Genomic DNA, 72,089 nt, shown 5'->3' with positions numbered 1-72,089 from the left:
TTCAGTTTACAGGTCCTCAGTAGCTCAATTGGTAGAGAAATGGTGCTTGCAATGCCAGTATAGTGGGTTTGGTTCCTGGGACCACCTGTATGGGAAATGTATGCACACATGACTGTTAGTTGCTTTGGATACAAGCATCTTCTAAGTGGCATATTTATTAAACCTAAACTCAAACTAAATGATTTGAAATCCCTGGTGATCCAGTCCTTGCTTGGTGTTTTTGATCTGCTCATTCATAGATAGACCTGCTGAAAATGTCAATGTTCAATCAGAATCAGAATGATCAATTTGTTTCACTGAGAAGCCACAAGGAATTTTGTGGAATTTATGAGTGATAATATTGCTGGGAGGTGATTATAAATTGTGCCAATGAGTAGTAAAAGTTGCATTTGTATTTGTATTTATTATTTATTCAGTGAGATGCTGCTGTTGTTCCTAGTCAAGAATCATGGTTGTTTTCTTCTCTCCTCTGTTTTGTGTTGTCTGGCCCTGTGGCCAGTGTGGCTTCTGGTCAATGCTAAAGGATCCTCTGAATATGAGGCCTTTTCTGAGGGCCCTTTGTGACCTATGGAGTTCACAGGACACAGGACCTTGATCCCAGGCACCGTAATTGACACAGTGCAAAAAAGAGCCACAACACCCCAATAAATAGCATGCACCCATCACGAGAGCAAATATAATGTGTATATAAATGCACAGCACCTTTACTCTCGTGCTCGGAAAGCGCCGGGTTGCCAGGTCTTCTCCATTGAAGCGAGAGCGGGGCGTGTCCCTTGGAGACAGCGTTCAGTGTGGGGTGTGTGGGAATGGATCGGTGAACTGACGCCTGATTAATGACCACTAACACTGAATGCTCTGCTCTCTTGAGATGATAATCATTTCAAATGGCAGATGGGTAGGAGAGTTGAGGTTTGGCCACAATCAACTGAATGAAAATCCCTTCGGTTGAGAACAAAGGAAAAAGTATTCCATGTCCTCCGTTGGCCTTTAGCTTAAGGCCAATTACAGGGAAACAAGATAGGGGACGGATGTGTGCTGTTCGCTAGATTAACCATGAGGAGGCATCTCACCGGGATTATTGTGACTAGACGTGAGATGTGACTCATCGTTTCTCTTATTTATTTGGACAGTTATAACCCTGAGAAGAAAACATGAGAGGAAGAGGAGGACATGATGTCATCCCTGACAACACTGCATATGGGATCTTCCACTGCTGACACACAAGGACAGAAAGTCAGTCTCACATTCAGATGAATGACAATGACACAAGACAGTGTGAGTATGCCCAGTCATGGCGGGGATGGATGTATCCATAAACAGCAGTGCTGAACAGCCCCTCTCTCTCACCCACCCATCCCCCCAGTACATTGTCCTCCCCTGTCGTGTCTGCGTGGGACTGCTCTAGCCAGCGGAGCTCTGGGGACCTCACTCTGGCTCCAGTCTGCCTGTGATGCCATGCAGCTGGGAGTCGACACGGACGCCTCGCCACTCCAACGGACAGATGGTGAGTAAGGCCCATCAATGGGCTGAGCGGTATTGCTCCGTCCCTTCTGGTATCTACCGGCCTGTGCTGGCATTTTCTCATCCCTCTCCTCCGGCAAACATGCCAGGGCCTGGCTGGCTTGCCCCATACTTCCCTTCACAGTATGTAAATGACTAGACAGAGAAGGCTTTCATCTGAATATGAATGGAGGAAGAAGAGACTGAGGGAGAGAGATCAAGAGAGAGAGAGAAAAGCCCGCCCCCCTCCCTTATAGACTTCATTCTAAAAACAAAACTCAGACAGGACACAATCAAACTGATTAAAACAATGCGATATGTCCCATCGTCTCCCATCATTTTTCTCTTCTTCATTGTGTTTAGCATAACCATAACAATAATAAATGCTATTTTGGTCATATTGTCACGTCCTGGCCAGTATAAGGGTTAATTGTTATTGTAGTTAGGTCAGGACGTGGCAGAGGGTATTTGTTTTATGTGGTTCAGGGTGGTGTGTTAGTTAGGAGGGCGTTTGATTTATTATTTCAGGGTTTTGAGTTGTGGTCTATGTTTATGTATTTCTATGTGTAGTCTAGTGAGTGTGTTTCTATGTTGGGTTAATTGGGGTGGACTTCCAATTGAAGGCAGCTGTTTGGTGTTGCCTTTGATTGGAAGTCCTATATTAGTTGGGTGTGTTTGTCTGTGCATTTGTGGGAGATTGTTTCTTGTTTTGCTGAGTGAGCCGTTCAAGACTGTTTCGTCGGTCGTTTATTTATTTTTTTGTATGTTCATTTTGAGTAAATAAATGTCAAGATGAGCGTACACATACCTGCTGCGTTTTGGTCCTCCATTTCCAACGACAAGCGTGACAGAATCTCCCACCAACTAAGGACCAAGCAGCAGAGGAAAGGGGATTTTGAGTTGGACTGGCGGGAGAGATGGACCTGGGAGGAAGTTCTGGACGGGGCTGGACCTTGGCACCAGGCTGGGGAGTACCGTCGCCCACAGGAGGAAATTGAGGCAGCCAAGGCAGAGAGGCGGAGGTACGAGGCCTTGGACGCGCTGAGGGAGAAGCACGAGAGGCACCCCCAAGAAAAAAAATTTGGGGGGCACACGGGTAGTTTGGCTAGGCCTAGGAAGAGCCGGAAGCCAGCTACCCGTGGTTATATGGAGGAGCGTATGAGGTGGAGAGCGCCATGTTTCGCTGAGGAGCGCACTATCTCACCCATACGCACGCACAGTCCGGTGCGCGTTATTCCAGCCCCTCGCAGGTGCCGTGCTAGAGCGGGCATCCAGCCTGGTAGGAGGATGCCTGCGCAGCGCATCTGGTCGCCGGTACGCCTCCGAGGACCAGGCTACCCAACTCCCGCTCTACGCACGGCTACCATCAGGCCCCTGCACAGCCCAGTCTGCCCTGTACAAGCACCCCGCTCGTACAGGGCTACTAGTTCCATCCAGCCAAGACGGGTTGTGCAGGAGGTAAGATAAAGACCGACTGTGCGCCTCCATAGCCCTGGGTTTCCAGCTCTCTCGTGCGGACCCGGAAGTGCGTCAACCCAGTCCGACTCGTCCTGTTCCCGCTCCCCGCACTAGCCTGGAGGTGCGTGTTCACAATCTGGTACGCCCAGTACCAGCACCACGCACCAGGCTTCAAGTGCGTGAACCCAGCCTCGCCAGTCAACAGTCACCAGAGCTGCCCGCCAGTCAACAGTCACCAGAGCTGCCCGCCAGTCAACAGTCACCAGAGCTGCCCGCCAGTCAACAGTCACTAGAGCTGCCCGCCAGTCAACAGTCACCAGAGCTGCCCGCCAGTCAACAGTCACCAGAGCTGCCCGCCAGTCAACAGTCACCAGAGATGCCCGCCAGTCAACAGTCGGCAGAGCTGCCCGCCAGTCAACAGTCGCCAGAGTGGCCAGACTGCCCCGAACTGCCGGAGTGGCCAGACTGCCCCGAACTGCCGGAGTGGCCAGACTGCCCCGAACTGCCGGAGTGGCCAGACTGCCCCGAACTGCCGGAGTGGCCAGACTGCCCCGAACTGCGAGTGAGCCTTTCAAGACTGTTTCGTCGGTCGTTTCGTTTTTTTTGTATGTTCATTTTGAGTAAATAAATGTCAAGATGAGCGTACACATACCTGCTGCGTTTTGGTCCTCCATTTCCAACCACAAGCGTGACACATATACAGCAAACAGTTTACATGAACACAGAATTGAATTTGGTTTGTGTTTAGTCTCGTTCTTGGAAAGGAGTAACTTCTGAAGGGATCTAATGAGTGAGTTGAATTGACCCCCATCTCTATGAATGAACATCAGGAAGTCTAATCAGAGAGCAACGCAAGTCCTAAAGACCACATCAAAATGAGACAGCCCACAGGGTGTGAATTAACCACGCTAAACACTAAAATGTTTGTTGTATTCTACTGAGTCATTTACTTTATGTTCATATTCTTATCTTTAATTATTTCTTATTTTTGTTCCATTGTCCAGAAGGAACCTGCAAGTAAGCATTTGGTTGGACAGTGTATACCATGTGTATCCTGCACATACGACCAATAAAACTTACAACTTTAAGTAGTAGTCACACGGTCACAATGACCTAGGTTTCATCCCTGCTTTTCTCATTTGACACAGGGTTTCATCCCTGCTTTTCTCATTTGACACAGGGTTTCATCCCTGCCTTCTCCTTTGACACAGGGTTTCATCCCTGCTTTTCTGCTTTGATACAGGGTTTCATCCCTGCTTTTGTCATTTGACACAGGGTTTCATCCCTGCTTTTCTCCTTTGACACAGGGTTACATCCCTGCTTTTCTCCTTTGACACAGGGTTACATCCCTGCTTTTCTCCTTTGACACAGGGTTTCATCCCTGCTTTTCTCCTTTGACACAGGGTTACATCCCTGCTTTTCTCCTTTGACACAGGGTTACAACCCTGCTTTTCTCATTTGACACAGGGTTTCATCCCTGCTTTTCTCCTTTGACACAGGGTTTCATCCCTGCCTTCTCCTTTGACACAGGGTTTCATCCCTGCCTTCTCCTTTGACACAGGGTTTAATCCCTACCTTCTCCTTTGACACAGGGTTACATCCCTGCTTTTCTCATTTGACACAGGGTTACATCCCTGCTTTTCTCCTTTGACACAGGGTTACATCCCTGCTTTTCTCCTTTGACACAGGGTTACATCCCTGCTTTTCTCATTTGACACAGGGTTACATCCCTGCTTTTCTCCTTTGACACAGGGTTTCATCCCTGCTTTTCTCCTTTGACACAGGGTTACATCCCTGCTTTTCTCCTTTGACACAGGGTTACAACCCTGCTTTTCTCCTTTGACACAGGGTTTCAACCCTGCTTTTCTCATTTGACACAGGGTTTCATCCCTGCTTTTCTCCTTTGACACAGGGTTTCATCCCTGCCTTCTCCTTTGACACAGGGTTTCATCCCTACCTTCTCCTTTGACACAGGGTTTCATCCCTACCTTCTCCTTTGACACAGGGTTTAATCCCTACCTTCTCATTTGACACAGGGTTTCATCCCTACCTTCTCCTTTGACACAGGGTTTCATCCCTACCTTCTCCTTTGACACAGGGTTACATCCCTGCTTTCTCATTTGACACAGGGTTTCATCCCTACCTTCTCCTTTGACACAGGGTTGCATCCCTGCCTTCTCCTTTGACACAGGGTTTCATCCCTGCCTTCTCCTTTGACACAGGGTTGCATCCCTGCCTTCTCCTTTGACACAGGGTTGCATCCCTGCCTTCTCCTTTGACACAGGGTTGCATCCCTGCTTTTCTCCTTTGACACAGGGTTTCATCCCTGCTTTTCTCCTTTGACACAGGGTTGCATCCCTGCCTTTCTCCTTTGACACAGGGTTACATCCCTGCTTTTCTCCTTTGACACAGGGTTACATCCCTGCTTTTCTCCTTTGACACAGGGTTTCATCCCTGCCTTTCTCCTTTGACACAGGGTTTCATCCCTGCCTTCTCCTTTGACACAGGGTTTCATCCCTACCTTCTCCTTTGACACAGGGTTTCATCCCTACCTTCTCCTTTGACATGGTACCGTACAATGTGGTTGAGCATGATGATCAGCTTTAGTAAAATTTGATTTAATGATATATGTGTGTACTGAATAAGCCTAAATACACCTTTGCCAAAGGATAATTACACTTTTTGAAATAACATTTACGTACATACATGAGATATTTTCCTGTAAAGTTTAAAAGTTCCTTCATCTTTTGAATTTAAACACACTATTTGTGCTCCTTTCTGACCTTGAAGTACCAAAGAGACTGGGGTATCAGTTTTGGAAGATCCATTTGTATCTGCAAGCCCTATTGGAAACTAAATGATGGTCCAAACTGGAGTGTTCCTCCTAGACCAGGCTGGGAGAGCAAGGTAAACATACTTCATCTGCTGGTAGGATAACGGAGAGTTGCTGATTAAGAATGCGTTGGTCGACGGGGGATCGCAGGCTACTAGAGTTATTGCAGCAGGAAACTTTGCCTGCTTCTTCCCAGGAGTCCCCTGAACCGAATAAAAACAAGTGATAGATTCAGACTTGGATTGGTAGATTAACACGTTGTACATGTTAATTGGTCTAATTACTGTAAAAAAAATATTTTGAAAAAACAACCAATGTTATTACATTTTTTCTTTGATTGTCCTTCAATTGAGAGCAAAAGTTATGCAGACAGTTATGAAAATGTTATAGACATGAGTAATGAGGAATTCAGCTGTAGGTATTTAGTTGTAATATCTGATCTGCTAACAATTTGACTGGAAAAGCAGCACAATGACAGCCTTGCCATAGAGTTTATTTCCCATGTCCTTTCCATATTCTGTGTTTGACATTACCCACAAAGAAACTCATTGCCCATCAGTATGAGCGAACTTTGGGAGATAACTGTGCATTTTGACTGGACAGAGAGGTACAAATCAGTTCCATAGCTTCTCCCTGGTCCACAAGGAGGGGAACAACCTCTCTGCCTGTCATCTAATCCAGTATAAATTTAACTAAATCAAACTCTCTGACAGTCAACACAAGGCCCTAAAACACCACAGAACACACTTTCCCTCCCCCTCACCAAAGTTATCTGTCAGAGCAAATAAAACAGCCACGTTCCCCAAACGTTGGCATTTGTTCCAGAGAAGCCCACTGCTAGCTGTCAAGTGGGACGAACGTTAAAACCGTTTCGGGCCGGCCCAGATAGCCACTAAAAGAGCCTTTCTGCCTGGTCTGCCTAATGGGGTTCCCGTGTTAAAAGCAAATGTGCTGCTGCAAAGGGTTCACTGCAAGATTTGTCATTTGTCAGATTTAATTTGTCCAAGAATGAGCACCGAATCAGAGGTCAATGGGCAGGAGAACAGGCCTGTTGACAGGTTGAGCCCTGAATCTGAGATCAGTGGGCAGGAGAGCAGACCTGCTGACAGGTTGAGTCCTGAATCAGAGGCCAGTGGGCAGGAGAGCAGACCTGCTGACAGGTTGAGTCCTGAATCAGAGGCCAGTGTGCAGGAGGACAGGTTGATCCCTAAATCAGAGGTCAGTGTGCAGGAGAGCAGACATGCTGACAGGTTGAGCCCTGAATCAGAGGTCAGTGGGCAGGAGAGCAGACCTGCTGACAGGTTGATCCCTAAATCAGAGGTCAGTGGGAGGAGAGCAGACCTGCTGACAGGTTGATCCCTAAATCAGAGGTCAGTGGGAGGAGAGCAGACCTGCTGACAGGTTGATCCCTGAATCAGAGGTCAGTGGGCAGGAGAACAGACCTCCAGACTGGTTGATCCCTGAATCAGAGGTCAGTGGGCAGGAGAGCAGACCTCCAGACTGGTTGATCCCTGAATCAGAGATCAGTGGGCAGGAGAGTAGACTTCCTGACTGGTTGAGCCTTGAATCAGAGGTCAGTGGGCAGGAGAGCAGACCTGCTGACAGGTTGAGCGTTCACAGGGGACTAAATGAGAGCGCTCCACCAAGTGAACAGAACAAAGTCAGACGGATTACATGGACTCATTTGTTGACTGGAGTCAATAACACCAGTCACTTAGACTCACATTTCCACCCTACGGTCGCCACTGGCCTGGCAAAGGCGGCCATTCAGAAAGCGCCATGTCGTCCTCTCGCCCCACTCGCCCCGCTGGCTCACATAAAACGGGCAACATTGATTTAGTGTCTCTTTCCACTTGGCTTGCAGCATTGTCACCATCCCTTTGGTGGGGAGCAGAGGAGGGGTTTCACTTTTTACTGAAGGCTTTTATCTGCCTTTTGTCCAATCACTGTTTGGATGTAGGGAACATGGGTTTTTAAAGCAAATTGCATCATGTGGATGAATTATAACAATTAAAAAACAGAGCTAAATAAATTGTCACTTTGTCGACCTTAAAAACATTATTTCAAATCAAATCAAATTGTATTTGTCACATGCGCCAAAAACAACAGGTGTAGACCTTACCGTGAAATGCTTGCTTACAAGCGCTTAACCAACAATGCAGTGTAAAGAAAATAGAGTTAAGAAAAGATTTACTAAATAAACTAAAGTAAAAAAAGTAACACAATAAAATATCAATAACGAGGCTATATACAGGGGATACCGGTCCCGAGTCAATGTACGGGGGTACAGGTTAGTCGAGGTCATTTATACATGTAGGTAGGGGTAAAGTGACTTTGCTTTCTGGTAAAAGCTAATTGGACAAGAACAGTGTGTGTGTGTGGGTGTTCGTTCCAGAGGAATGCTTGAGATATAGACGGGTTAGCTGACAACGTCACGAAAACGATGTGCGCACTTCAAAGGGGTGGAAGTCTGTGTATTGTTATCAGTGGCGGTCGGTGCCATTTAAGATGAGGGAGGATGATTCTTTTTTATGAGCATGGCCTTATTTCTATTACAGCATGTTGGATGACTGTCCTTCATATTACATTAACCCAGCTCAATGAAACATCGATATGTTTAGGCTACTACATGATACTCGAATTTGACCTATACCCATCATGAGGTTGCTACAACCTAGCGTATTAATTAAAGTTTACAATGAAGGTGCACAGGTCGAGAGAACTTTGAGTAATCAAGGTGACAGACATTGACACATTCGATACAGCCTTGCACACTCTTGCCTGCATCTAGCTGATCTAGGGTGTAATCATTAGTCCAACAATTGCAAATGAGAATTTCTATTGAACAAATTCAGGTATATTTATCCCTGTTTCATTTTGTTTGCTTCTGTTCCACAGAATCAGTGGAATGAACACACCCCTGATCACACACACAGTTCACTTTCATAGCAGCAACATAAAAACAGCATGATCACTTTGCTCGTTGTCACGTCCTGACCATAGTAAGTTGTTATTTTCTATGGTAGAGTAGGTCAGGGCGTGACAGGGGGTGTTTGTCCGTTTTTGTATTTCTATGTTTAGTTTCTAGTTTTGTATTTCTAGGTTAGTTTTGTTTGGCATGACCTCCAATTAGAGGCAGCCGGTTGTCGTTGTCTCTAATTGGAGGCCATATTTAAGTTGATGTTTGTCCCACTGGTGTTTTGTGGGTGATTATTTTGTGAGTAGTGTATGCCTGCTCTGCGACACGGCTTTCTTGTTTTCGTATTTCAAGTTAATGGTTTATTGCATTAGTTTCACGACTGAATAAAAGATGTGGAACTACGATCACGCTGCGTATTGGTCCGATCCTTCCGAAAGCCTTGACACTCGTTGTATAATTCCTTCTCGCAACCATCTACACGCTCTCCTCCTCTCAACTGTTCCCTTTGCATGTGGACTTCAGTAAACAACACATCAGCTGTCTATGACCAGGCGAAAACAACTTTCCTAGCCAAACCTTCATATCGTGACCACTAACTTCTACACACAGCCTACATCGTTGTCACGTCATAGTCAACTAGAACTACTAGCACGAACGCGTTAGTAAACCCGTTACAATCATGCAGTACAGTGTACAGTCAGCAAGCAGTTACACCAGCAGGCCCCGGTGGCAATAAATTAATAAATCCAAAAGCTTGCCTTGACTTGGAAGAGTTCCAGTGTTGAATAGCCATAGCCAGCTAGCTACATAGCATCCCTCTCTGTTTGAGCCAGGTGCTTGAGTAGGCTAAACTAGCTAGCTGCATTTTCTAGCAAACTGAAAGTTAAAAAAAGACAACCAAATATAGCTAGCTCTCATTCTCTCTCTCTCTCTTTCTCTCTCTCGCTATTCTCCTTAATTTTTTAATGTATTTATTCCAAACATTTCAACTATTGTCTTTCTCTAGCTTTGAGTTAACTATTCACCACATTGTATGCACTGCAGTGCTAGCTAGCTGTAGCTTATGCTTTCAGTACTAGATTCATTCTCTGATCCTTTGAGTGGGTGGACAACATGTCAGTTTATGCTGCAGGAGCTCTGATAGGTTGGAGGACGTCCTCCGGAAGTTGTCATAATTACTGTGTAAGCCTATGGAAGGGGGTGAGAACCATGAGCTACCTAGATTTTTTTATTGAAGTCAATGTACCCAGAGGAGAACAGGAGCTAGCTGTCCTCCAGCTATACCATGGTGTAGGCAACTGTAGGCCTTCATTGCAAAACAGTGTGTTTTAATCAATTATTTGGTGACGTGGACATATTTAGTATAGTTTTATCTAAAAGGGATAACTTTAAAGTTTCACTATTTTTATTTTTATGAAATTCACTGAGGAGGATGGTCCTCCCCTTCCTCCTCTGAGGAGCCTCCACTGGTTGTTGTGATTCTGGATGGCCAGATAGCTAGCAACAATGACAAGAAACTGCCATGTGGGAAATCGGCAGTGGCTCGTTTCAGCTAGTTTCATCTTGTTCTTGATACCATATCTTGTTTTGTGGTGTTTTGACAGATATCACGTCGATGTTAAAATGGCAAACATTTGTTAGCTTGCTAACTAAAAATAAAAATATCTATGTATTTGAGAGACATGTGCTCATTATGCAACTTTATTTTTGTTTTCAATAAGCATTGGAGACTAAATATAGTTTACATGTTGTCAACAATCTAAGCCAACCCTGTCTGTTTTGCCCCATAGTTGCGCATGCGTTGCTTTTGTTGCTAAACAATCATCCCGTCTATTGTTCACACTGACTGATGATGTCTGGGCAAAAGTTTTACTGAGGAAATGAATAGGGACCTAGAGGAAGCCCTTGCCAGTATCCACCCTCTATCTGCTGAATAGGGGAAGGGAAAGATAGATGCTAGTGTAAACAGTGGTACAGCAGTAAACCATCTGATTATACATGAAGCAAAGTAGAAAGTATATACTTTACACCCACATGCTGATTGATTACTGTTGGATGAAATTATATCATTGTTTTTGCCCATTGGTTTCATTTGCTGTTTACAAAAACAGATGAGAAAAGCAGAGAACTTCGTCGCCCAAATATGGAGCAGCATAGTTATTAGTTGGGTGGGTAGATGTCTCCAAAATCACACTAGGGACTGGACTGTTTCCAAAACAGTCAGTGAATTATGTTAGAAGTATTCTGTCCTTACGATACGTAAGTATTACAGACAAGTGCAAGATTTTATTTTCTTTAAAGACATCAAATGATTACCATGCACCTGCAATAAGCCTACTCAGATGTGCAAGTGTTTTTCCTCACACCATGACTTGACCTGCCACGTTGGGTGCGCGAGCATTGAAAAATAAATGTCCACATACATGTTATTCAATCATTTCATGCTCACTGCTTGCGCGCATCAACAAGCGTCTGCATTGCTAAACACTAACATGCTGACCACACCGCTCGTGTCGCGTGAGCGAGTGTTGCAAAAATAAATGTACACATACATGTTATTCAATCATTGCACCCACACTGCTCGCAGGCGTCTGCGTGGCCAGGCGCTAAAATAGAAATTGGTTATATTTGTGACTGTGTGCTGTAAGTCCCGCCTCTCCCATCTCCTCATTGTTTTTTAGGAGCATGTACCCACGTGGGTGATTGAAAGATGAACTGAGGTTCACACTCCAGTCCAGTTGGTGATGGTAATGCACTTTAAAGTTGGTTGCCAACCACAATACAAAGTCCAAAGAAGAAGAAGAAGCATGAAGGAGGAGAGATTACCAGAAACAAACTCCGCTTACCCTTTTATCTGTGGATTAATTGTCGGAGTAGAGGAGCTTGTGCATTTCAGGTAAAATAACAACCCAATGTTTATGTCCCAGGACAAATGAGATAGCAACAGCAAGATATGGGGCCTAGTGGTTAGTGTTGGGCCAGTAACCGAATCCCCAAACTGACAAGGTAAAAATCAGTCATTCTGCCCCTGAACAAGGTGGTTAACCCACTGTTCCTAGGCCGTCATTGTAAATAAGAATTTGTTCTTAACTGACTTTCCTAGTTAAATAAAATTTAAAATTAAAAAGCTAGCTAAATTGCCATAAATGTTTAATGCTTTTCGACCTGTCCCCAAATTAATATAGTTGGTTCAGAGTTCGTTTTGATGTTTCAACCTGCATGTCCTGATTGCGTCTGGTGTGGGTGAACAAAATCAACATGCGCGCAATGGCGTGCGCGGACACACTCACACGAGCGGTCTAGTAAGCATGTGAAGGTGCTGATTAGCTGAAAATGATGTGGGGAGATGAAACAACAGAAGCCATTCATTTTTAATGGAAGAGAAGAGAAGTGGGCAGGGACCATTGGGTGATACAAGCATGGGCGAGGGATCGTGAACAGGGCGGGACCTACATTTGGGAAAGGTGAACTGACCAATCGAAGCTCACTATAGCTTCCAGCTCCTACTAGATTGCACGGTTGGGGTAAATTCTGAATTGAGTAATGAACTACTCTTCAATTCCAATTATATTTGTAACGGCGTTCATCGGAAGAAGGGGACCAAAGCACAGCGTGGTACGTGTTCATGATTTTATTTATCAAAAAACACTCAAACAAAAATTAACAAAACGAAAAGCCAAACAGTTCCGTGAGGTACACTATGCAAAACAAAAGACAACTACCCACAAACACAGGTGGGAAAAAGGCTGCCTAAGTATGATTCCCAATCAGAGACAACGATAGACAGCTGCCTCTGATTGTAAACCATACTCGGCCAAAACAAAGAAAAAGATAGCATAGAATGCCCACCCCACATCACACCCTGACCTAACTAAACAGAGAAAAACGGATCTCTCAGGTCAGGGCGTGACAATATTATTGAATTTGAATTGTCCACACCCCACATGAAGCAGAAGTTGAATTTAATTTGAATTAAAGGAAGTAGAATTTAATTTAATTAAATTACAATTGCTCTATTTATTCTACACATCACCACAGAAATGTTTAATGTTGAAACCTTTCATTTTTAAACTCATTCTCCTATAACAATTTTAAGTAATTACAGTGGTCTGGAAATATTCCAAGATCATACTGTGGATTGTTTATTATAATTCATAATTCCCTTAATGTTTTGAAATATGAGATTTCAGTTCTTTTCCAGAATGCATTACATTAAACACTGCAGTATGGAAGGGAACAATCTAACATCTTATGACAAAGAAAAATAAAATGGTATGTGTATTCTTTGCATTAATAAGTGACATATCCTTTTGACAAAAAAATGTGTCAAATGAATGAGACTTTCATGTTGAATTTGTTGAAATTCCTTTGAGTTAAACTCTACTTCCTATCAAATAAAAAATGTCTTACTGTCCGGTGTGGCCAAATGGGAGGTTGGTTAATCCTTGAGAGAGAGGTAGTGTGGTGGCTAATTTCTGTATCACCAAATGAGGAGAAACAAAATTCACACACCAGTCAGAGTTATACTTAAACTACATTTTTAATAATAAGAGCTTTGCAATAGCAATTGACTTTCAATGATGCGCCATTTCTAATGAACCATTGAAAGTGACAACACAAAAGTACAAAGATCTTTTATAGCCAAGATACATCCCTCTCAACCTACATGACGAACAACAGATACATAGAATGGTCACAAGGTTAAGATTGGTATGAAAGGTATCTACTTCATTGTATAGACCAGTGTCTGGTCCTCCTACTCCAAACTGGAACCGTCTCTCCCTGGTACGGTATAGAACAGAACCATTAACTCATGTTCTCTGGAATGCTCTTTAGGTTTTATCACCCAAAGACATTGTAAATCTCCTCTGTCAGTGTTATCTCATAGAGGCCCATCCTCAGTAGAACACACACACAATAGTTAACAGAATAATCTCTTCTGTCGAATAAAACAACCATTATAATGCTATACAAGCATTATAACATAATCTTGCAATTTCCACGACATCGCCCCCATTTTGAGAATCTTCTCAACTTAAAAGAAAATTACAAGATTTAAGAACATTCATTCACATAGAAAATGCATATATTCTACATAAACCAAAAATCATCAAACAATAACTCATTGCATGGGGTTCCTGCACATGACCACAACACTAACTCAGCCTCATTCAAACCCCCAACACATTTTCTGAACACTCTAGCAATTTGTCTGGGAAGGTTGTGACAAACAGACACCTGCACAAACCCATGAAGAAAAACAAAAAATCCATACAGTTTGAGATTCAAAGCTATAATTTCCATAGACAGTGAAAAGCACATAATTAATGCATAATGCAGTGCAACAATGGAGTTTAATAAAATAATCTTTAGTTATCTATCACACCCCAATGGATCAGCATAGTATGTTGGAAATGACTATTTCCATCCCAGAAACTAAAATTAGCATATCTTGTTGTACAAATCCAGGTAGTGACTCCTAGTTAAAATAAAATGTATTCCCTTGGTGCCTAATGAACATGACCCAAGATAAGCATCATGATTCCACTATTTATAAGGCACTATAAATAGATTAGGATCAATTTCACTCTCCAGATCAGAGTTCACCCTCTCCATTCACCATGACATGCTTATAATAGTTTCAACATCTATAGTTCATTTACAACAATCAAAACAATCAATCCCTAATACATGAATTGCTTCACTCATATAGATATTAACATACTCAACTCAATACTTCAGTTTTAAAAATCATTCCATTTCCAAATAAAATCATAATTAGAACCCAGTTAATTATCCAACCAAAATTTTAAAATGACATTACTCAGTGATTCAAATTGGTCCTATCACTCAAAGTAAAAAAACTCCATTTAACAAACATCAACATTAGCAGAATGTACATTTATATTAACATCCAGTATAATTATCCCATAATTCTACTATTAACTTTTTTATCATGATTATAATACAGATCAGTATCTCAATGCATTCTTAATCTAAATTACTATAATTTTACGTGGTGTAGACCTCTACAATCAACCTGATACCCCAAAAGTCTAAACAGTTTTGGGCACAGTTGACCAAACCCCTCCTCCAGGCACGGATTCTTCTGGCGTCCTTTTCGTTCTTCTTCAGATAGCTTTACAGTTCAAAGTGAATGGCCCATTATAATGTCCCAATTTCAATGTTTCACCTGAGCCGCCATCACCTTTACCGCCCATTATGTGTTGGCCAGTCGTCAACCAGTATTCCAGCAACATAATTGAAGTTTAGAACAGCACCTTTCTCCATGCTCACTCCACATGGACTCCTCTCACACTCCTGAGAGAAACATGAGAGAAAAGCAGTTGATAGCTTAGATCAGATACTGTACACCGGTTGCTGGCTCGGCCATTTCTCTTGGTAGAAGTGGTGAGGACAGGGCCGTATTCAACACCTTTCTCTTCTTCTTCAGCCAGTTAGAGGGGGTTTGAGGTACACACACTGTTTGGTCCAATTATCTCTTCCATGCATTAAGATACCGTCTGATGTCACTTTTCATGATAACCTCGAAAGAACAGATCAGAACAACAGTTTAGTTCAGTTCATTAACTACATGATAAATTATTACTTTTACCAATTATTCTTAATACAAATGTCTAAACATATTTCAAAGAGAATAACAACACATTCTATTGAAACTATTCTTTCAAATTGGCTTATACTTCCCATCACAATTTCAACTTCATCGCAGAGCCACAGGATCAGGAAGTTTGACCTATAACCTATCGGGAATAGAACAGAACAAACAACACAACAATACACTCCTTCACATATCACTCAAGGTGTGTAAACTTCAATCCAAAACCTCAAAGGACTGAATCCAAAACCTCAAAGGACTGTATCCTCCCCCATTTCTAACACATAACTCTCCATGAGAGTAATGTATAAAACAACACTACTACTCGTCAAAAGATAAAACAAAATTTCAAATAACATAATCAAATTAAAATCACTATTCTGAAAAACTCCACAAAGAAAAATTATTGTACCCATATGGTCATAGGAAAATATACTTAAAGCAGCCTACTGTCACGTCCTGACCAGTAAAATGGGTTATTTGTTATTGTAGTTTGGTCAGGGCGTGGCAGGGGGTGTTTTCTGTGTGTTTTGGGGTTTTGGGTATTCTATGTTCTATTTTCTATGTTTTGTATTTCTTTGTTTTGGCCGGGTATGGTTCTCAATCAGGGACAGCTGTCTATTGTTGTCTCTGATTGGGCACCATACTTAGGCAGCCCTTTTTCCCACCTGTCCTTGTGTGTAGTTAACTTTGTTTGTGGCACTTTGCCCTGTAAGCTTCACGGTCGTTTTGTATTGTTTATTGGTTTTGCTGGCGACATTCAATAAAGAGGAAAATGTACGCTCACCATGCTGCACCTTGGTCTACTTCATCTGCCGGATGTGACAGAACTACCCACCACCAAAGGACCAAGCAGCGTGGCCAGGAGAGGCAGCCCCAAGATTTTTTTTGGGGGGGGGCACACGGGACAGTCGGCGGAGCCGAGGATGGAACCAGAGCCAGTCTGGGTGAAATTGGAGGTGAGCGAAGCAGAGAGCTATGAGGAGAGAGCTATGAGAGAGCTGCTGTGTTGGTGTATGAGGTACGACATTCGCCCTACGGAGCGTGTCCTCGAATTGATGTCACCTGAGTCAGCTCTCCATACTCGTCCTGAGGTGCGTGCTAGCCATCTGGTGAAGACTGTGCCAGCCCCATGCACCAGGCCTCCTGTGCGCCTCCCCAGCCCTGCACGTCTTGTGCCGGCTTGGCGCTCCAGACCTCCAGTGCGCCTCCACAGCCCGGTGAGTCCTGCGCCTGCTCCATGCACGGTTTCCCCAGTTCGCCTGGAGAACCCAGTGCGGCCTGAGCCAACTCCCCGTGCTTACCGTGGCGAGCATTTGACTGGTCAGGCCCCGTGCTATGGGGTGATGCGCATGGTGTCGAGGCCGAGCATCCACAGGCCGGTGTGCTCGGTGTCAGCGTCCCGCATTTGCCGGGGGGAAGCGGGCACCCAGCCAGTACGGGTGGTGCCAGTCCTGCGCTCGAGACCGCCAGTGTGCCTCCACGGCCCAGTGTATCCGGTGCCTGCTCCCAGAGCCAGGCCTCCTGCAAGTCTCCCCAGCCTGGTGAGTCCTGTGCCTGCTCCCAGAGCCAGGCCTCCTGCAAGTCTCCCCAGCCTGGTGAGTCCTGTGCCTGCTCCCAGAGCCAGGCCTCCTGCATGTCTCTCCAGCCGGGTGAGTCCTGTGCCTGCTCCCAGAGCCAGACCTCCTGCATGTCTCTCCAGCCGGTGAGTCCTGTGCCTGCTCCCAGAGCCAGGCCTCCTGCATGTCTCTCCAGCCGGGTGAGTCCTGTGCCTGCTCCTAGAGCCAGGTCTCCTACAAGTCTCCCCAGCCTGGTGCGTCCTGCGCTAGAGCCGCCCGCCTGTCCGGAGCTGCCAGAGTTGCCCGCCAGTCCGGCGCAGCCAGAGTCGAATATACCAATATTCCAATAAAATACGAATATAGCAATAACATTTTAGAAGTGCTCCTTGAAATAACCGTCCACCAGATTATTCATACAGCAGCAACAGTCCAGAGAGAGAGAGTTCAGTTGGTTTTCAGGGTCAGAGTAGCTCTGTCTAGACCAGAATGGTAACTGTGGTCTAGTGTTGATGTTATGGTATGTCCTACAGTAGTTGGATTTTGGCACATAGAATAGGAACTTCCCTTTTCTGTGAGGATGTGTGAATTTCTTAGGAGCTCTGACCCAGGCTATCGTTGGAGCCGTCAGAGGACCTGGGATGAATGAGTGACACTGAGAAAAAATGTCCTCTGAGACAGACAAATGGCGCTCACTTTCACCTCTTTGACAGCACAGGATATAGTAAAAGTGCATTTCATGGAAGAAGTCAACCGGAATAAAAAAAAATGTTGTCCAACAAATAGAATACTGTTCTGTTTCAGAGACAAAACATAAATTCCAAAAGTATAACGTTCTTAATTAAAAAGAGACCAGTGAAAGTGTTGTATTGTATTTTTGTATTTTCCTTTCTGCTAGAGCTGAGCTATGAGGATGAGGATAAGGCACTCTTGCCAATATTTACTGACTGAGTCAGGAAGTCCTGTTCAAGGTCATCATCATTCATTTGTTTTATAAGTCGCCTGACAAGAATACAGTGAGACACTAATGCAGAGTAGTGTGAAAATGGACTCTAATCTAAACCCATTTATCATACTCAAGCATGTCATATTGATATACAGCAGGAGTAAATAAACTGGAACATTACATACATTTGTTTCCCTTAATCTCATAAAGCACATATTAAGTATCAAAGTTCAAAGTTCATGTAGTTTATGGACATGATCATTTCCAAAAACCTGCCAGTAAGTTCTGAAAGGATTTGCCTTTGTTTGTCCCCATTATAAACACTAAGTGAATTCATGTAATCACCATTATAAACACTAAATAAATGTATGTAATCACCATTATAAACACTAAATAAATGTATGTAATCACCATTATAAACACTAAGTGAATTCATGCAATCACCATTATAAACACTAAATAAATGTATGTAATCACCATTATAAACACTAAGTGAATTCATGCAATCACCATTATAAACACTAAATAAATGTATGTAATCACCATTATAAACACTAAATAAATGTATGTACTCACCGTTATAAACACTAAGTGAATTCATGCAATCACCATTATAAACCCTAACTGAATTAATGTAATCACCGTTATAAACCCTAACTGAATTAATGTAATCACCGTTATAAACCCTAACTGAATTCATGTAATCACCGTTATAAACCCTAACTGAATTCATGTAATCACCGTTATAAACCCTAACTGAATTCATGTAATCACCTTTATACACCCTAATCAGTAACTGAAAGGTTGCTGGATCGAATCCCCGAGCTGACGAGGTAAAAATCGGTCATTCTGCCCCTGAGCAAGGCAGTTCCCTGGACCGGGTCTACCTGCAGGGCGTTTCTTTCTGTCCCTGAGGAGGGTGACAGAGTGGAAGGGCTCCTACAGCCGACCTCACAGCCAACCCACACATTCCCCAGCCCCCCTGGTCCCCAGTGCTGGTATCTCTGGGAATGACAGGAAGACGTATGACTGTAGTGTGCTTGCACTCATACATTAATTCATTTGTTTATAACGGTGATTACATGGATACACTTAGTGTCTTTAACTGTGATTACATGAATTCAGTTAAGGGAAATGTCAGTTGTACAACTGAATGCATTCAACTGAAATGTGTCTTCTGCATTAAACCCAACCCCTCTGAATCAGAGCGGTGCGGGGGTCTGCCATAATCGACATCCATGTCTTCAACGCCTGGGGAACAGTGGGTTATGTGAAGAAATCGTGAGTTTGTGCCTTACGCTATAGAGCTAAAGATGCACTCCAGTTCTTACTCTATAGGGTTAAAGATGCACTCCAGTTCTTACTCTATAGGGTTTAAAGATTCACTCCAGTTCTTACTCTATAGGGGTTAAAGATGCACTCCAGTTCTTACTCTATAGGGTTAAAGATGCACTCCAGTTCTTACTCTATAGGGTTAAAGATGCACTCCAGTTCTTACTCTATAGGGGTTAAAGATGCACTCCAGTTCTTACTCTATAGGGTTTAAAGATGAACTCCAGTTCTTACTCTATAGGGTTAAAGATGCACTCCAGTTCTTACCCTATAGGGGTTAAAGATGCACTCCAGTTCTTACCCTATAGGGGTTAAAGATGCACTCCAGTTCTTACTCTATAGGGGTTAAAGATGCACTCCAGTTCTTACTCTATAGAGGTTAAAGATGCACTCCAGTTCTTACTCTATAGGGGTTAAAGATGCACTCCAGTTCTTACTCTATAGGGTTTAAAGATGAACTCCAGTTCTTACTCTATAGGGGTTAAAGATGCACTCCAGTTCTTACTCTATAGGGGTTAAAGATGCACTCCAGTTCTTACTCTATAGGGGTTAAAGATGCACTCCAGTTCTTACCCTATAGAGGTTAAAGATGCACTCCAGTTCTTACTCTATAGGGGTTAAAGATGCACTCCAGTTCTTACTCTATAGGGGTTAAAGATGCACTCCAGTTCTTACTCTATAGGGTTTAAAGATTCACTCCAGTTCTTACTCTATAGGGTTTAAAGATGCACTCCAATTCTTACTCTATAGGGTTTAAAGATGCACTCCAGGATATTACCAGGATATTATTAACATGTAGTACAAATTGGATTGGTAGCATATCATACGAGCATATCATGTACAGTGTATGTAGCATATCATACGAGCCTATCATGGATGTAGCATATCATACGAGCCTATCATGTATGTAGCATATCATACGAGCCTTTCATGTATGTAGCATATCATACGAGCCTATCATGTATGTAGCATATCATACGAGCCTATCATGTATGTAGCATATCATACGAGCCTATCATGTATGTAGCATATCATACGAGCCTATCATGGATGTAGCATATTATACGAGCATTTCATGAATGTAGCATATCATACGAGCATATCATGGATGTAGCATATTATACGAGCCTATCATGTATGTAGCATATCATACGAGCATATCATGGATGTAGCATATCATACGAGCCTATCATTGATGTAGGATATCATACGAAAAGGATGACATAGTACACATAAAATGGGGACCACTTTTGGCTCGTGACCACTACTTTCAAAACTACTGGCAGAAATTATACAAAAGTTTGAGAATGCATCTTTAAGTGTGCGCCTCAATCTCTCGTTATTACTCATTTGATGTAGTGACCCTAGATGTCATGGTGACATGGTGATTACATAGACACATCATCAACTAACCATGTTGGGGTTAAAAGATGCACCTACTGCTCAACTCATTCTGCGCTTGTCACATCCAGCAGACAGTTAGTGCAGCAAATGGTGTTCCAGTAGGCTACCTGTATTATTTCAATTGTTGAAAGCTAAGATATGAGGCGGTGATAAACCATAGCCTAATATGGAACTCTGTAAGCAATGGGATCCCTTCTTCCACATGACACATGTCATGTCCTAACAGCCTTGCCAAAGATATTCCTGCACACAATAGTGGACTCCTTTCCTCTCCTTTGTGACCTGTGCTGTTCCTGCCCTCTCCTCTCCTCTGTGACCTGTGCTGTTCCTGCCCTCTCCTCTCTCTTCTACTCTACTCTCCTCTGTGACCTGTGCTGTTCCTGCCCTCTCCTCTCTCTTCTACTCTCCTCTCCTCTGTGACCTGTGCTGTTCCTGCCCTCTCGTCTCTCTTCTACTCTCCTCTGTGACCTGTGCTGTTCCTGCACTCTCCTCTCTCTTCTACTCTCCTCTCCTCTGTGACCTGTGCTGTTCCTGCCCTCTCCTCTCCTCTGTGACCTGTGCTGTTCCTGCCCTCTCCTCTCTCTTCTACTCTACTCTCCTCTGTGACCTGTGCTGTTCCTGCCCTCTCCTCTCTCTTCTACTCTACTCTGTGACCTGTGCTGTTCCTGCACTCTCCTCTCTCTTCTACTCTCCTCTCCTCTGTGACCTGTGCTGTTCCTGCCCTCTCCTCTCTCTTCTACTCTACTCTCCTCTGTGACCTGTGCTGTTCCTGCCCTCTCCTCTCTCTTCTACTCTACTCTCCTCTCCTCTGTGACCTGTGCTGTTCCTGCCCTCCACTCTCCTCTGTGACCTGTGCTGTTCCTGCTCTCTCCTCTCCTCTCCTCTCCTCTGTGACCTGTTCCTGCCCTCTCCTCCCCTCCTCTCTCCTCTCCTCTGTGACCTGTGCTGTTCCTGCCCTCTCCTCTACTCTACTCTCCTCTGTGACCTGTGCTGTTCCTGCCCTCTCCGATCTGACCTGTGCTGTTCCTGCCCCCTCCTCTCCTCTCTCCTCTCCTCCTCTCATCTGTGACCTGTGCTGTTCCTGCCCCCTCCTCTCCTCTCTCATGTCCTCCTCTCGTCTGTGACCTGTGCTGCTCCTGCCCCTCCTCTTCTCTCCCCTGTGACCTGTGCTGTTCCTGCCCCCTCCTCTCCTCTGTGACCTATATTGTTCCTGCCCCCTGCCCCTGCTCCACAGTGCTGTCCAAATAGACAGATAGACACACAGACAGCACTGCTGGAGGAAGAGGCTGGATCACAGTAGAAGGCCTGCCCAAATGATTAGTCAGGAACACAGACCATTTCCTTGGAATCAGTGCCCATTTCCTATTTGAGCGAGTTGAGAACGAGTCTTTCCTTACTCAGGCCATTTCCCTCTCATATCCTGAGCCAATCCTTTCCAACCGCCACGCTTGTTACCAACTTAACTGTTTCAACACCAGGGAACAATGTTGGACTCACTGTCTGGGGGCCCTGTTCCAAATCACTGCCTGCACCCTCTCCTCCATTCTGTCTTGTCATTAGTTTTAAGCCACACTGACCACCACCAGGTGTATAGGTATTTAACTAACCCAAAATGATATCAAAGTCTATACTTGTTCATACACATATCTTCTCCACTTTTTCTAAACAGACATTTTAGGGTTCTAAATACATCTGGTAATTAAGGTGCATAACAGAACATACACTTTAGTTCCACATTTTTAAAACAGAAAGATGACGCCATATAATAGATAGAGCCATAGAATTTCTAAGACAAATTGCATCATGTAGTTTCTTAAATATACTGTATATCCAATGCAACTGAAGTCTTTGATGTAATTAGGGGGTTCAAAGCAAAGCTGTAAAAGCTATTGTTATTCTTGGATTTATTTTCTTGACATGTAACTCCAGAATAGATTGGTAAATAAATATATATAATTTGGCACACAGAAACTAGAGGCCATGGGCTCTATTTTAACAAACCTAACAGCTCAAATAAGCAAAGAGAAACGACAGTCCATCATTACTTTAAGGCAAGGTCAGTCAATACTTTTCAAGTTTCTTCAAGTGCAGTTGCAAAAAACAAAAGTGCTATGATGAAACTGGCTCTCATGAGGACCGCCACAGGAATGGAAGACCCAGAGTTATCTCTGATGCAGAGGATAAGTTCATTAGAGTTACCAGCCTCAGAAATTGCAGCCCAAATAAATGCTTCACAGAGTTCAAGTAACAGACACATCTCAACATCAACTGTACAGAGGAGACGACGTGAATCAGGCCTTTATGGTCCAATTGCTGGAAAGAAACAACTACTAAAGGACACCAATAATAAGAAGAGACTTGCTTGGGCCAAGAAACATGAGCAATGGACATTAGAACGGTGGAAATTTGTCCTTTGGTCTGGAGTCCAAATTGAAGATTTTTGGTTCCAACCGACATGTCTTTGTGAGACGCAGAGTAGGTGAACGGATGATCTCCACATGTGTATTTCCCACCGTAAAGCATGGAGGAGGAGGAATTATGGTTTGGGGGTGCTTTTCTGGTGACACTGTCTGTGATTTAAATTCATTATTGATAAGGCCTAAAAAGAGAGCAAATAATTACAATCAAATTCTAAACAAAACAACAACTTGTTTAAAATATGCTGTGTCTAAATACACTTACAGGCACCATAATTGCTTCCCGTGGGCATATAATATTAAAACAACGCAGACTATGGAGGGGGCGCAGATCAGGGTGCCTTGTGAGAATTTGTCTGCGAGTGGGTAACTCGCCTCTACCATCCGTTCTATTGGTCAACATTCAATCACCATAAAATAAACTGGATGAGCTCCGTTTGAGACTTTTATGCACGCTTCGAGGCAAGCAACATTGAAGCATGCATGAGAGCACCAGCTGTTCCAGAAGACTGTGTGATTATGCTCTCTGTAGCCAAAGTCAGCAAGACCTTTAAACAGGTCAAAATTCACAAGGCCGCGGGGCCAGACGGATTACCAGGAAAGTGTCTTCACTGACATTTTCAGCCTCTCCCTGGCCAAGTCTGTAATATCTACATGTTTCAAGCAGACCACCATAGTCCCTGTGCCCAAGAAAGAGAAGGTAACCTGCCTAAATGACTACTGCCCCATATCACTCACATCGGTAGCCATGAAGTGCTTTGAAAGGCTCACATCAACACCATCATCCCAGAAACCCTAGACCCACTCCAATTCCCCAACAGATCCACAGATGACGCAATCTTAATCGCACTCCATACTGCATTTTCCCAGCTGGACAAAAGGAACACATATGTGAGAATGCTGTTCATTGACTACAGCTCAGCGTTCAACACCATAGTGCCCACAAATCTACTAAACACCTCCCTCTGCAACTGGATTCTGGACTTCCTGATGGGCCACCCCGAGGGGGTAAGGGTAGGCAACAACACTTCTGCCACGCTGATCCTCAACACAGGGCCCCTCAGGGATGAGTGCTTATCCCCTGCTGTACTCCCTGTTCATCCACAACTGCGGGGCCAAGCACAACTTCGACACCATCATTAAGTTTGCTGACAACACAACGGTGCCAGGACAACAACCTCTCCCTCAACGTGAGAAAGACAAAGGAGATGATCGTGGACTACAGGAAAAGGAGGGCCAAACAAGCCCCCATTCACATCGACAGGGCTGTAGTGAAGTGGGTCGATAGTTTCAAGTTCCTTGGTGTCCACATCACCAACAAACTATCATGGTCCAAACACACCAAGAAAGTTGTGAAGAGGGCACGACAATGCCTTTTCCCCCTTAGGAGACTGAAAAGATTTGGCATGGGTCCCCAGATACTCAAAACGTTCTACAGCTGGGCCTCTTGAGTGGTGCAGCGGTCTAAGGCACTGCATCACAGTGCTTGTGGCGTCACTACAAATCTGGGTTTGATTCTGGGCTGTGACGCAGCCGGCCACGACCGGGAGACCAAAGAAGCGACGCAAAATTGTCCCAGCATCGTCCGGGCTAGGGGAGGGTTTGACCAGCCGGGATGTTCTTGTCCCATTACGCTCTAGCAACTGCTGTGGCGGGCTAGGCGCATGCATGGTGACACGGTCTCCAGTTGTATGATGTTTCCTCCAACACATTGGTGCGGCTGGCTTCCGGGTTAAGCGAGCAGTGTGTCAAGAAGAGGTGCAGCTTGGCAGGGTCGTGTTTCGAAGGATGCATGGCTCTCAACCTTCGCCTCTCCCGAGTCCGTAAGGGAGTTGCAGCGATGGGACAAGACTGTAACTACCAATTGGATATCCTGAATTTGGGGAGAAACCGTGAGTAAAAAAAAATTATATATTAAAATAAAAAGCTCTACAGCTGCACCATCGAGAGCATCCTGACCACCTGGTATGGCAACTGCTTGGCATCCGATCGTAATGCACTGCAGAGGGTAGCGCGTACGGCCCAGTACATCACAATACCCCATAATGACAAAGCAAAAACAGGTTTAGACATTTTTAGACATTGACATTTTACAAGTATTCAGACCCTTTACTCAGTACTTTGTTGAAGCACCTTTGGCAGCAATTACAGCATCTAGTCTTCTTGGGTATGACGCTACAAGCTTGACATACCTGTATTTTGGGGAGTTTCTTCCATTCTTCTCCGCAGATCCTCTCAAGCTCTGTTCAGGTCTCTCCAGAGATGTTCAATCGGGTTCAAGTCTGAGCTCTGGCTGTGCCACTCAAGGACATTCAGAGACTTGTCCCGAAGCCACTCCTGCGTTGTCACCATTCTTCAATGTAGGGATGGTGCCAGGTTTCTTCCAGACATGGCGTTTGAAATTCAGGGTAAAGAGTTATTGGTTTCATCAGACCAGAGAATCTTGTTTCTCATGGTCTGAGAGTCTTTAGGTGCCTTTTGGTAAACTCCAAGCGTGCCTTTTACTGAGTGGCTTCCTTCTGGCCACTCTACCATAAATGCATGACTGGTGGAGTGCTGCAGAGATGGTTGTCTTCTGAAAGGTTCTCCCATCTCCACAGAATAACTCTAGAGCTCTGTCAGAGTGACCATTGGGTTCTTGGTCACCTCCCTGACCAAGGCCCTTTTCCACCAATTGCTCAGTTTGGCTGGGCAGCCAGCTCTAGGAAGAGTCTTGGTGGTTCCAAACTTCTTCCATTTAAGAATGATGGAGGCCACAGTGTTCTTGTGGACCTTCAATGCGGCATTACTTTTTTGGTACCCTTGCCCAGATCTGTGCCTCGACACATTCCTGTCTCGGAGCTCTACGGACAATTCGTTCGACCTCATGGCTTGTCTTTTGCTCTGACGTACTTTCAACTGTGGGACCTCATATAGACAAGTGTGTGTTTTTCCAAATCATGTCCATTCAATTGAATTTACCAAAGGTGGACTCCAATCAAGTTGTAGAAACATGATCAATGGAAACAGGATGCACCTGAGCTCAATTTTGAGTGTCATAACAAAGGGTCTGAATACTTAAGTTAATAAGGAATTTATGCTTAAATTTTGTATAAATTTGCCCAAATTTCTTATAACCTGTTTTCGCTTTGTCATTATGGGGTATTGTGTGCTGATTGCTGAGGAAAATGTTTAATTTAATACATTTTAGTATAAGGTTGTAACGTAACAAAATGGGGAAAAAGTCAAGGGGTCTGAATACTTTCAGAAGGCACTGAATATACTAGGCGGTGTCAGAGGAAGGACAAAAAATTGTCAGACTTCAATCAGCCAAGTCATAGACTGTTCTCTCTGCTACTGCACGCCAAGCGGTACTGGAGCGCCAAGTCTAGGTCCAAAAGGCTCCTTAACAGCTTCAATCCGCAAGCCATAAGACTGCTGAACAATTCATTAAATGGCCACCCGTTTGCTTTTACACTGTTGCTCCTCGCTGTTTATTATTTATGGATAGTCACTTTACCCCTACCTACATGTACAAATTACCTCGACTAACCTGTACCTACGCACATTGACTAAATGGCCCTAACCAACAGTGCAGTTTCAAATAAAATACAGATAAGAATAAGAGATAAAAGTAACATGTTACTAAAGAGCAGCAGTAAAAAATGAAACTATATACAGGGGGGTGCCGGTACAGAGTCCGTGTGCGGGGGCACCGGTTAGTTGAGGTAGTATGTACATGTTGGTAGAGTTATTAAAGTGACTATGCATAGATGACAACAGTGGCAGTGGTGTGGGGAGGGGGGAAATGCAAATAGTCTGGGTAGCCATTTGATTAGGTGTTCAGGAGTCTTATGGCTTGGGGGTAGAAGCTGTTTAGAAGCCTCTTGGACCTAGACTTGGTGCTCCGGTACCGCTTGCCGTGCGGTAGCAGAGAGAACAGTCTATGACTAGGGTGGCTGAAGTCTGACAATTTTTAGGGCCTTCCTCTGACACCACCTGGTATAGAGGTCCTGGATGGCAGGAAGCTTGGCCCCAGTAATGTACTGGGCCATTTGTACTACCCTCTGTAGTGCCTTGCGGTCGGAGGCCGAGCAGTTGCCATACCAGGCAGTGATGCAACCAGTCAGGATGCTCTCGATGGTGCAGCTGTAGAACCTTTTGAGGATCTGAGGTCCCATCCGAAGTCTTTTCAGTCTTCTGAGGGGGAATAGGTTTTTTCGTGCCCTCTTCACGACTGTCTTGGTGTGTTTGGACCATGTTAGTTTGTTGGTGATGCGGACACCAAGGAACTTGAAGCTCTCAACCTGCTCCACTGCAGTCCCGTTGATGAGAATGGGGGTGTGCTTGGTCCTCTTTTTCCTGTAGACCACAATCATCTCCTTTGTCTTGATCACATTGAGGGAGAGATTGTTGTCCTGGCACCACACGGCCAGGTCTCGTTGTTGTCGGTGATCAGGCCTACCACTGTTGTGTCATCGGCAGATTTAATGATGGTGCTGGAGTCGTGCCTGGCCATGCAGTCATGAGTGAACAGAGAGTACAGGAGAGGGTTGAGCAAGCACCCCTGAGGGAGTCTGTGTTGAGGATCAGCGTGGCGGATGTGTTGTTACCTACCTTTACCACCTGGGGGCGGCCCTTCAAGAAGTCCAGGATCCAGTTGCAGAGGAAGGTGTTTAGTCCCAGGTCCTTAGCTTATTGATAAGCTTTGAGGGCACAATGGTATTGAACGCTGAGCTGCAGTCAATGAATAGCATTCTCACATAGGTGTTCCTTTCGTCCAGGTGGGAAAGGGCAGTGTGGAGTATTTGGTATTTTATTAGGATCCCCATTAGCTGTTGCAAAAGCAGCAGCTACTCTTCTTGGGGTCCACACAAAACATGAAACATAATACAGAATGACATTTACATCACTAGACAAGAACAGCTCAAGGACAGAACTACATACATTTTTAAAAGGCACATGTAGCCTACATATCAATGCATACACACAAACTATCTAGGTCAAATAGGGGAGAGGCGTTGTGCCGCGAGGTGTTCCTTCATCTGTTTTTTGAAACCAAGTTTGCTGTTAATTTGAGCAATATGAGATGGAAGGAAGTTCCATGCAATAATGGCTATATATAATACTGTATGTTTCCTTGAATTTGTTCTGGATTTAGAGCTGCCCTGAGGTACACCACACTTTACATGTTTGACATTAGAGACGTTAGAAAACCCTCTGAGTTCAATTAGATAGATAGCTCTCAATCCAAGATATGGCAGAGGTTGAAAAGCCATAGCACTTAAGTTTTTTCAACAACAACAGGTTATGGTCAATAATATCAAAGGCTGCAATGAAATCTAACAGTAGAGCGCAATAGAGACTGCATCATCTGTGGATCTGTTGAGGCAGAATGCAAATTTGAGTGGGTCTAGGGTTTCTGGGATGATGGTGTTGATGTGAGCCATGACCAGCCTTTCAAAGCACTTCATGGCTACAGACGTGAGTGCTATGGGTCGGTAGTCATATAGGCAGATTACCTTAATGTTCTTGGGCACAGGCACTATGGTGCTCTGCTTAAAACATGTTGGTATTACAGACCCGGACAGGGAGAGGTTGAAAATGTCACTTGCTAGTTGGTCGGCGCATGCTCGCAGTACACGTCCTGGTAATCCGTCTGGCCCTGCGGTCTTGTGAATGTTGCCCTGTCTAAAGGTCTTACTCACATCGGCTGCGGAGAGCGTGATCACACAGTCTTCTGGTACAGCTGGTGCTCTCATGCATGATTCAGTGTTATTTGCCACAAAGCGAGCATAGAAGTAGTTTAGCTCGTCTGGTAGGCTCGTGTCACAGGGCAGCTCTCGGCTGTGCTTCCCTTTTGTATTCTGTAATGGTTTGCAAGCCGTGCCACATCCAACGAGTGTCAGAGCCGGTGTAGTACAACTCGATCTTAGTCCTGTATTGATGTTTATCCCTACCTGCACTGCCTGAAATTACACTTTTGATCTTGTTTTTAAGGACACGACACAAATATATCCACCCCTCCCATCTGAGCGCAAGCGTGCCTGTTTTATGGTTCGTCGGAGGGCATAGCGGGATTTCTTATAAGCTTCCGGGTTAGAGTCCCGCACCTTGAAAGAGGCAGCTCTAGCCTTTAGCTCAGTGCGGATGCTGCCTGTTATCCATGGCTTCTGGTTGGGGTACGTATTGTCACTGTGGGGATGACGTCATTGATGCACTTATTGATGAAGCCAATGACCGATGTGATGTATTCCTCAATGCCATTGGAGGAATCCAAGAACATATTCCATTCTGTGCTAGCAAAACAGTCCTGTAGCTTAGCATCTGCGTCATCTGACCACTTTTTTTTATTGATCTAGTCACTGGAGCTTCCTGCTTTAATTTTTGCTTTTAAGCAGGAATCAGGAGGATGGAATTATGGTCAGATTTGCCAAATGGAGGGCGAGCTTTGTATGCGTCTCTGTGTGGGGAGTATAAGTGGTCCAGTGTTCTTTTCCCTCTGGTTGCACATTTAACATGCTGATAGAAATTTGGTAAAACTGATTTAAGTTTCCCTGCATTAAAGTCCCCGGCTACTAGGAGCGCCGCCTCTGGGTGAGCGTTTTCTTGTTTGCTTATGGCGGAATACAGCTCATTCAATGCTATCTTAGTGCCAGCCTCTGACCGTGGGGGTATGTAAACAGCTACAAAGTATACAGATGAAAACTCTCTCAGTAGGTAGTGTGAAAACCACACTACAGGCAGCTTATCATGAAAAACTCTACCTCAGGCGAGCAATAGCTCGAGACTTTCTTAGATATCGTGCACCAGCTGTTGTTTACAAAAATACATAGACCGCCGCCCCTTGTCTTACCAGACGCCGCTGTTCTATCCTGCCGGTACATCGTAAAACCAGCCAGCTGTATGTTGATGTTGTCGTCGTTCAGCCACGACTCAGTGAAGCATAAGATGTTTAATGTCCCGTTGTTAGTTTAATCTTCCATGTAACTAGTCGATTTTATTGTCCAAAGATTGCACATTTGCTAAAAGAATTGAGGGAATTGGGGGTTTATTTGATCGCCTTAGAAATCTCAGCAGGCAGCCCGCTCTCTAGCCTCTCTTTCTCCGTCTCCTCTTCACGCAGATCATGGGGCTCGGGGCCTGTTCCTGAGGGAGCCGTATATCCTCCGCCTCGGGCTCGTCAGAGTCGTGAAAGAAGAAAAAGTATTCTGCTAGTCTGTGGTGAGTAATCGCAGTCCTTATGTCTTGAAGTTATTTTCAGTCATAAGAAATGGTAGGGGCAACATTATGTACAAAATGAGTAAAAAAATAAGTTACAGACAACGTAGACAAACAAACAAAAAACACAATCAGTTGGGGGCACGTAAAACGTTTGCCTTCTGCTCCTGCGCCATTTTAGTTGACTACTTGGCGGTTGAGTAGTCAAGTTGAAGCCGCAGTAGCGAATTTACTTGGCTTTAACGGCCTTCTCAGTCTTCTTGGGGAGCAGCACTGCCTGGATGTTGGGCAGCACACCACCCTGAGCGATGGTCGCACCACCAAGCAGTATGAGTACATACACATTATCTACTGTAGGTCTAATACATAGTACAGTGCAAATTACAATACAATATACACTGCTCAAAAAAATAAAGGGAACACTAAAATAACACATCCTAGATCTGAATGAAAGAAATAATCTTATTAAATACTTTTTTCTTTACATAGTTGAATGTGCTGACAACAAAATCACACAAAAATAATCAATGGAAATCCCATTTATCAACCCATGGAGGTCTGGATTTGGAGTCACACTCAAAATTAAAGTGGAAAACCACACTACAGGCTGATCCAACTTTGATGTAATGTCCTTAAAACAAGTCAAAATGAGGCTCAGTAGTGTGTGTGGCCTCCACGTGCCTGTATGACCTCCCTACAACGCCTGGGCATGCTCCTGATGAGGTGGCGGATGGTCTCCTGAGGGATCTCCTCCCAGACCTGGACTAAAGCATCTGCCAACTCCTGGACAGTCTGTGGTGCAACGTGGCGTTGGTGGATGGAGTGAGACATGATGTCCCAAATGTGTTCAATTGGATTCAGGTCTGGGGAACGGGCGGGCCAGTCCATAGCATCAATGCCTTCCTCTTGCAGGAACTGCTGACACACTCCAGCCACATGAGGTCTAGCATTGTCTTGCATTAGGAGGAACCCAGGGCCAACCGCACCAGCATATGGTCTCACAAGGGGTCTGAGGATCTCATCTCGGTACCTAATGGCAGTCAGGCTACCTCTGGCGAGCATCCCTCCAAAGAAATGCCACCCCACACCATGACTGACCCACCGCCAAACCGGTCATGCTGGAGGATGTTGCAGGCAGCAGAACGTTCTCCACGGCGTCTCCAGACTCTGTCACATCTGTCACGTGCTCAGTGTGAACCTGCTTTCATCTGTGAAAAGCACAGGGCGCCAGTGGCGAATTTGCCAATGTTGGTGTTCTCTGGCAAATGCCAAACGTCCTGCACGGTGTTGGGCTGTAAGCACAACCCCCACCTGTGGACGTCGGGCCCTCATACCACCCTCATGGAGTCTGTTTCTGACCGTTTGAGCAGACACATGAACATTTGTGGCCTGCTGGAGGTCATTTTGCAGGGCTCTGGCAGTGCTCCTCCTGCTCCTCCTTGCACAAAGGTGGAGGTAGCGGTCCTGCTGCTGGGTTGTTGCCCTCCTACGGCCTCCTCCACGTCTCCTGATGTACTGGCCTGTCTCCTGGTAGCGCCTCCATGCTCTGGACACTACGCTGACAGACACAGCAAACCTTCTTGCCACAGCTCGTATTGATGTGCCATCCTGGATGAGCTGCACTACCTGAGCCACTTGTGTGGGTTGTAGACTCCATCTCATGCTACCACTAGAGTGAAAGCACCGCCAGCATTCAAAAGTGACCAAAACATCAGCCAGGAAGCATAGGAACTGAGAAGTGGTCTGTGGTCTCCACCTGCAGAACCACTCCTTTATTGGGGGTGTCTTGCTTATTGCCTATAATTTCCACCTGTTGTCTATTCCATTTACACAACAGCATGTGAAATTTATTGTCAATCAGTGTTGCTTCCTAAGTGGACAGTTTGATTTCACAGAAGTGTGATTCACTTGGAGTTACATTGTGTTGTTTAAGCATTCCCTTTATTTTTTTGAGCAGTATATATAAAATGGCTGTGTCTAATAAGTTTTGTTTCTCTTGTTTCATAATGGGCATGGACACGTTTAGCCTACATCATGGAGGGGGTTTTATGCACATCCAACGACTGGCTAATATAATGTAGGCCTGACTACAATACATGGATAAAAAGGGAATGTTAGCTCACTGTTTTGCTCCTATCAAACTTGACATTTTAATAAAGCGTTGGTGATTAAGATATATTTCCAAGCGGTCTCACGAGCCAAACACTTTATTGTTGGTCTTGACTAGCCTACTTGTTTACATTGTGCAGAACAAAAAGAAAACATAGTTCATTGAGAGGAGGAGGCTATGCTTGTTTTTTAATCAAATAAAACAAAATGGGGGAAAAACAGTGTTTTATATTTCTAAATACAAAGTATACAGGCACCAAATCATATATTGTTACATGGGCATTGTGCGTCATGGCTGTATAGGCTGTGTTTCTGGTGTCAAAATTCATTTCATAACCAGCTGCATTACTGCTAAAACCAGCTTTTGGTTGGTCTTAAATATCCCTACCTGCACTGCCTGAAATTACACTTTTGATCTTGTTTTTAAGGACACGACACAAATATATCCACCCCTCCCATCTGGGTGCAAGCGTGCTGCTGTTAGAAAGGTAAATTGCTGAACCTGGCATTAGGGCTGGAAAATGCCAGCGAGCCAGTTTTTACATGACAGAATTGCAAACTAACGTGTGTTTGACACTAGCGCTGCCTTAACTCGAGCCGAAAATAGAGCACCATGAGTAACTTTGTAAAAAAGAATGGCACCGATTGGCCTACCGGTGGCGCTGTTATAAGCAGCCTCACTTAAACCCTATTTTCTCCCGCCCGTTTGACCTAGAGACTTGAAACTTTGTATGTAGATGTCTTTCCTCATGCGGAACGAATTTGCCTTAAGGGCCCATAAGGTTCATCAGGATAGATTTTCCTCCATCTTGGACATTTTGGAAAACCTTTGAAAAACGTATTCTCATGAACCCTAAGTCCAAATAACACCAAAAATGTTGTATGTTGGCCCATGGTACAGTTAAGGGATTAGTTAATAAATTGCTGAGTTATTGATAAATAAGGAAATCAGATTTTAAAAGTCCATTCAAATAATTTGTAAATCAACTCCACAATAGCCTATCAACGTGAAACGTTTTTGGGTCATCAAAACCATGCTAAGTTTGGCATTGATATCTTTAAAAAAGGAAACTATTAACAATTCACTTTTTGGACTATGTAATGCTAATGCTTAAAATAATCATACAAAATCTTATTCTCACTGCCTAAAACATTTACATTTAAGTCATTTAGCAGACGCTCTGGACTCATCACAATAGTCCCTAAAGAGTTTGAGAAAATGACATTGATGCATTCAAAGATGGCCACACTATACCAGTAGATGCATATTAGCACATATGCTAATATGCTAAAATGGCAATAAATAGTTTAAATAATATTCTTCTCATGAACCATAGGACCAAATTACACCAAATTCAGAATGTAGGGCCAAAGGACATGTCTAAACATAGTTTGAGAAAAGCTAAGGGTCAATAGATGGCGTTATTGACCAAAAAGTTATAAGATTTTACATGTCCACCTGCCCCTTGTAAATCCCCTTGAACTTGAAACTTGTCAACTTGAAACTTGTCATCGCTATCATGGACATCCCTAAGATGAACAAACACTGAATTAGGTATTGATAACTCAAAAAACAAAGAGACTATTAACAACTCAATCTTTGCATATGTTACGCTAATGCTAAAAATAATCTTCTCAAAATAGTTGCTGCATTCAAATATGGCCGCACTGTACCTATAGATGCACGTTAGCACAAATGCTAAAAAATGCAAAAAAATTCTTCTCATGAACCATAAATAAAATGGATTCCAGATTTGGTATATAGACTCAATGAATTAGCCTCTAATGAATTTGAGGATGATTAGTTGCTGCATTCAAAGACGGCCAAGCTACATCACTAGATGGCACCATATCACTCCAGGGCTGTAAGAACTGAACCGATTGATATGGGGCCATGAAATTTTGTATGTAAACCTTTTGTATATGTCCTTAGAAGCTGAGGGAATATAAAGTAACTGCAACCTTAGGTGGCTGCACCAGAACAGTTGGTGCTTCTATAGATGTCATTGGCACCATAGGATACTAGAGCAATGACCATTTATCAAGTTGACTTTGTCTCATGCAAATTAATATTAGATTTATGCAGAGAAACAATGTGAAATATTGTGATTAGTATATCTGTATAATCACATATTGTTGTAGTGAAAAGTGGATCTTTTATTCAGGAAAATTATAAATCGGAAATCCTACCGTATTACATCTGTGAGAGTGTATTGAAGTATTTTGGAACGCTAATGTGGAGTGTACCAACTGGGATTTAAATCATATACACAAACAGATGAACAAATATTGTGAAATATTTGTATTATGTTGGCATTGTCCAATATGAAAGAGCTGTGAAAGAAGGGTATTTTCTAAGATAAAGAAATTATAATTATAACTGAAACTAAATATTGGGATTATTATGTGCACTATTGCTGCCGTATTAGAAAACGTGAACTGGAAGTACTTGCGCAGGGTTAGACTAAACTTCACTTGCATCATCCTTGGGGTATTAAGAGATAAACACTTTCACTGCTGGTTTTGTTATCCAACTAATTGTGTCCTTTCTGTCACCCTGTGAACCCCGTGCATTGCTGCTCGCAGCTATATTTGCAAAGTCTCTTCAGTACACACAGTTCCAACTTGTTTTCTTCATATCAAAAATGATTTATTTTGATCTTAAAATTCCATCTCTCGAGCTTGCCAATAAAAGTTGTTTTGTTTTTATTCCTACTGGCCAAATAGAGAAAACAGCTCAGGATGGGGAAAAGCAGCTTGTCACTTGTTTATAGTTGGCAATGTGGACTGACCGAGTGAGTCCTGGGAAAAAAAGTTGGGGAGCGTGGCCCACACGCTGGCCAGCGACAGCGAGCTGGCCCGATTGGGTTTATGAAGTGGAAAGTTTAATGAAGTAGCGAGCGAAGGAATGGTTAGGACAGTTCTCTCTGCACAGATGGCCCTTTGTAACTCCTGACACCTGCCAGCTGCTCCGGCTTCAAAATGATGGCGCTGGGGGGAGCGGGAAGAGGGCCCTGCCTTCTAAGCTTCCTACAGTGGCTGGGGCTGAACCCCTGACCCCTCGTGTCAGACAGGGCCACTGAATGTTTTCTCTCTTCTCAGTGGGTCACCAGCCCCTGTCTATGGCGCCTCACTCTCACCACAGTGGCCTGCTCGGGGGGACCGCCCCCTTTGGCCACCCGGCCTCAGCCACACCACACCAGAGCGCTTCTGTTTGGTCACTTCTTTCTCTGAAAGACTAACTGGATGAAGGGTGTTCTCAGGCTGAAAATCAAACCGTTGTTGGATCTATTTTGATCTAAACTCAGTCAATGGCCAACGGTTAATTTTCACTTTGAAAATACTGCAACAGAGTTTATGAATACATACTTTTTAAACATTGAATGTATTTCATATAAATGAAAAACATCCAAGAAATACAAGAGCTTTATGTGTTATTTGCTTTAATTGCTCCTACAGATGTGATACAGTATTATTGTATAAGGCATTGTCCCTCTTGGAGACTAACTACACTTTCTCCTATTTCCCCACCCCTCTGTGACATATTGACATACAGGTAACTGCTAAAATAATGGAAACATTTAAGTAAATGAAGGATATAAAGTATATTGAAAGTAGGTGCTTCCACATAGGTGTGGTTCCCGAGTTAATTAAGAAGTTGACATCCCATCATGCTGAGGGTCATTTATAAAAATGCTTGGCAGGCCATTATTTTGGCTACCATGTCTATGCCCACATAGGACGAGAGTTCACTGAATGGTTTGATGAGCATGAAAACTATGTAAACCATATGCCATTGCTGTCTCAGTCACCAGATCTCAACCCAATTGAACACTTATGCGAGATTCTGGAGAGGTGCCTGAGACAGCGTTTTCCTCCACCTCAACAAAACACCAAATTATGAAATTTCTTGTGGGAGAATGGTGTCACTTGCCTCCACTAGAGTTCCAGACACTTGTAGAATTTATGCCAATGTGCATTGAAGCTGTTCTGGCTCGTGGTGGCCCAACGCCCTATTAACACACTTTGTTGGCGGTTCCTGTATTTTTGGCATTTACCTGTGTGTTTGTGTGTTTTTGTTTGCTTGTTTACTCTACTTTCCAGCCCAGTGTTTTGGTCCCGGACCAGCATTTTGATCCCGGCCCAGCGTTTTGGTCCCGGCAAAGCAATTTGGTCCCGGCCCAGCATTTTGATCCCGACTCAGCGTTTCAAATCAAATCAAAAATTGGTCACAAACACATGGTTAGCAGATGTTATTGTGAGTGTAGCGAAATACTTGTGCTTCGAGTTCCAACAGTGCAGCAATATCTAACAATTCCACAACAACTATCTAATACACACAAATCTAAGTAAAGTAATGGAATAAGAATATATACATTTACATATATGGATGAGCATTGAAACAGCGGCATGGGCAAGATGCAATAGATGGTATAAAATACAGTATATACATATGAGATGAGTATGGCAAGGTAAGTAAACATTATTAAAGTGGCATTATTAAAGTGACTAGTGATCCATTTATTAAAGTGGCCAATGATTTCAAGTCTGTATGTAGGCAGCAGCCTCTCTGTGTTAGTGATGGCTGTTTAACAGTCTGATGACCTTGAGATAGAAGCTGTTTTTCAGTATCTCGGTCCCAGCTATGATGCACCTGTACTGACCTCACCTTCTGGATGCTGCCGGAGAGAAATGGAAATAGCTCGGGTGGTTGTTGTCCTTGATGATCTTTTTGGCTTTCCTGTGACATTGGGTGCTGTAAGTGTCCTGGAGGGCAGGTAGTTTGCCCCTGGTGATGCGTTGTGCAGACCACACCACCCTCTGGAGAGGCTTGTGGTTGTGGGCGGTGCAGTTGCCATACCAGGTGGTGATACAGCCCGACAGGATGCTCTCAATTGTGCATCTGTAAAAGTTTGTGAGGGTTTAAGGTGACAAGCCAAATCTCTTCAGCCTCCTGAGGTTGAAGAGGTGCTGTTGCGCCTTCTTCATCACACTGTCTGTGTGGGTGGACCATTTCAGTTTGTCCGTGATGTGTACGCCGAGGAACTTAAAACTTTCCACCTTCTCCACTGTTGTCGATGTGGATAGGGGGGTGCTCCCTCTGCTGTTTCCAGAAGTCCATGATCATCTCCTTTGTTTTGTTGACGTTTAGTGAGAGGTTGTTTTCCTGACACCACACTCCGAGTGCCCTCACCTTCTCCCTGTAGGCTGTCTTGTCATTGTTGGTAATCAAGCCTACTAGTGCTGTGTCATCTGAAAACTTGATGATTGATTTGGAGGCGTTCATGGCCAAGCAGTCATAGGTGAACAGGGAGTACAGGAGGGGGCTGAGCACACACGGGGCCCAAGTGTTGAGGATCAGCGAAGTGGAGATGTTGTTTCCTACCTTCACCACCTGGGGCGGCCCATCAGGAAGTCCAGGACCCAATTGCACAGGGTGGGGTTGAGACCCAGGGCCTCAAGCTTAATGATGAGCTTGGAGGGTATTATGGTGTTGAATGCTGAGCTATAGTCAATGAACATGGTATTCCTCTTGTCCAGATGGGATAAGGCAGTGTGCAGTGTGATGGCGATTGCATCGTCTGTGGACCTATAGTGGCAGTAAGTAAATTGAAGTGGGTCTAGGGTGACGTAAGGTGGAGATGATATGATCCTTGACTAGTCTCTCGAATGACAGAAGTGAGTGCTATGGAGCAATAGTCCTTTAGTTCAGTTACATTTGCCTTCTTGGGTACAGAAACAATGGTGGCCATCTTAAAGCATGTGGGGACAGCAGACTGGGATAGGGAGAGATTGAATATATCCGTAAACACACCATCCAGCTGCCCTGAGGACGCGGCTAGGGATGCCGTCTGGGCCGGCAGCCTTGCGAGGGTTAACACTTTTAAATGTCTTACTCACATCGGCCACAGAGAAGGAGAGCCCACAGTCCTTGGTAGCGGGCCACGTCAGTGTATTATCCTCAAAGCGGGCAAAGAAGGTGTTTCGTTTGTCTGGAAGCAAGACGTCGGTGTCCATGACGTGGTGGGTTTTCCTTTTGTAGTCCGTGATTGTCTGTAGCCCCTGCCACATACGTCTCGTGTCTGATCCGAGTGGAGTCGCAATTCAACGGAAGTCGACTCCACAGTTTTTTTGAACAAAGGCTTTTCGGCATTGTTCACAATCCAGCATTAAGTTCTGTTCTATTTCATCCCATGATCAAACATCACCTCACAGTATGCACCTATAATGAAACATCACTTCACAGTACCTATGATGAAACATCACCTCACAGTATACACCTATGATGGAACATCACCTCACAGCATACACCTATAACCAAAAGAAGTGCTCCTCTCCTATGTCTCCACAATGTTTTCTGTATCTTTAATATCAGTAACAATTGAAAACAACAGGTAACTCATAGCAAACAGGTCAGAGATGATAATCCCCTATTCCTTATCAGGGGATAGTTTGGAGGACTGGGTAAACGGCTCAGGTTCTGCCCACACCCAGCCCACTGACAGACACATCAGAAACGGTAGGTTGGCGGATGATGTCCGTAAATAGTTGCTAATTGAATTAGTGCACAGACAGATACAGGTCTGGGATGTGGTGTCAAACCCACAGCTGCCCATTCGGGGGACTGTAACGGGGATTGTAACAAGGACTGTAACGGGGATTGTAACAAGGACTGTAACGGGGATTGTAACAAGGACAGTAACGGGGATTGTAAAGTGAGAGAGGACAGACAAAGAGAAATGCATCCCAAAAGAGAAGTCTGTTTTTTTTGGAACAACACAAACCTCAAACTGGCTGCAACACAAACCTCAAGCTGGCTGCAACACAAACCTCAACCTGGCTGCAACACAAATAATTCTAGAAATATAGCCATGAAACAAATTAGAGAAATACACTACATTTAACATAAAACACCAATAAAACAGCATACCCATACATCTTGTTATCTCTACCCCATCATGGCTTCACAGTTTGTACCAAAAGCCTACAATCCGCATTGTAGAAGGCAGCTATAGAAATGGGTAATACAGATTGTCAGGCAAATGCTTTGGCCCTGTTGCTCTGCTCTGCCCTGCCCTCAAAAGGGTCTGCCTTCCTCCCTGAGAATGGCCACAGAAACACTGGGTGTTTCTAGTAACAGCTGGTTGGCTGCATCCCTTCCTGCAGACCCCCTCATCTTCTCCCTGGGCCCAGGGTAAATGAGTGATTCCAGAGGTCAAAGGTAGCACTCCCTTTCCCAGGAGTCCACCCAGCCCGAACAACATTCCCTTGAAACAGGAAGGGAGGGCATTGTCCATATGTTGTCTTCAATCACAGGGCGCCCCAGAGGTGCTTCAGCAGCTCAGTGACAAAGCGGGCCCACTGTTCCAAACAGGACTGTGAAACTGTTCCAGAGGCCGAAGAAACTGGAATGAGCAGTAAAATGAAGCCTGGCTGCCCACCCCTAACGCAGCAGCACAGACACTCAGCAGAGAGAACAGGGTTTACATCAAAGTCTAACTTATCACAGGCCTCCTTCCCACGCTGTGGAGGAACAGGTGAAAGGGGAGGTCGTCACTGACAGGCCGGACAGCACATCTAGGTGTTTATTGCTTATACTGACTATAAACAACTCCCATTTTACAGCTGCCCCAAAATTAACACGCATTTAACACACTGAGGAATATAGTGTATACTAAAAAGAATTGTGATTAAACAGTGGACATTACAGTACAGGTGGTATTCAGTTATATCATGCTGCTGCTAAAGTCCAGGATTCAGTCCATAAGGTCTAAACTGACACCGGAGTGAATTTCACACTAACTGATACAGGCTGCAGAACTAAAGGGGTGAAGTGGCCAGCAGTGCTGAACAAAACATCTGCAGTCTTCTCTTCTGAGGGGGACCTTGTGCAAAGATTATTTGTACGTGTTGGCTGTGCAGGTTACTGGACCCGTCTGTGCAGCCAGCCACTTACCTCACTCAAGCATGTGGTGCAACCGGAGAGCAGCTGTAGCCAGCTGTTGGTCGAAGCAGTGAGTGGTGACTACTGGAGAACCTGTCTAGGTCCTGTGGGTGACTACTGGAGAACCTGTCTAGGTCCTGTGGGTGACTACTGGAGAACCTGTCTAGGTCCTGTGGGTGACTACTGGAGAGAGCAGAGGGAAATCCGCCAACGCTTCAAACACTACGTGGTTTGTCATGAGTTTAGGCCTTATTCTGGTGGTAAAATATACCTGGCTAAAGATACCTCACCGGAACAAAACCAGTAAACCCCGTCCATTCATACACTCCCTTCTTTACCCTTTACCTCAACAAACACCCGTCCATTAACTGCTTCATTCAAGGCTGGTGAGACAGAACGGTGGTGAAAGGTGCCTACCGTATGGCCAGTCCTCACTTAAGCCGCTCGTCCACCGGGGCGAAGGCACTCTCGTTGTGGAGAGGCAACAGGTGTGAGGCAGTAAAATATGCATGAGGAAGGTCCGATAACCATGCTGCTGTCTGCGCTCAGCCTGGTTTAACAGCCTGGCAACAAGAGAGGACCATTACACCAAGTTTAACAGCCTGGCAACAAGAGGACCATTACAACTGATTTAACAGCCTGGCAACAAGAAAGGACAATTACACCTGGTTTAACAGCCTGGCAACAAGAGAGGACAATTACACCTGGTTTAACAGCCTGGCAACAAGAGAGGACAATTACACCTGGTTTAACAGCCTGGCATTTTTTAAATTTTATTTCACCTTTATTTAACCAGGTAGGATAGTTGAGAACAAGTTCTCATTTACAACTGCGACCTGGCCAAGATAAAGCAAAACAGTGCGACAGAAACAACAACAGAGTTACAAGGAATAAACAAGCGTAGAGTCAATAACACAATAGAAAAAGGAAGTCTATATAAGGTGTGTGCAAATGGCATGAGGTGGTATGGCAATAAATAGGCCATAGTAGCAAAGTAATTACAATTTAGCAGATTAACACTGGAGTGATAGATGAGCAGATGATGGTGTGTAAGTGGTGATACTGGTGTGCAAAAGTGCAGCAAAGTAAATAAAAACAATATGGGGATGAGGTAGGTATATTGGGTGGGCTATTCACAGATGGACTATGTACAGCTGCAGCGATCGGTTAGCTGCTCAGACAGCTGATGTTTAAAGTTAGTGAGGGAAATGTAAGTCTCCAGCTTCAGCGATTTTTGCAATTCGTCCCAGTCACTGGCAGCAGAGAACTGGAAGGAAAGGCGGCCAAAGGAGACGTTGGCTTTAGGGATGACCAGTGAGATATATATACCTGCTGGATCGCATGATACGGGTGGGTGTTGTTATCGTGACCAGTGAGCTGAGATAAGGCGGAGCTTTACCTAGCATAGACTTGTAGATGACCTGGAGCCAGTGGGTCTGGCGACGAATATGTAGCGAGGGCATTAACAGCCTGGCTATCCACCGCAAGTCAAAACAGCAGGGGGGTCTTTAAATTTAAAAGCCCTAAAGTAATTTCCATGAGCTTACCAGATTAATAATTGATACAATAATTGATGGGGTGGCAGGTAGCCTAATGGTTATAGCGTTGCTAGTTCAAAATCCCAGAGCTAACAAGGTAAAAATCTGTCATTCTGCCCCTGAACAAGGCAGTTAACCTACTGTTCCCAGGCTGTCATTGTAAATAAGAATTTGTTCTTAACTGACTTGCCTAGTTAAAAAAGGTACATTTAAATGTAATAAAAATACATACTAGCAAGTGATCCAGTGTTTGCTTTGACCCAAGAGAGAGAAGCAAGCCAGAGGAGTAATACAGCCTGGTAGAGTTTCTCACAACCAGCCACAGGCTGTTATCTCTCTGACAGCTGCTGCTGGCTTTATGAGAGGATCAGTTTTATTTCATGACACATTGTTTAAAAGTGTTGCAACCTATCAAAAAAGATGGTACTTTCACTCCCACTTTATAAAGTGTGTCCCAGAGTCTGTACATAAATTCTGGTCATAAAGACAACTTGTGAAGGACATCCTTATTTCAGTATGCATACGAGACTCCAGGGTAATACAGTCTGGAAGACTGCAATAAAAAAATCTGAGTTTCACATGTTATGCTGAAAATCATTGACATCTGACAGCAATAAAGAAGTCTGCAGTGAATAAAAACGGAACAATTACTAATTTCCAAAAGGTTCCATCGAATTTCCCAACAAAAAGGTTGCAAACATTGGCCCACTGGTTAGGAACATATCTTCTCCCCAGAACATTGACCCACTGGTTAGGAACATATCTTCTCCCCAGAACATTGACCCACTGGTTAGGAACATATCTTCTCCCCAGAACATTGGTTTGTCGTGTTCCCAATCATTGAAGCAACAGGGTATATTATTTCCTAAATACGAAGAGCAAACTGCTACAAAATCTGGTGCAAACCTCCAAGAGCAAGAATCTTTCACGCTATTGAATATGGTATTTGTTCACTATACAGCATCTTCATTACCAACCAGGGATATTGACAGAGAGGAAAGATGGCTCAACCAAAAGCTTTTGGCTTCCATCTAGTGGTCATTAAGGCCTAAGCACAGCAAGTTCTTACTGCTCTCCAGGTTTAGACCAGCATGACTAAAATGGCATTCCTCTTCTTGCCCAGATGATAGAGAGCATCTCATTTCAACTGTTGGCTCATATACATTGCAAATAAGAGGGCAATTTATACAAGTTCACAACAGATCAAGGCTTCAGTTGTTGAACGTTGATATGTTAACTGAATGGGCTCCTAAAAAAAAAATTGAGGTTGTTGAGTGGAACACTGACTTTTCTATGCCATGCGGCGAGCGTTCACACGCGTATCATTAGTGTCTTGCTGCTGCTTCCAACTGACTATTGTACTACACACTCAACCTATCAGATGGCAGGGAGCTGTGTACGTCTCTCTTAGTGTAGTCTACATGGTCGCCACGTGGCAGCTGCTATAAGACTTCACACCAGGGCCCAAAGGGACCGTAAGCGGCAAACTGATCGCTTTGGCTCTCACCTGGACAGAGCTGTTCAGATGTTACACAAGGCCACCTCTCCAAGTGACTAATTGGTCACACTTAAGTCAGTCCTTACGCATGAGCAGCTATTGTGGTGCCTGCTGTATGTGTGGATGTATTGACTGTGTTCTTAGACAGGTCACAACATGTGGTTGATTTAGAGTTCTATTGTAACTTATCAGAGAGGAATAGGCAGTATTAGGTGGCACCACTTTGATGAGAAGTTATTGGGGCACAATGGTAGGAAGGGCATTTTAGGGACAGCATCTGCGTTTTAATTCAACTTCAGGGCAGTCATGGGTTATATAATACAAAAAAACATTTACTGGCAAAAATGTTTTTACTTCAGTGGCAATGACACTTCAAATATAATTAAGACAAAGCAAATCCATACATACATACATACATACATACAAAACTTAATCTTAACACCATCTAAAGTACAAAAAGTATCAAAACAGTTAGCTTATTGATTTGATCACGTTCTATTTATGTGCAGATTTAGACTTTAGTTTTTTTTTCTTCCTCTTTTCTTCTTGGGGGTTGAGGACTCCTTGTTACAACACTCACAAACCCAGCAACCTGAGGAGAAAAACGATGTGGATCAACTGTAATACGTAACATCAGCCCAAAGGCTAGAAAACAGACTGCATTGTGGGATCCATCAGACTAAAAGGCATTCAAGACCAGCACTTTCTGACATTTGATTTCAACACTTCTAAAGCATTTCGACCAGATTCCGAACATGAACTTTCTGATGTTTAATTTGCAGCAACGCTAATTATAGCAAGTTGAGGTAACACACAACCCTTCTTGACTGCACAAAAAAAAAAAATCTTAAATGCCAGTCTTGGAAAACTCTAAAAACAGATTTCTAATTTCGCATTATTCACCAAGTTCAGATTGCTACACAAATTAATGTTATTTTCACATAAAACCAGAAATTCAAATCACCCCAAAACTCCATAAAAGACTACATAAGCTACAATGAGAGAGAAAGAGAGTGCAACAGCAAGATACCCTCCCCCTTCAATCCTTCAAGTAATCACTGATCTAATACATATTGATAGGTGTAAGCAACGACTCCATCACAAAGGTTTCACCAAGGAAAGAAGGAATGATGCATCCTTAAAGTATATGAACAGACCCAGAGAGAGAGCTCACCTAGAGGGGTGGAGTCCAGGCCCACGCAGAAGGAGTGGAAGCCCCGGTCACACGTGTCACAGAACATCATCTCCTCCTCGTGGTGGGGCTGCTCACACACCGTGCACATCTTACACTCCATGCACTGCCACGGGTAGGTCTTAATCAGACCCACCAGCTCCTCACTCATGATCAGGCACGATGGGTGAGCTGGGACACACACACACACACACACACACACACACACACACACACACACACACACACACACACACACACACACACACCACAGCACTTCACACTGTATAATTCCAATTTGTGATCCCAACAACTCAGATTAAGTTCTGTTGCTCGTATCTTAGAGGCTTTATGGTCATTATGAACAAGCCTGTGCAATTCGTCAGTTTTAATTAAAAAACAAAACAGAAGTTCCACTTACCACTGTTCTTGCATTGTGAGCAGTGAATGAGAGCTTCTGGCTTTCCTTCCTTGTTGGACTCCTTACCCTTCTGGCAAATGCCACAAATAGCATTGGGTATGACCTTAGGCTGCAAGGACAAAACAACGCTATCATGTTTAGCAACAAGGCCTAGTGCACCATGTGACACAGGGCTTCTGGGCAACACACATTATACAAGGTGTTAAATCCTAAAAGGCCTGATAGGAGGTATATATTAATTTACTCACAATAGATCCAATCTTGTTAGGTGCTTCTTACTTCACAACCCCAAACAAGAATGACTAGGAAAAGCCTTGTCATTTGTAAGAACCTCCCACAAACCCTTTCTACTCATGGAGACTGGGAGTCTATGAATCTCAAAATCTCTAAAGGCAAACACCAAGAGGTCAAGCTGATTTAAGATCCATTTGGATGTGCCACAGTGTCCCCCACAGATGCTCATAACAGGTTAAACAATTGAATCTCCCTCCTGTAGACGCCGAGCTGTTTCCACACATTGTGGTCCCACATTTATAAAAAGGTAGTTAGCCAAAGTGATTTCTGACAGGAGGAAAACTCTTTCCCTGCAGGTATTTCATAACATGACCGCATTATAGTCTCTGTGCTGCTAACACAATCAAAACATCTCTGTACAGTCTATTTGTTTGAAATCTTTATTTCAATGGTGAACTGTGTCTAAAGACTGACATATCAAAGATTTTCCTACATAAAAAGTATCGGATTAGATAAGAGCAGTAAAAGCCTTTCTAAAACAAACAACGAAATATGTGGGAGGGCGAACCGGAGGTTAGAGACACACAGTTGAGTTAATAAAAGGACAGCTAATTTAGCTGGCACCCTTCTCCACAGAAAGAGGGGTGCCAGCTAAACTAGGAGAAATATTTATCCAAAAGGAAGGTATGACACCTTTGCCATTGCACTCAAAATCAAACATGTAAGACATGAACGTCTAAGATAAAGAAGTGTACAAGTCAGGAACAAATTGAACACACACTGTACCTACTTAGGCAGACAATCTGCACAAATATTGGGAATGACAAGTGTGCAATCAGTTAGGAGGATATAGCCCATGAGTATGAAGTAGGTTTCTATGTGTTCGTGGAAATATAATAATTTTTCAAAATGTCAAACGTTTGGTGTTGCCATCCTGAAATGTTTCCTTTGACTGGTGCAAAACAAGAAGGCTACATATTTTCTGTTAGGCTTCAGATGACTACCCTTGCAGTGTAGTGCCAACTAAGGATATTCATATCATTATCAGTATGAAAATACATTTTTCATACAGCTCCTGAACTTGCATTAAATTATAATAAAGTCAACTTTAAGGCCATGTTATCTATAGCTAGGTAATTATTCTGAAAGTACTGTATTGACTTTAGCCTTAAATTCAATGAGCGCCGATATTAGAAAGTTAGTGATAAATTCCGAACACATCTAAGATATATATTTTATTTGTATGCATTACAAAACAACAATAAATGGAAAGTAAGTAGTGAAACGTTTTTAAACTTCTAAAGTTTGGTTTACACTCAAAATAAATTATTCAAATTCCCTTTGGAAACATGCTGATTGGAAAGTTAACAGACAAATCAATCCCTGTGGAAAGTTATGAACACTCCACAGCGATCAATGATCAAATCCAGACGTAGTGTAGTAATACCAGTCATGCCACATTTGGGCTTCCTGCTCTTGCTGTCATTTTTAGCAAACTAACTTTAATTCATCTCCCATGGTGCCTTGCAGTAAGACAGAGCGTAAATTGCCAGAAGGTAGATCATGTTGATCCCAGAAAAGCCATACTCCTAACACATAATTGAAACTGAACACAACAATAACTTTCAGAGGCAATTGAAAGTAAAAAAAAAAAAAAGCCAACATATAGAAAGTGTATTAGCAGGCCTCTGGCACAGTAAGATTGTGTTCTCCAGTCTCAAACAAAGAACAGTATGTAAGGTTATATCAAACAACCGTAGAATACTGCATTAAAAGTACTGACACAACTTGAATTATAAAACGTTCAAAACACTCAAGTATTACCGTAGTTGAAGTGCTACTACTAAATAAAATGGATTCATCTTATAAAGTCTGTATCATAACAAGAAATACTGTATGTTGTTTAAATCTAGAAATATAATATATATATATATATATATAATCTATAAATAGCCCAAACAACTACCTCTTCCCCTACTGTATTTATTTATTTAGCTCCTTTGCACCCCATTATTTCTACGTTGCACACTCATCTACTGTCAAATCTACCATTTCAGTGTATTAATTGCTATATTGTATTTACTTCACCACCATGGCCTATTTATTGCCTTTACCTCCCTTATCTCACCTCATTTGCTCACATTGTATATAGACTTATTTTTCTACTGTATGTTTGTTTTAATCCATGTGTAACTCTGTGTTGTTATGTGTCGAACTGCTTTGCTTTATCTTCGCCAGGTCGCAGTTGTAAATGAGAACTTCTTCTCAATTTGCCTACCTGGTTAAATAAAAGGTGAAAATAAAAATATATATCTATAATTAATCTAGCAGCCAAATATATCTGCTCACATGTCTCAAAGGGATAGTTCATCCAAATGACATATTGGTTTCCTTACCCTGTAAACAGTCTATGGACAAGGTATGACAACAATCCATGCTTTGGTTTCGTTTCCAAATGCTAATGTTTTAGCATTTGTGGCATAAAGTCGCTTCAAGTCATGGGACTGATATTAGCATTTTTCACACATCACGCCCAAATCATCCAAAAGTATCAGAAATGTATTGTGAAGTTCCATGAAGTCACTTATAAATTATTTAAACATGATGCGCAAAAAAGCTAATAAAATCGGTCCCATGACTTTAAATGGATTTGTGCCACAAATGCTGAAATGTGTAAACAATGCCATGGAAACTAAACCAAAGCATGGATTGCTGTCATACCTTGTCCAAGGGTAAGGAAACCAATGTCATTTTGTAATTTGGGTGAACTATCCTTTTAATTTGTTTGTTGTCAAGTAGACAGAAAAGAGGTATATTAAGACATTCAAATAACACGGTGAAAAACATACAAGTCTTCAGGACCAATCAAAAGTGCTGTGAAGAAAAAGTTCCAGATGTGACAGAACTACTCCTAAATGTTATTGCTTATAAAGTCTGATATGGAACCATCAGTGTTTGAACCAATGATGTATATAAACCCTGGATTGCTGATGCTATGTTTTGGCCAATGAGAGGCTTTGAAGTCACCAGTCAACCATATTGGCACTGCCCAGAAGAAGCAGTCTTCCATAGGAATTCCACAGTATTTCAATTAAAATGTTTCAAGGACAAAATTACATGTAAATATGTTGTTGTAGTAGTAGTAGTAGTAGTAGTAGTAGTAGTAGTAGTAGTAGTAGTAGTAGTAGTAGTAGGAGACAGTAACATTAGTACTTTTGCAAAATAATAACTTAAAGCTAGAATCCTTAGCAGATACATCAATTTGGGGATTTAAATGAATGATCTATACCCGTTGATTCTTGAAGAAAATAACTTATAAATGCCTCATGAGATTAGTTCAACTGTTGTACACCATCAACACCCAAAATATAAGCTTGTTTAACTCCAATGTTTGTAAACAAAGTAACTGTGACCAAGAAACAAAAACAGCTTCCATCTCAAGGCCATCAGACAGTTAAAAAGCCATCACTAGCCGGGTACCACCCGGTTATCCAACCCTGCACCTTAGAGGATCCTTCCCTATAAACATAGACATGGAATCCCTGCTCACTTTAATAATGTTTACATACTGTATTCTATTCTACTGTATTTTAGTCAATGCCACTCCAACATTGCTTGTCCTAATATTTATATATTTCTTAATTTCATTATTTTACTTTTAGATGTGTGTATTGTTAGATATTACTGCACTGTTGGAGTTAGGAACACAAGCATTTCGCTACTCCTGCAATAACATCTGCTAAATATGTGTATGTGACCAATACAATTTGATATGAACACTGTATAGCCTCAAAATGGTTAAAACTATACGTTTGGTATAATGGATGTCTATGAATTTGAGAGTGGTTACATTTCTCCAGGCCCATCCCTCAGATTGTTACCAAAACCGAGACAGGGTGTCTGCTTTATTGTTTCAATTAAGGATTCTAGCTTTAAGGACAATGTTTATATACTTATTTTTATGTTAAGTCATCTAGTGTATATACTGTATATAAATCATTGGTTTTAACCATATGGTTGACATGGAACCATCAGTATTTTAACCATATGGTTGACCTGGAACCATCAGTATTTTAACCATATGGTTGACCTGGAACCATCAGTATTTTAACCATATGGTTGACCTGGAACCATCAGTATTTTAACCATATGGTTGACCTGGAACCATCAGTATTTTAACCATATGGTTGACCTGGAACCATCAGTATTTTAACCATATGGTTGACCTGGAACCATCAGTATTTGAACCATATGGTTGATCTGGAACCATCAGTATTTGAACCATATGGTTGATCTGGAACCATCAGTATTTGAACCATATGGTTGATCTGGAACCATCAGTATTTGAACCATATGGTTGACCTGGAACCATCAGTATTTTAACCATATGGTTGATCTGGAACCATCAGTATTTGAACCATATGGTTGATCTGGAACCATCAGTATTTGAACCATATGGTTGATCTGGAACCATCAGTATTTGAACCATATGGTTGATCTGGAACCATCAGTATTTGAACCATATGGTTGACATGGAACCATCAGTATTTGAACCATATGGTTGACATGGAACCATCAGTATTTGAACCATATGGTTGACATGGGACCATCAGTATTTGAACCATATGGTTGACATGGGACCATCAGTATTTGAACCATATGGTTGACATGGAACCATCAGTATTTGAACCATATGGTTGACATGGAACTATCAGTATTTTAACCATATGGTTGACATGGAACCATCAGTATTTTAACCATACGGTTGACAAGGAACCATCAGTATTTTAACCATACGGTTGACATGGAACCATCAGTATTTTAACCATATGGTTGACATGGAACCATCAGTACTTTAACCATATGGTTGACATGGAACCATCAGTATTTTAACCATATGGTTGATCTGGAACCATCAGTAGCAAACTGGACCAAGTGAAAGAGGGAAGGCAGAACAAGTCCACAGACTTGAGTGTTGCCCCAAATAAGAACTATTGCCACCTGGTGAAGTGTGTGTGTGAGGAGTGACAGGGCCAGAAAAACAAAGGAGAGTCTCTCTATTGAAAGTGCTGAAGAAGCTGGAAGGGGTAGTGGAGAAGGGGAAAGGGAAGAGAATTGCTATTGGAGAAAGTCAGGGGCTTTTTTCTTCTACCTTGTACCCAGGGACAGATTTGTGTTGGTTGGGGCGTGGGGTGGCATCTTTAGCTGGGGTGGTAGTCCTGTCCTTGGCCTTGCCCTTTGACTGCACTCCACTGTCCTGACTGTCCCCATCTGAGGTGTTTCCAGATGAGCTGTCCTGTAGACACAATTCAGTTCTTACTATTCAAGCAAGCTGCAAAAGAGCTTACATTGAATCAACTTACAGAGCATCTCTAGGTATTTACTGGTAATACAATACAACATGTCTTCACATCTCTAGCTCTGAAATCAAGTGAATTGTGTAAAACCAGTTCAAGGATCCAGTTCCTTACCGAATTTCTCTTGCCCTCTTCTCCCTTGTTGTCATCTGCATCGTCCGAGTCCCCATCACTGTCCAGGGCAGGCAGCTCCGGGTCCAGGGGGGGCTCGAACAGGGCTGTGTTCAGGGGCAAGTAGCGCAGCTCATTGGGAGAGTACCTGTATCAAACACAGGAACATCAATTTATCAGCTACTCAAATAGCTTTAGAGGTCAGGACCTGCATTCATGAGACTAGTTTTTTGGTTAGTGAACCTTACCTTTTGTAGTAGTCCTGGAACTGCCCAGGGATGAGGGCCACTGGATAGGGTCCAGTCTTGGTTCTCTCTGGAGGAAGGACTTTATACCTCCCTTGGGGTACTTGGATAATCTGTTAGAAAGTTAGTTGAAACTTTTACTCCTTCAATTGCACGTTCAGCTCCACATAGATAATCCAGTTTATGAATGTACCGATATACACAGTGTACAAAACATTAGGAACACCTTCCTAATATTGAGTTACACCCCCCTTTTCCCTCAGAACAGTCTCAATTTGTCGGAGCATGGACTCCACAAACTGTCAAATGTTCCACAGGGATGCTGGCCCATGTCGACTCCAATGATTCCCACAGTTGTGTCAAGTTGGCAGGATGTCCTTTGGATGGTGGACCATTCTTGATACACACGGGAAACTGTTGAGTGTGAAAAATCCAGCAGCATTGCAGTTGACACAAACCAGTGTGCCTGGCACCTACTACAATACCCCGTTCAAAGGCACTTAAATATTTTGTCTTGCCCATTCACCCTCTGAATGGCACACATACACAATCCATGTCTCAATTGTGTCAAGGCTTAAAAATCCTTCTTCAACATGTCTCCTCCCCTTCATCTGCACTGATTGAAGTGGATTTAACAGGTGACAACAATAAGGGATTATAGCTTTCACCTGGATTCACCTGGTTAGTCTATGTCCAGGAAAGAGCAAGTGTTCCTAATGCCTTGTACACTCAGTGGATCTACTCAAACATGGCAAGTGAGTTCTTATAAACACAAAAGACTAATAGAGCTATATGTCTTTATTCAAGGAATTAACGTACGTGTGTCTGAAGGTCAAAATAGGCCCTTCTCTCTTCCATCCTTTCCCTGTTGAAGTTACTGTTGAACTCAGCAGCTTTCTTGGCAGCTTTCTGTATGTACTCTGGCACTTTACTGGCTTCAACCTTCTGAGGCCTTTGTTGCTGCATTTTCTAGGAGATAAAAAAAATGGAATAAAAACTTACCAACAACATATTGAATAACCATGTCAACTGTAAATGTACTGAGTGAAAATACAGTTCAGGGTCACTTAGAAATGTCTTTGTTTTTGGTCACATTAGATGTGGAGAGTCTATATACCAGTATTCTCCATGTGGGGGGGCTGGCAGCACTAGCTCACTATTTGGGAGACAGAGATACTAACTAATATCCAACAACAAACTTTATTCTAGAGCTGGCTGAATATGTTTTGACTTATAACCATTTCAGGTTTGATGATGAATACTACCTCCAAACGAATGGAACATCGATGGGCTCCACATTCGCTCTGAGCTATGCTAACCTTTAAGTGGGTCTATTTGAAGAACGTTTTGTTAATAAAAAAAACGAAAATCCATTTTTGAATAAAGTTCTAAAGTGGTATCGATATATTGACAACATTTTTTGCATTTGGGAAGGAACGGAAAAAGAGCTGTCAGACTTTATGGTACTGCTCAATGACATTGACCCAATCTCAAATTCACTATTGAATGTGACACAACGTGTTCATTACCTCGATATGTGGATTGAGAAATCAAATGGAACCCTGTTTACAACTCTGTATAGAAAAGAAACGGACAGAAATACTCTATTATAGGGGGACAGCTTCCATCCTGAGCCATTAAAAAAAGAGGACTTCCAAGAAGCCAGTTTTCCAGACTGCGCCGTATATGCCACTCCACAGAGGATTATCTAGAAAAAGCAGCGGAGATGCGCATTAGGTTTCTAAGAGGCAATTCGCCACAATGTGTGGATGAAGCTCTTATTTTGGCATTGGGAAAAACACGAGATGAACTGCTATAAAAAAGACCCGCTAAAGAACACTCCGTAATGTTCACAACCACATACTTTGAACTCGAGAAAAGTGGGAGATGCGGTCAAGAAACACTGGCATATTTTATCATCGGCCCCAGTTTTGCCGGCTGAATTTAAAAATCCACCACTTATTGTGTATAGGAGAGGTCGCAATTTACGCGATAAATTGGTTCATGCCAACTGCCAGCCAAAAAAGAAAATCAGACAGGCTCTTTTACGCCCTCTTCCAAATGGTAGCTATAAATGCAGAGGATGCGCAAAGTGCAATAATATAATGAAGTGTGAATATTTCTGCCACATACAGGAAAACGGTTCCAAATAAATGACATTATTACATGCTCCACCACCCATGTTATTTACATTATTAAATGTCCATGTGGGCTGTGCTATGTAGGTAAAACCTCTCGTTCTCTCAAACAGAGAATCTGTGAACATAAAGGTTCAATCAGAAGAAACGACAGGGATTATCCAGTCACAGTACATTTTGAGGACCCCTTCGAGATAAAATCCCGTTAAAGGGATTGGTTGGACAACAGCCAGCGAAATAGCACGGCGCGAAATTCAAAAATCTCAAAATTAAAATTCCAGTATTATACGGCATTTTAAAGATAATCTTCTCGTTAATCCAACCACATTGTCCGATTTCAAAAAGGCTTTACGGTGAAAGCAAAACAATAGATTATTTTAGGATAGCACCTTAGCAAAAAAGAAAAAGCCATTTTCCAAGCACAGATAGCCGTCACAAAACCAGATATACAGCTAAAATTAAGCACTAACCTTTGACAATCTTCATCAGATGATACTCCTAGGACATCATGTTAGACAATACATGCATTTTTTGTTCGATCAAGTTCATATTTATATCCAAAAACCCCATTTTACATTGGCGCGTGATGTTCAGAAAATGTATTCTCCCCATAACTACCGGTGAATGGGCACATCAATTTACAGAAATACTCATCATAAACGTTGACAAAATGTATAACAATTATTTAAAGAATTATAGATAATCTACTCCTTTATGCAACCGCTTTGTCAGATTTCAAAATAACTTTACGGAGAAAGCACATTGTTCAATATTCTGAGTACAGAACTTAGCCTTCAACGCTAAACCATACAGTTAGCCTACAACCACGGCGTCGACAAATCTCTAAAATATGTTCGAAATATTTTCTTACCTTTGCTGATCTTCGGCGGAATGCACTCGGAAGGACTCCCACAAGAAATGTTCATTTGTTCTGCAAAGTCCATCATTTATGTCCAAATACCTCCGTTTGTTGGCCCATCCAGAACACTATTACAATGCCATGAGGCGTGGGCCCAAATCCATAGACAAAGTTCAAAAGTTCCATTACCGTTTGTAGAAACATGTCAAACGATGTTAACAATCAATCTTTAGGGTATTTTTTTACGTAAAATAGCGATGATTTTCCAACCGGACAATAGGTATTCATCCCAGAAGAAAAAGAACGAACAGCGAGCTCGTGTGCACGCGCGTCACAAGACACCTGTCCTCAGACTGGCCACTGATTGACTGAGCCACTATTTTCTGCCCGGTAACAGGAGACGGATGAAACCAGTTTCTAAAGATTGTTGACAGTCAATGGAAGCCTTAGGAAGTGCAACGTGAACCCTATGTCACTGTAGTTTCTCAAGGGATTCAAAAGAAGAACTACAGTTCTCATTTCTCCCATTTCCTGGTTCAATTTTTCTCAGGTTTTTGCCTGCCATATGAGTTCTGTTATACTCACAGACACCATTCAAACAGTTTTGGAAACTTCAGAGTGTTTTCTATCCAAATCTATTCTATTTTGTGGGCTAGAGTAGTAACCTGTTTAAATAGGGTACGTTTTTCATCCGGCCGTGAAAATACTGCCCCCTAGCCCTAAGAGGTTTTAAAACATTACATTTCTACCTTTAGATTTGTGGCATAGAGAAAGTTAAGATATTAGACATGGGAGGTGATATAAATAATACTCTGAGCAAAAGAGAATGTTTTGTGATTTTCACCCTGCAGACATTATTTCCTAAAGGTCTTAATGATGAAATGCCTACGGGTGCAAAACATTTTTTAACTCACAAAAGTTCTGATGAAGGCCATGAGGCCGTTACGTAAGCTTATTAAAGATCAGTGATACTATCAAGAGCTGTGTGCAGTTTCCTTTTTCCCCTCATCTTGTTTTTGAAAGAAAAGCAAAATTTTTGTCCATTAAATTGATCAGAAATACAGTGTAGACATTGTCAATGTTGTAAATGACTATTGTAGCTGGAAACGGCTGATTTATTTTTATGGAATATCTACATAGGCGTACAGAGGCCCATTATCAGCAACCATCACTCCTGGCAGCTTCATTAAATAGTACCCGCAAAACACCAGTCTCAACGTCAACAGTGAAGAGGCGACTCCGGGATGCTGGCCTTCTAGGCAGAGTTCCTCTGTCCAGTGTCTGTGTTCTTTTGCCCAACTTAATCATTTATTTTTATTGGCCAGTGTGAGATTTGGCTTTTTCTTTGCAACTCTGCCTAGAAGGCCAGCATCCCAGAGTCGCCTCTTCACTGTTGACGTTGAGATTGGTGTTTTGCGGGTACTATTTAATGAAGCTGCCGGTTGAGGACTTGTGAGGCGTCCGTTTCTCAAACTAGACACTCTAATGTACTTGTCCTCTTGCTCAGTTGTGCACCGGGGCCTCCCACTCCTCTTTCTATTCTGATTAGAGCCAGTTTGCGCTGTTCTGTGAAGGGAGTAGTACACAGCGTTGTACGAGATCTTCAGTTTCTTGGCAATTTCTCACATGGAATAGCCTTCATCTCTCAGAACAAGAATAGACTGACAAGATTCAGAAGAAAGTTCTTGGTTTCTGGCCATTTTAAGCCTGTAATGGAATCCACATATGCTGATGCTCCAGATACTCAACTAGTCTAAAGAAGGTCAGTTTTATTGCTTCTTTAAATCAGGACAACAGTCTTCAGCTGTGCTAACATAATTGCAAAAGGGTTTTCTAATGATCAATTAGCCTTTTAAAATGATAAACTTGGATTAGCTAATACAACGTGCCATTGGAACACAGGAGTGATGGTTGCTGATAATGAGCCTCTGTACACCTATGTAGATATTCCATAAAAATAAGAAATAAAAATCAGCCATTTCCAGCTACAATATCCATTCACAACATGAACAATGTCTACACTGTATTTCTGATCAATTTGATATTTTAATGGACGAAAAAAAGCTTTTCTTTCAAAAACAAGGACATTTCTAAGTGACCCCAAACTTTTGAACGGTAGAGTATACAAAAAATAAAAAATGTAATTGGACTTGAGTTCCCCAAGTTCGGGGAACTCAAGTCCAAGACTTCTGTAACAAGATCTAGAAATCAGCAAACACAAAGCTAACTTTGCATTGATTAAAATGTGTCAATGTTGCTGAGCATACTAACTTTAGTAATACTCACTGAACTGAGAGTACTAACATTAGCGGTACTCTGAACAGAGTACTAACATAGTGATACTCTCTGAACTGAGAGTGCTTACAGAGTACTCTTCTGTTATCCTCTGGCGCTCCCTCTCTTGGAGGATGACAGAATACTCAGCATGTTTTCCTGGGTACTCCTTGATCATCAAATCAATGACTTCATCACTTCGTAAAGCAGTCAAGCCTGGAAAAAAATATTCACAATTAATTATTGTATCCACAAGTAGCCAATTCCCCAAAACAACTCTTGGGAAGGCTTGAGGCCCTGGTGGTTTATGCTGAACTCTAAGCTCTTCCTGATTACGCAACAATTCCATGTTTTTCAGTTCTCACCCAGGGTGCACTGCGTCTCTGTGATGACATCTTGCTCCCTCAGATATAGCTTCTCCTTGTGGGAGAGGTCTCTCCTTTCCAAATCTAAAAGAAGAATTTATTGATTGATTGGATTGATTAGGTAATTAAAAGTAGTAGACTGCTCCAGCCAGAGACAACATTAATGATTGAGGATAAAAACAATCAAACCTGGAGGCTTATTTCCATTGAGATAAGGCATGGTTAGCCAGAGATTGACCAGTATGATCTACAGATAGGCTAATAGCCTTGTTATAGCCTAATCATCAAACTGACACGCAATGATCCTACTACACCATACAAGCCGAACATTCAGTCACATTACCTGGAAATTTTCGCTTGAATGAAGTGACTCCCAGATATTCACTGACTTGTTCTTGTAACATATAGTACTCCCCACTACCATCTGACGGCCACCTGTATTCGGTCAGATTTTCTGCTGAGAAGTATGTGGGCCTGGGGAAACACATATGACTGAAAGGTTAAGAGCAGGGTAGAAGTATTAAGCCTGTTTGAAAGACGGACTCAATGTTATTGGACACGTAGGCTGCGTTTAGACAGGCAGCCCAATTATGATATTTTTGACAAAGCAGATCTGATGTGAAATGATCTGATTTGTCAAAAGACCAATTAGTAGAAAAAATATCAGAATTGCGCTGCCTGTGTAAACGCAGCCTAAGTGTTTGTAATGGGGATTGGACATGGTCTATTAGGAAGTAGTGATGAAAATATTTCAAACTACGCCTTCAGATACGAACTGACCACATACCCAAGTTCCTGACTGGAGGTGTCGCAACTTCTGGAACTGTCACCTGAACCCATGCGCTGTCTTTTTGGAGCTTGACTGCCATCATTGGACACTTCCTCGATGTCATCCTAAAATGATAGCCAATACAGTTAGGATACACAAAACACCTGAACTATGACTACTTGTTAAAGTTAATAGTTTTCTCCAAAAATAACGTTTTCTGGGACGTTTTCAGATCTCAAGGGGTGAGTTAATTTCCTCTGTGTCAATCCAGCAAGCACCATTCCCCCCCTCATTAGATAAAGTTGGCCTAGAGGTAGCCCGATTGCCTTCCACTGTGTACAGCAAAAGGCATGCACATTTACATAGAAACCCCTAAACATTGCTTGTCTGTCACAAATGTTGAATAAAATTATATTTTAACTTACTCTGCCGATTGTCCATGGGGTTGGTCCTTCAGCTGGTCAAAATGTAAGACAAAATATCCACAGGGAATCATTATTAAACGAAATCAAAACGCGAGTTTGTGGCAAATAAGATTTGTTTGTTCATGACCCAATGAACGTGCACAAGATGGAAGTACATGCACGCAACAAATACATACTAACCGAAGTATTAGAGGTGTTTACAGTGAGGGAAAAAAGTATTTGATCCCCTGCTGATTTTGTACGTTTGCCCACTGACAAAGAAATGATCAGTCTATAATTTTAATGGTAGGTTTATTTGAACAGTGAGACAGAATAACAACAACAAAAATCCAGAAAAACGCATGTTAAAAATGTTATAAATTGAATTGCATTTTAATGAGGGAAATAAGTATTTGACCCCCTCTCAATCAGAAAGATTTCTGGCTCCCAGGTGTCTTTTATACAGGTAACGAGCTGAGATTAGGAGCACACTCTTAAAGGGAGTGCTCCTAATCTCAGCTTGTTACCTGTATAAAAGACACCTGTCCACAGAAGCAATCAATCAGATTCTAAACTCTCCACCATGGCCAAGACCAAAGAGCTCTCCAAGGATGTCAGGGACAAGATTGTAGACCTACACAAGGTTGGAATAGGCTACAAGACCATCGCCAAGTAGCTTGGTGAGAAGGTGACAACAGTTGGTGCGATTATTCGCAAATGGAAGAAGCACAAAAGAGCTGTCAATCTCCCTCGGCCTGGTGCTCCATGCAAGATCTCACCTCGTGGAGTTGCAATGATCATGAGAACGGTAAGGAATCAGCCCAGAACTACACGGGAAGATCTTGTCAATGATCTCAAGGCAGCTGGGACCATAGTCACGAAGAAATAAAATTGGTAACACACTACGCCGTGAAGGACTGAAATCCTGCAGCGCCTGCAAGGTCCCCCTGCTCAAGAAAGCACATATACATGCCTGTCTGAAGTTTGCCAATGAACATCTGAATGATTCAGAGGACAACTGGGTGAAAGTGTTGTGGTCAGATGAGACCAAAATGGAGCTCTTTGGCATCAACTCAACTCGCTGTGTTTGGAGGAGGAGGAATGCTGCCTATGACCCCAAGCACACCATCCCCACCGTCAAACACGGAGGTGGAAACATTATGCTTTGGGGGTGTTTTTCTGCTAAGGGGACAGGACAACTTCACCGCATCAAAGGGACGATGGACGGGGCCATTACCGTCAAATCTTGGGTGAGAACCTCCTTCCCTCAGCCAGGGCATTGAAAATGGGTCGTGGATGGGTATTCCAGCATGACAATGACCCAAAACACATGGCCAAGGAAACAAAGGAGTGGCTCAAGAAGGACATTAAGGTCCTGGAGTGGCCTAGCCAGTCTCCAGACCTTAATCCCATAGAAAATCTGTGGAGGGAGCTGAAGGTTCGAGTTGCCAAACGTCAGCCTCGAAACCTTAATGACTTGGAGAAAATCTGCAGAGGACTGGGACAAAATCCCTCCTGAGATGTGTGCAAACCTGGTGGCTAACTACATGAAACACCTGATCTCTGTGATTGCCAACAAGGGTTTTGCCAACAAGTACTAAGTCATGTTTTGCAGAGGGGTCAAATACTTATTTCCCTCATTAAAATGCAAATCAATTTATGACATTTTTGACATGCGTTTTTCTGGATTTTTTTGTTGTTATTCTGTCTCTCACTGTTCAAATAAACCTACCATTAAAATTATAGACTGAGCATTTCTTTGTCAGTGGGCAAACGTACAAAATCAGCAGGGGATCAAATACTTTTTCCCCTCACTGTACATGGTTTTGCTTATGTGCCATGGCACAAAGTCGGGTAAATAATACTTTCCTGCGGATATTTTGTCTCTAATTTTGACCAAATGAAGTACCTACGGCACAGGAAGAGTAAATTCATTAAACATTCTGCATTGTAACCCCATCCCTGGGTCGCTCCTATTTTCAGTTTGCTACAGCTAACGTTAGCTGCAAAAAACACTCAAACGGGACCGTTTTATCTCCATCTCTTCATTCATAGACTCAATCATGGACACTCTTATTGACAGTTGTGGCTCGTTCGCGTGATGCATTGTTGTCTCTACCTTCTTGCCCTTGCTGTTGTCTGTGCCCAATAATGTTTCTACCATGTTTTGTGCTGCTGCCATGTGTTGCTGCCATGCTGTGTTGTCATGTGTTGCTGCCATGCTGTGTTGTCATGTGTTGCTGCCATGCTATGTTGTTGTCTTAGGTCTCTCTTTATGTAGTGGTGTGGTGTCTCTTGTCGTGATGTGTGTTTTGTCCTATATTTTTAATCCCAGCCCCCGTCAGCGCAGGAAGACTTTTGCTTTTTGGTAGGTCGTCATTGTAAGTAATCATTTGTTCTTAACTGACTTGTCTAGTTAAATAAAAAATAAAGGACACTTCAAGTTTTTGCTGTGTTTTGTTTCAGACTGTCATAACAATTATTGGTATAGAATCTGATTTAGGCATTCCTAGAGGCAAAACAGAGAGCATTGGATTTGGACTGTGTTCTAAGGACACATGCACGATGTAAACAAAAACAATGAACCGAGGTAAAGACAGTTTCAGGTTGGATATACGCCTGTAGTTTTCCTTACGTCCACCAACAACAGTTAGGGACCGTCAACATAGTGACTGATCACATTTTTCACATTTCAATAGCTCTTTAACCATTACTCCTAAAAAAAACTTTCAAAACTGATTGTAGCTAACCCAATGGCATAGACACACATTGCACACACACAATGTGATTTACGTCTCGCACTATTTTAAATTATTTATTTACATTTTTGAATTTCAATAGCTCATTGGTCATATGACCTACTGACTTCAAACAAGGTTCAGAATGTCCACTGACTACCCTTCTATATTACGCACCCTTTAGCTTGTCCATTTTCATCTCACAAGATTTTACATACATTTTTCCAAATTTAAAACTTCAATAGCTCCTTGGTCATGTGACCTACTGACTTCAAACAAGGTTCAGAATGTCCACTCAGTGGGCCTACACATTGCACACCCTTTAGTTTGTCCATTTTCATCTCACACGTTTTTATATGAATTTTTCCACATTTACAATTTCAATAGCTCCTTGGTCATGTAACCTAATGATCTCAAAAAAGGTTCAGAATATCCACTTACTATGCCTTCATAATCGCACACTTTGATGTTTGTCTACTTTCATCTCATGCTATTAGACTTAAATCTGTAAGCCTGAGACCCAGTAGGTGTGGACATTGCTGTACAGTGGACACCCACACTCAGAAGTAATTTGGAGAAAAAGAGTATCTGACTGACAGATAATATTAATCACTGTTAACTACTCTGTCTGACCCCCTTGCACCCTCAAACCCTTCCAGGACATTACAATCTCACAACGCAGGATATTTGATGGTCCCTAGACTCCTTTCTAACAGTCCTCAAGCTTCAATAGGATAGTCAATGACTGTGTAACGGTTGAAATTCAGAGTCAATGTTATCATTTTAGTAAGTCTTATGGTCGGGCATAAAATGTTGTCTCCAGTTTCTTGCTTTCTCAGGTCCTGCTGAGTGGACGGTATTGATGCCTTTTCAGTCTAGCTCCAGTCAGGTGTCATTTTGTTATAAGCACCACGCCACCCCACTCCCGTTTCATAACACACTCACCTTCTACCATTTGTCTACACTCCAAGAACCATGAGAGCCCTCTAGCTGTAGACGCCCCAAGATCCATGACAACTGAGATTCCCATATCCATAGCCTTCTTAGCTTGTAGGTCTAAAAGTGTTTTGTCCTTACTTAAAATATCAAAGACTAAGGTTTTTGTGTGACTCTGGAAAGTCATTTCAAGTCAAAGCCTTGTTTTCCCTGGTACATAAATGTATACTATGAACTAGTTCTGTTTATTTTGACTATGCAGCATAAAAATCTTCATGGGAGCTGAAAAACACTTTCACAGCTGTATGTTAATAAATAAATACTACAGCTCAGTGCAATGGTAAATGTTAAGTCAGCTGTGGGATATGGACAGTAGAGGGGGATGCTGTTGTAGTGACAGTAGAGGGGGATGCAGTTGTAGTGACAGTAGAGGGGGATGCAGTTGTAGTGACAGTAGAGGGGGATGCAGTTGTAGTGACAGTAGAGGGGGATGCAGTTGTAGTGACAGTAGAGGGGGATGCAGTTGTAGTGACAGTAGAGGGGGATGCAGTTGTAGTGACAGTAGAGGGGGATGCTGTTGTAGTGACAGTAGAGGGGGATGCTGTTGTAGTGACAGTAGAGGGGGATGCTGTTGTAGTGACAGTAGAGGGGGATGCTGTTGTAGTGACAGTAGAGGGGGATGCTGTTGTAGTGACAGTAGAGGGGGATGCTGTTGTAGTGACAGTAGAGGGGGATGCTGTTGTAGTGACAGTAGAGGGGGATGCTGTTGTAGTGACAGTAGAGGGGGATGCTGTTGTAGTGACAGTAGAGGGGGATGCTGTTGTAATGACAGTAGAGGGGGATGCTGTTGTAGTGACAGTAGAGGGGGATGCTGTTGTAGTGACAGTAGAGGGGGAGGCTGTTGTAGTGACAGTAGAGGGGGAGGCTGTTGTAGTGACAGTAGAGGGGGATGCTGTTGTAGTGACAGTAGAGGGGGAGGCTGTTGTACTGACAGTGGAGTCATCACTATTTTCAGGACTTTTCTTTTGATGAGGGTCACAGCACTGGATAATAACCTGGTTCTGGTCCAGATGTACCGGACTCATTTGCCTGAGGGTGGCCTCTAAAATAGAAAATAATGTTACGTTTGCTTGTACACTGGTCATCCTTATGCACTCCATGCAATACTTGCTGTTGTTTATAATAGTTATTGTCATGTTTTTGTCCACATTTGATTGGAAATACGTATAACTCCTTTGTCGTTGGCATACAGCTGCATGGTACTGTGACATTAGTTGTCATATTGTCCATTAAGCTGGTCACAGCGCTGTGGCGAAGAAACAGAAACAATTGCGAGGTGGTGGCTGCTGTTGTGAGGTCTACAGACAAAAAGTCCTCTTTTCTTCTCCATCATTCAGTTTAAAACTCTGCAGCCCCACAAATGCTTGTGGGTGAGGTAATAAATAGTAGTCATAACATGACAATAAGCATTTTTTTAATCACAATTCTAAAAATAGTGTAAAAAATGTCATACAGTATGAAGGATGAACATAGAAGTACATTAGATGTGCACCTAACCAAGTCTAAGGATATGTAATATCATTATGTAGACAACTGGAATTGGAGTTGAATGTTTCTGATGACGTACACTTGAATATTTATGGCCCTTATTCTGTCACTTTAAAGTAAATAGTGAAGATGTGTCATCACGTAAACACAGTATTGTCAGCAATTAGACACTGACTACATAACACTTTATGTATGATACTTAATCTCCCTAACAAGGCATATATACAGTTGAAGTCGGAAGTTTACATACACCTCAGCCAAATACATTTAAACTAAATTTTCCACAATTCCTGACATTTAATCCTAGTAAAAAGTCCCTGTTTTAGGTCAGTTAGGATCACCACTTTATTTTAAGAATGTGAAATGTCAGAATAATAGTAGAGAGAATTATTTATTTCAGCTTTTATTTCTTTCATCACATTCCCAATTGGTCAGAAGTTTACATACACTCAATTAGTATTTGGTAGCATTCCCATTAAATTGGGTCAAACGTTTCTGGTAGCCTTCCACAAGCTTCCCACAATAAGTTGGGTGAATTTTGGCCCATTCCTCCTGACAGAGCTGGTGTAACTGAGTTGGGTTTGTAGGCCTCCTTGCTCGCACACGCCTTTTCAGTTCTGCCCACAAATTTTCTATAGGATTGAGGTCAGGGCTTTGTGAAGGCCACTCCAATACCTTGACTTTGTTGTCCTTAAGTCATTTTGCCACAACTTTGGAAGTATGCTTGGGGTCATTGTCTATTTGGAAGACCCATTTGTAACCAAGCTTTAACTTCCTAACTGATGTCTTGAGATGTTGCTTCAATATATCCACATAATTGTCCTTCCTCATGATGCCAACTATTTTGTGAAGTGCACCAGTCCCTCCTGCAGAAAAGCACCCCCACAACATGATGCTGCCACTCCCGTGCTTCACGGTTGGGATGGTGTTCTTTGGCTTGCAAGCCTCCCCCGTTGTCCTCCAAACATAACGATGGTCATTATGGCCAAACAGTTCTATTTTGTTTCATCAGACCAGAGGACATTTCTCCAAAAAGTATATTTGTCCCGAAGTGCAGTTGCAAACCGTAGTCTGGATTTTTTTATGGTGGTTTTGGAGCAGTGGCTTCTTCCTTGCTGAGCGGCCTTTCAGTTTATGTCGATATCGGACTCGTTTTACTGTGGATATAGATACTTCGGTACCCGTTTCCTCCAGCATCTTCACAAGGTCCTTTGCTGTTGTTCTGGAATTGATTTGCACTTTTTGCACCAAAGTACATTCATCTCTAGGAGACAGAACCCGTCTCCTTCCTGAGCGATACGATGGCTGCGTGGTCCCATGGTGTTTATACTTGCGTACTATTGTTTGTACAGATGAACATGGTATCTTCAGGCTTTTGGAAATTGCTCCCAAGGATGAACCAGACTTGTGGAGGGCTACAATTTTTTTCCTGAGGTCTTGGCTGATTTATTTTGATTTTCCCATGATGTCACGCAAAGAGGCACTGAGTTTGAAGGTCGGCCTTGAAATACATCCACAGGTACAGGTCAAATTATGTCATTTAAGCCTATCAGAAGCTTCTAAAAACCATGACATAATTTTCTGAAATTTTCCAAGCTGTTTAAAGGCACAGTCAACTTAGTGTATGTAGTTGTGTGGGACAGCCATATGTTCAGTTCATGCCTATGATTTCAGAGTTCAACAAAGCCAACAAGTGCTTCATGTGTGCCACCGATAAAGAACCTGGATGTGGCCCAAAGACTGACTGGATTAGTAAATGTATTTAACATGTTTATAATCTTTTGAGAACAGTGACGGCATGCAAGACAATTTATGATATAACAATGGATGGCTAATTCGTCATATTGCATTGATATTTGATATTATTTATAACGTGTTACGCTTTCTTTTGTTTTAGATTGAATGTTTTGCATGCCAACGATGGTTCCATGTGCTGTGCCTAGGAATGAAGACAAAAAGAGTTCAACAGAGTAAAGAACACAAACTGGAAGTGCTGTCTTTGTTGTTGAAAATGTATGCTATACCCCATCCACACTGAAGAGGCTCTGAAATATACATCAACCAGGGATAAAGAGAAAGTTAACACTGAAATGTTTCGTACTTATTTGAAGTAAAGTGTCTGTTGACATGTTGGAAAAGATGAAAGGAAATTTCTGTTTAATTTGTCAATATAAAATGTTTATTCATTGATTTACTGGCCACCATTACTGTGGTTACATGTTCAGTATATGTGTTGACCAGCAAACCCACTGCAGCCTACCTTACTAGCTCACTCTCATCCCTGCTTTGGACAATGAATAGCATGAATCTCGTACTTTGCCCTTTATGGTTGATATTAACGATGAAAGGAGATATTATCTGTCTCTCTCCTATTGTGTACCGCTGTTAAATACTGTGGAAAAATAAAAACCTGGAAAATAAGTACTTAGAACTCCCAATTATTATAGATAAATATTAAAGAAAAGGGTAAACAACACTGGACTGAACCCCCTAATTGTCAAACTAATATTAATGTACAACAATATAGAAGATACATGACTAGAGGTTATGCAATATGGGAGTATATCCACTGCACGCTTCTTAGGTGTGTAATTAACATGACCAAGGAGCTATTGCAATGTAAAACTATGAAAAACGTACGTTACACCGCGTGATTTTACAGTACACAAACAAGAGTGTGCAATACAGAAGGTTAGTCAGTGTACATTTTGCACCTTGTTTGAAGTCAGTAGGTCACATGACCAAGGACCTATTGACATTTTTAATTTTGAAAAATTCATGCGAGATGAAAATGGACAAACTAAAGGGTGTGCAATATAGAAGGGTAGTCAGTGGACATTCTGAACCGTGTTTGAGTCAAGTAGGTCACATGACTAAGGAGCTATTGAAATTCGAATGTAAAAAAAGTTTGTACTTTGTTTACGCTCCCTAACTAATTCAACTAGGAATACAGAATGCTGCTCATTTCCACATGTTTATTTGCTTTGGAAAGCGAATTAATGTCCAAATCGTGAAAATAATTCCTGTGCAATGTTGTGCGCAATTTTTCCAACATCATGACACTTATTTGGAGGTTTGAAAGCGCGAATATCCAACTTGATGAAACTGTCTTTACCTCGGTAAACAATGATACGCTGACACTACTAAACAGCTAACGTTAGTTACCTACCTAGATGCTATGCTAGCTAAGTAACTTCAGGTAACTTATGGATGGCTGGCTGGCTAGCTAGTAACGTAAACTGTCTAGTCATTAACTAACGACGACACAATAGCTAGATTGCTATCAATTGTATTTAACTAGCGTAACGGCAGTAGGTTGAATTGAACAGTTGTGTTGTCAGCTAACTAACGTTAGCTACCTTAGCCTGTTGTGTCTTCAACACAATATGTATGTGGCCAGCAATGTGTTACGTTATACTAGTATTTCTGATCCAATATCTTTTCCAAGTTTACCTTTACAGACTGAGCTCCCGGGGTTGCAGGGTTGCTATCGCAAGGTCTGGTTGGGAGAACAGTAGCCATGTTTAGCGGTTACTGTGCTGCTGGCTTCAGAGATGCACACTAGGATAATAATGTTACCGACTGGAAACAGAGACAAGGAACAAATCTTCTTCAAGAGGCTGTAAATCAAGTTTTTGGACGGGGAATACGTGTTTGCCAACATTGGCTACATCGTACAAATTCATGAAAATAAAAAAATCGTTTAGGTCTTCATTTAAGGGTTCGGCACAAGGTTTGCAGTGTGCTTGAGGTTATGTTTAAAATATTAATTTAATAAAATAAATTGTAGTAATTAGCAGGGTTTATCCATAATTACGACTTTGTGATTTGGTAACTAGTGACAACCAAGTATGGATAACGGTATACGCGGAAAGTAGGCGTGGCGAAATAAGTGGGTGCATCATCGGCGCTCTGTGATTGGTTAAACAGTTTTGATTGATTCAAATTGTGTTTTTTGTTTTATTAGTCAGGATGCACATGGTATACACGTCCAACGAAATGCTTAACTTGCAGGTTCCTTCTCGACAATGCAACAAAAATAAAAGATAATATGAACAAAGTAAATGGCTCAGTAGAATAGGATAGGATAAAGTAATCCTTCTAACCCCCCCTTAAAATATTTAGATGCACTATTGTAAAGTGGTTGTTCCACTGGATATCATAAGGTGAATGCACCAATTTGTAAGTCGCTCTGGATAAGAGCGTCTGCTAAATGACTTAAATGTAAATGTAATGTAAATGAATAGAATAAACATGTTAGCATAAGTATAATACAGGAAGGCACAATTTATAGTCCAATATTAACACGTGTTTTGGGGAAGGGGGATTGGGTGGCAAGTGTTTTTTTAAATTGTGCAGTATTTAGCAATCATAACATTCTTGTAGCAGCAGTTGTGATGTGTGTGTAGCTTGAGTGTACATGTGTGTGTTTGGTCAAACACTTAAATGGTTCCAATCGTTTTTTCACCATTAATTTTCCCTATAGGGGATTTTAGAACTACTTTAGAAAAGGTCTGTTTCATCAATGCTAGAAAAAGTACTCAATTGTCATAGAGTCAAAGTAAAGGAGTACAAATGTGCTTAACAAGTCACATAACTTGTATGGACTCACTGTGTGCAATAAGTGTTTAACATGATTTTTGAATGACTACCTCATCTCTGTACCCCACACATGCAGATAATTGTACGGTCCCCTCCGTCGAGCAGTGAATTTCTAACACAGACTCAACCACAAAGACAAAGGAGATTTTACAATGCCTCGCAATGGTCACCTATTGGTAGATGGGTAAAAAAAAGCAGACATTGAATATATCTCTGAGCATGGTGAAGTTATTAACTACACTTTGGATGTACCAAGATACAGGCGTCCTTCTTAACTCAGTTGCCGGAGAGGAAGGAAACCGCTCAGGGATTTCACTGTGAGGCCAATGGCGACTTGAAAACAATTACAGAGTTTAATGGCTGTGACAGGAGAACTGAGGATGGCTCAACAACATTGTCATTTAGGTTAGTGTTGTGGAGTAACTACAAAGTGAAAAGGAGGAAGCCTGTACAGAATAAAAATGTTCCAAAACATGCATCCTGTTTGCAATAAGGCACTAAACTGAAACTACAAAAAAATGTGGCAAAGAAATTAACTGTCCTGAATATAAAAATGTTATGGTTGGGGCAAATTCAACACATCACTGAGTACCACTCTCCATATTTTCAAGCATGGTGGTGGCTGCATGATGTTATGTGTATGCTTGTCATCGGCAAGGACTAGGGAGTTTTTTTGGATAAAAATAAACTAAATAGAGCTAAGCACGGGCAAAATCCTAGAGGAAAACCAGGTTAAGTCTGCTTTCCAACAGACACTGGGAGACAATTTCAACAGGACTATAACTTAAAACAAGGCCAAATATACACTGGAGTCTCTTACCAAGATGACATTAACTGTTCATGTGGCCTATTTACAGTTTTTACAAATCGGCTTATTTAGCAGGTGTTATTGCAGGTGTAGCGAAATGCTTGTGTTCCTAGCTCCAACAGTGCAGTAGTATTTAACAAATCAACCAACTTGACAGAGCTCATAGAATTTTTAAAGAATGTGCAAATATTGTACAATCCAGGTGTGCAAAGCTCTTAGAGACTTACCCAGAAAGAATCACAGCTGTAGTCACTGCCAAAGTTGGTTCTAACGTGTATCGACTCAGGGGTGTGAATACTTATGTAAGTAAATTAGAAATTTCTGTAAATTAATACATTTGCAAAGTTTTCTAAAAACCTGTTTTCGCTTTGCCATTATGGGGTATTGTGTGTAGATTGATGAGCAACATTTTTTATTTCATCAATTTTAGAATATGTCAAGGGGTCTGAATACTTTCTGAATGCACTGTATATATATTTACATAAGTATTATATATACTTACATAAGGATTACGTAAGTATTCAGACCCTTTGCTATGATACTCGTAATTGAGCTCAGGTGTATCCTGTTTACATTGTGCATCCTTGATGTTTCTTCATTGGAGTCCACCTGTGGTAAATTCAATTGACTGGACATGATTTGGTAAGGCACACTTCTGTCTATACACTGCCAACTGTGTGACCTTATACAGTGAGGGAAAAAAGTATTTGATCCCCTGCTGATTTTGTACATTGCCCACTGACAAAGAAATGATCAGTCTATAATTTTAATGGTAGGTTTATTTGAACAGTGAGAGACAGAATAACAACAATAAAATCCAGAAAAACGCATGTAAAAAATGTTATAAATTGATTTGCATTTTAATGAGGGAAATAAGTATTTGACCCCCTCTCAATCAGAAAGATTTCTGGCTCCCAGGTGTCTTTTATACAGGTAACGAGCTGAGATTAGGAGCAGACTCTTAAAGGGAGTGCTCCTAATCTCAGCTTGTTACCTGTATAAAACACACCTGTCCACAGAAGCAATCAATCAGATTCCAAACTCTGCACCATGGCCAAGACCAAAGAGCTCTCCAAGGATGTCAGGGACAAGATTGTAGACCTACACAAGGCTGGAATGGGCTACAAGACCATCGTCAAGCAGCTTGGTGAGAAGGTGACAACAGTTGGTGCGATTATTCGCAAATGGAAGAAACACAAAAGAACTGTCAATCTCCCTCTGCCTGGGGCTCCATGCAAGATCTCACCTCGTGGAGTTGCAATGATCATGAGAACGGTAAGGAATCAGCCCAGAACTACACGGGAGGATCATGTCAATGATCTCAAGGCAGCTGGGACCATAGTCACCAAGAAAACAATTGGTAACACACTATGCCGTGAAAGACTGAAATCCTGCAGTGACCGCAAAGTCCCCCTGCTCAAGAAAGCACATATACATGCCCGTCTGAAGTTTGCCAATGAACATCTGAATGATTCAGAGGACAACTGGGTGAAAGTGTTGTGGTCAGATGGGACCAAAATGGAGCTCTTTGGCATCAACTCAACTCGCCGTGTTTGGAGGAGGAGGAATGCTGCCTATGACCCCAAGCACACCATCCCCACCGTCAAACATGGAGGTGGAAACATTATGCTTTGGGGGTTTTTCTGCTAAGAGGACAGGACAACTTCACCGCATCAAAGGGACGATGGACGGGGCCATGTACCGTCAAATCTTGGGTGAGAACCTCCTTCCCTCAGCCAGGGCATTGAAAATGGGTCGTGGATGGGTATTCCAGCATGACAATGACACAAAACACACAGCCAAGGCAACAAAGGAGTGGCTCAAGAAGAAACACATTAAGGTCCTGGAGTGGCCTAGCCAGTCTCCAGACCTTAATCCCATAGAAAATCTGTGGAGGGAGCTGAAGGTTCGAGTTGCCAAACGTCAGCCTCGAAACCTTAATGACTTGGAGAAGATCTGCAAAGAGGAGTGGGACAAAATCCCTCCTGAGATGTGTGCAAACCTGGTGGCCAACTACAAGAAACGTCTGACCTCTGATTGCCAACAAGGGTTTTGCCACCAAGTACTAAGTCATGTTTTGCAGAGGGGTTCAAATACTTATTTCCCTCATTAAAATGCAAATCAATTTATAACATTTGACATGCGTTTTTCAGGATTTTTTTGTTGTTAATCTGTCTCTCACTGTTCAAATAAACCTACCATTAAAATGATAGACTGATAATTTCTTTGTCAGTGGGCAAACGTACAAAATCAGCAGGGGATCAAATACTTTTTTCCCTCACTGTATAAGGTCACACAGTTAGCAGTGCATGTCTGAGCAAAAACCAAGCCATGAGGTCGAAGGAATTGTCCGTAGAGCTCCGAGACAGGATTGTGTCGAGGCACAGATCTAGGGAAGGGTAGCAAAAAATTACAAAACAATTCCACACAGTGGCCTCCATCATTCTTAAAATTGAATAGGTTTGGAACCACCAAGACTCTTCATAGAGCTGGCTGCCTGGTCAAACTGAACAAATCGGTGGAGAAGGACCTTGGTCAGAGGTGACCAAGAACCCGATGGTCACTATGACACAGCTCTAGAGTTCTTCTGTGGAGATGGAAGAACCTTCCAGAAGGACAAACATTTCTGCAGCACTCCACAAATCTGGCCTTTATGGTAGTGTGGCCAGGTGGAAGCCACTCCTCAGTAAAAGGCACATGACAGCCCGCTTGGAGTTTGCCAAAAGGCACCTAAAGGACTCAGACTATGAGAAACAAGATTCTCTGGTCCGATGAAACCAAGATTGAACTCTTTGGCCTGAATGCCAAGTGTCACGTCTCGAGGAAACCTGGCACCATCTTTACGGTGAAGCATGGTGGTGGCAGCTGTGTGGATGTTTTTCAGCGGCAGGGACTGGTAGACTAGTCAGGATTGAGGGAAAGATGAACGGAGCCAAGTACATAGAGATCCTTTTTTTGAAATCCTGCTCCAGAGAGCTCAGGACCTCAGACTGGGGCGAAGGTTCACCTTCCAACAGGACAACGACCCTAAGTACACAGCCAAGAAAACGCAGGAGTGGCTTCGGGACAAGTCTCAGAATGTCCTTGAGTGGCCCAGCATGGCCGGACTTGAACCCGATCTGAAAATAGCTGTGCAGCGACGCTCCCAATCCAAAATGACAGAGCTTGAGAGGATCTGCAGAGAAGAATTGTAAAAACTCCCCAAATACAGGTGTGCCAAGCGTGTAGCGTCGTACCCTAGAAGACTCAAGGCTGTAATTGCTGCCAAAGGTGCTTCAACAAAGTACTGAGTAAAGGGTCTGAATACTTATGTATTTTATACATATTTCAGTTATTATTTTTTGTATAAATTTGCAAACATTTCTAAAAACCTGTTTTTGTCATTATGGGGCATTGTGTGTAGATTGAGGGGGACACACATAATACATTTTAGAATAAGGCTGTAACGTTAAAAATTTGGAAAAAGTCAAGGGCTCTGAATCCTTTCCGAAGGCACTGGACACTAATATATAGGCTATACGAATTATGCATTAATATATTAACTTCTAACTTACACATCACTGTATTTTTCACTGTTCCCTTGCGCAATTCATGCAAGGGAACGGAAAGGGGTTGTGTCTTCGTCAGAGCATCGTTATGTCTTTATTTTGTCTAGTATAGCCATTTAGCTTAGATAGTTCTATGCGTTCTATGCCAAGCTAACAACCAGTTGGCTTGGCTGGCAACAAGCACCTTAGATTTGTGCTGGGACTATATCTTATGGAAGGAAGGAAATAGTATGAATCAATTTATCAAAATAACGTTTTTAATGAAAATATGTCAATCATTATTTGA

At 42.6% G+C, this 72,089-nt stretch overlaps 1 protein-coding gene across 1 annotated transcript; it reads right to left on the bottom strand.

Annotated features, from left to right (window-relative positions):
• Window positions 1–43,606: 43,606 nt before the first annotated feature.
• Window positions 43,607–66,448, bottom strand: LOC115152862 (PHD finger protein 10-like). The gene is made up of 12 exons (XM_029697747.1): window positions 66,299–66,448; window positions 57,238–57,344; window positions 56,794–56,924; window positions 56,451–56,534; window positions 56,177–56,301; window positions 51,634–51,783; window positions 50,818–50,927; window positions 50,573–50,717; window positions 50,254–50,397; window positions 44,868–44,976; window positions 44,450–44,638; window positions 43,607–43,867 (listed from the first exon to the last, which is right to left on the bottom strand). The coding sequence occupies exons 1-12, from the start codon at window positions 66,365–66,367 to the stop codon at window positions 43,794–43,796; spliced, it is 1,437 nt and encodes a 478-aa protein (XP_029553607.1). The 5' UTR covers window positions 66,368–66,448; the 3' UTR covers window positions 43,607–43,793.
• Window positions 66,449–72,089: the final 5,641 nt, after the last annotated feature.

Source organism: Salmo trutta, chromosome 18, assembly GCF_901001165.1.
Source record: "Salmo trutta chromosome 18, fSalTru1.1, whole genome shotgun sequence".
In the NCBI taxonomy this organism is placed as follows: domain Eukaryota; kingdom Metazoa; phylum Chordata; class Actinopteri; order Salmoniformes; family Salmonidae; genus Salmo; species Salmo trutta.
Note: the sequence above shows the minus strand (reverse complement) of the source record. Positions and strands in the feature narration are given on the sequence as shown.

Bases quoted from the DNA above. Each gene is read 5' to 3' on its own strand.
- LOC115152862 (XM_029697747.1), bottom strand. From the start codon at position 66,367: ATGGCTACTGTTCTCCCAACCAGACCTTGCGATAGCAACCCTGCAACC. The intron at 56,925-57,237 runs GTATGTGGTCAG...GTGTTTCCCCAG, and splicing joins ACCTCCAGTCAGGAACTTGG to GCCCACATACTTCTCAGCAG. The intron at 50,718-50,817 runs GTAAGGTTCACT...TGTTTGATACAG, and splicing joins TTCCAGGACTACTACAAAAG to GTACTCTCCCAATGAGCTGC.